This window comes from Schistocerca americana, chromosome X (assembly GCF_021461395.2).
Source record: "Schistocerca americana isolate TAMUIC-IGC-003095 chromosome X, iqSchAmer2.1, whole genome shotgun sequence".
Taxonomy (NCBI): domain Eukaryota; kingdom Metazoa; phylum Arthropoda; class Insecta; order Orthoptera; family Acrididae; genus Schistocerca; species Schistocerca americana.
The window spans coordinates 526,791,709-526,863,797 of record NC_060130.1 but is presented as its reverse complement, the minus strand read 5'-3'; positions in this window follow the sequence as shown (position 1 = coordinate 526,863,797).

Below are 72,089 nucleotides of genomic sequence, written 5' to 3'. Positions count from 1 at the left end.
ATCCTTTTTTTCATTTTGCAGCAAAAGCGCCCAGCCATTCTTTGATAAGACCACTCATCATGTATGCCTTTTTATTGCTTTATCATGTGGCTGGAATGTTACTGACATATACCTTTTTGTAACAACACGGTTTTGCCACCTTTTGAATCATCAGTGATTTTTACACGTTTGCACACAGCAGTAAAGTGAGTCTTTCCTTGGATATTTTTCCACTGGTGCACTTTTCATTTCAGCTTGCTAGACATTTTCAAGGCAGTGCATGATAAAATAGCCTCATTTCATCAGCACTGAACATGTCTTTTGGGTCATAATTCCCAATTAGGTTGTGCAGTATTGTCTTCCATTCTGTTGCTAGGCTTTCCTGCACATCATCTGCATCCTCACACATCATTCCAATGATTCTGTTTCTATCCTCTGGATACCTTGAACTCCATATTTATAGGCTCTTTAGTGACTTTTAGAGCCTCAGAGCCTCATTCTGCAACACAGATCCAGACAACGGTAAGTGTTTTGCCTGTGCACTTACCAACCATCCCTACACTATCTCTCTAATTTCTTAATTTCCCATCTTCTTTGCCTTTCTCTCCATTTGCCAATTCCCTTTCACCCATTCATCCCATATGTCATCCTTGTTTTGTAAAGTATCATAAATTTGTGTTTTACCACATTTGAAATGCAACATTATTTCAATCATAACAAGTGTGTCTTTCTCACTCACCTTCATTATCTTAATGTTTTTCATTCAGTGTTAGCAAAACATAATTTTTGTCAACATCACATTATCACTTAAAGTCCTACTACTCAACTTAAACTGGAAGAAAATAATGCAGGTGGTGTATTTCTTTGGAATCATTGACCTGTCAAGGTAAAACCACTGTTTAACAGAACAACACCCACCACTTCCAATGCAAAGATTGCAGCAGAGTGTTTGTAGGTAAGTAACAATGTTCCAGTGTGTGCCTTCAAATGCCAGTAATGATAAAAGATGGAAATTCCAACAAACAGAACACTTATGAATGAATTGTTGTCTCTGATACACTGACACTGCATGTAACCTGTTCATTTTTGCACAAAGTGGTATGGTTTAATGTCTGCACTCACAGCACCGTGCTGTGCTGGACCTCTTTTCTTGGTTTTGCACCAATTAACAGCACTGTCAGAGCTGTACACTCTTTGAGTGAAAAGTAGCATCTTTGTAGAATCATGAATCACTAATGTATACTGTAATACAGTAGTACTGTATAAGCTCTTTTCCATATTATACAATGAATTGTTAATTAAATCTTAAAAATTTGCATTCCATTCCTATGTTAAGCTCATTCCGCTTTACACAAAAAATTAGCATGTAAGAGAGTATTGACTGTCTTGTGACTGAAATATCTGTACAGTTTGGGCAGATTTCCAAATTACATACGTCCCACTTTGATCAAGTTTTATTGCATATATATTGTTTTTCTTGTACTTTATTATAATGATTAGGTAATTTGTGACTGTTCTGGGTGAGAGAGAGAGAGAGACAGGCAGACAGATAAAATGATTACTTTGTGTGAGAGAGATCACAGGCCTCTTTAAGGAATTCTGTATTTTTTATGTATGAAAGACAGGGATCAATGATTACTTTGAATGAGAGATATCCCACCTGTGTTTAATGTGTGTACTATAGTACATGGTTATTCAAAAAGTTGGATCCAATTTAATGAATTTGCATTTCATGACCTATAGATGGTACATGAAAAGTCGTCAAAGGAAAGAGGAAAGTCCAATGTTTTGTTTTATTAATCGCTAGTTGCAGAGATGACAGAAGATAGTGTTAGCTGCATAAAAGGCCACTAGGGTATTTGTGCTAATAGGCAACTGTGAGTAAGATGCCTATATTGCAGCAGAAGGTTTTCTGCATTCTTGAATTTGCAGGAAGTGACTGGTAGTTATAGTACAGTGGGCTTTTTGTCTCTGATTCAGCATTGAGCCACCAACAAGAAAAAGTATAAGATGGTTCAGTGAACTACATCTAGTTCACCAGATATGCTTCTTAATGTGCAGAATGAGTTTGGCTACTGCTTAAATGATTGCTGGATTGCTGTGCAGCAAACAGAGGACACACAGAATATTTGTAACGTATGTTACAAAAACCTTTGAAACTTCCTCCTTTCATTGATATGTAGACTGTTCATGTACAAATTATACTTTATGAAACACACATCAATTAGCCTGTGTGTATCCTTTTGACTTACCCTGTATTTGACATATGAAATGAAGAGATACAGGTATGTGTGTGTGTGTGTGTGTGTGTGTGTGTGTGTGTGTGCGTGCGTGCGTGCGTGCATGCGCATGCCTGTTTTAAGAGGGGGAGGGGGGATAGGGACTTGTGAGTGACAAGCACAAAACAAAGTCTGCTTTCTACAGCCCACATGATGAGTTGTGTTAAACCCTACCTTTCTAATTGGTTAATAGTGTGGTAGAGTGTCATATCCTCTGGTACAGTAACCAAGAGTTCGGAGTAAATATAATCTAAGAAAAAAAAAGAAATGTTGCACCATGAAGGAATTGTCTGGCTGGGATGGAAATCAACTGATGTAATGTACATGTAAAGACAAACAAATGATAACAATTTCAGAAAAATTGGATGATTTATTCAAGACAAACAGCATTACAAATTAAGGAAGTGAATTCCTCAGGAATATCTTAACAAATTCTGTCCAACCGATGCATTAGATCATCAAAATCCTGAGCTGATTGGAGGGCCCTGCCCATAATGCTCCAAACATTCTCAGCTGGGGAGAGATCTAGTGACCTTGCTGGAGAAGGCAGGGTTTGTCATGTGTGAGGAGATGCAATAGAAACTCCCACTGTGAGTGAGTGGGCATTATCTTGCTGAAATGTAAGCTCAGGATGGCTTACCGTGAAGGGCAACATAATGCGGCATTGAATGTTGTTGACTGCTGTGCTGTAAGGCTGCAGTAGGTGACAACCAAAGGGTGCCTGCTGTGAAACAAAATGGCATCCTAGACCATCACTCCTAGTATGTAAGGCTGCATGGGGGGGGGGGGGGGGGGGTGACGGTCGGTACAAACTGAACAGTAGGGGGATGCCAACTAGACTGTCACCTCCACACAGCCTGACAGCGAGGAGTGATGGTCTGGGCTGCCATTTCATTTCATAGCAGGACCCCTTCAGCTGTCATCTGTGGCACACAGCACAGCAGTATGTCAAAAGTATTCTGCACCCCGTTTTTTGCTATTCTTGACAAGCCATCCTAGGTTTACACTGCAGCCAGATAATGCCCACTCACACATGGCAAGAGTTTCTACTGCTTAGTATTGTGCTTATAAAACCCTACCTTGACAAGAAAGTTTGCCAGATGTCTCCCCAGCTGTGAATGTTTGGAGAACTGTGGGCTGGACCCTCCAAACAGCTTGGGGTTTTGACAATGAAAGATGCCAATTGGACAGAATCAGGCATGATAGCCCTCAAGAGGATATCCAAAAACTCCATTGATCAAGGCTAACCCAATTAGCTGCTGGCATAAGAGCCAGAGGTGGACCAACATGTTATTGACTTGCCCAAATTGGGAAGTTCTTTCTCCTACTAAGTCATCCAATTTTTCTGAAATTGTAATAATCTGTGTGTTTTTACACGTACATCACTTCCACCAATTTCTGTCTCATTTGGATAATTCTTTCATGGTGTATCATTTTCTTTTCTTAGAGTGTGCAAATAGTTAATTTAGTTAACAAGAGTAAGGAGTTAATACCAGTAATTAAGTATGGTGTATCATTTTCTTTTCTTAGAGTGTGCAAATAGTTAGTTTAGTAAATACCAGTAATTCAGTTTAAAAGATAAATTGACAGCACTTGATAAAACCCAAGGAGGTGCTTCTGTTCAAGTTGTTATGAGAAAGACTGACATTGCTATATTAATATTTTACAAATTATGAAATATTAGAGTAACACTTTAAATTTTGATCCAAAACAAGAGAAGTAATCAGAAAGTGAAAAAGGAGAACTGGACCAAAAGTGTTTGATGTTTCTGGGCACACTAGGTACAAGAAAATACACACCATTGGATTTCTTGTAAGAAGATTTCTTCTGCAGGTAGCAGTGGAAAGTTCTATAAAATACGATGAATAGGTTACCAGGCTAGTACTACAGGGCTGCACAGATTCAATTATCAGCATGATACCTCTGGTCGAAAAGTTTGCGGGAAAAGATTAATTACAGACATTGCATTTTGTGAAGAATTAATGAGTGTTTTAAAAGAGGAAAATTTCTACTTTGACACACTTCACTTTTAAATAAATGGATTATCTTATTTATCACATGTGTTTAATGTAACTTTTGAATATGTATTGTAGCTTGAATTTGTTTAATCATATCATTCAATAATGTAATATCAATATTTTTCTTTTTTCAAATTATACTGTATAGTATTTAAAATAATTTTACATGTCATCAATTTTTATTTAACTGTGAACATATACTGTATGTTATATTCCTAATTATAGCTTCAAATAACTATCTGAGAAAACATTCCTATAAATGGGGCTTTCACTAATCCAGACTAGGAATCCAAATCATGAGGTTTCACTGTATTTGTTAAATTTCTCTTGAGAAGCAGTCGCTCATATATGAGATCAGAATTGAGACACATGAGAATTCCATTTAAACATTAAGGCAGTGTATTATTCAATTTCCATTGCAAAAATTAATTTTCCAAGCAATTAAATAAACAGCAATGTAAGAACACATCAACTGTTAATGTTTAAATTTTTATTATTTATAGGTGACATTGTCAAGCAATGACAGCCATAACACTGACAGTATCTATATACCAGTCATCAATCATCCCATACTGAAAACGCATTCTTGAATTCATGATTGGGGGAAATACATATATGATAACATCAAAATTCTTAAATGTAATGTATTTTTGTGGATATATATGACAAAATAATATGAAATGGTACAAGCTTTTACTGCTGTAAAATGATTTGCTACTTACCCTTTTCTCATTTGAGCCAACATCTGACTGGACAATATGCATCGAATGGTTTGACACATTTTCATTTATTTCAGTAGGCAAGGGTCTGGCAGTTGAAAGCTGCTGACATGTGTCATTTGCTGATGGTACTGTTTCAATTATATGAGAAAGTCTTCTGGAATGAGACAGTATCAAAAGAAAATTAGTATTCCATAAGAAGAAATTTGCAGCTAGAAATTTTACCATATACAGAGAAGCAATTTTCCTAAACAAAGAATATGTCTCACGCACACATACAAAGAAACACACTGAAAGAATGGAAGACAGACAGGTTTTGTATTTTTAAAGTAATTAGTGAATTATATGTGGTGTCTCCCTAGCTTGAGGTTCTGAATACATTTTTCAACCTCAGAGGGAGAACTGACGACAGAGACAAACAACAAGGTTTTGTGCTTTCTGCTTACAGCGCAATACAGTGGACCACAAGGTTTAGCGTGGCTCCCCCTGTCAGAGATTCGAGTCCTCCCTTGGGCATGGGTGTGTGTGTTGTCCTTAGCATATTTTAGATTAAGTTAGAGTAAGTAGTGTGTAAGCCTAGGGACTGAGGGTTCCATAGGCACTTACTACCACCACAAGGTTTAATACAGCCTGCTCTATAAAGGAGAGAAAGCATTGTTTACTGTGTTAAGCAAGATGCAAGCAGTAAAGAATATTAGAACAGTAAGTTCAAAGTAAAAATTATTAGTGAAAAGTGCTACACTTGGCAGGAAGTCAGAGAAGCTGTGGCCATTGTCTACAGTGTTAAGCAAGATGCAAGCAGTAAACAATATTAGAAGAGTAAGTTCAAAGTAAAATTTATTAGTGAAAAGTGCTACACTTGGCAGGAAGTCAGAGAAGCTGTGGCCAACACTAAACAAATTTCCTTTTTTTGAAGCTCAAACTTCATAGAGTGATTTTATCATTTAAACAATACTTTAGTGGTGGCTTAAAATTCCTTATTAACATAAAACATTATTAAATAACATCAATTATGTTGGCAAAATAATTCAATTTGACAGATAAAAAATCTATTCACCAAGTGGCAGCAGAACACAGACATAAAAGAGTGCTGTGATTAGGCAAGCTTTTGGAGCCAATGAAGGGTTGTAGGGATAGCAGAAGGGGTGAAGGAAAAGGACTGAAAAGGTTTAGGAAAAGGAGTAGATTTTGGGAAAGTCACCCAGAATTGTGGATCAGGGGAGATTTACTGCATGGGATGAGAAGGAAATACTGTGTTGGGATAGATAAAAAAAAAATCAACCAACAATTCTTGATCATAAGAAAAATACATACTAGTTTGAGAACACTAATCAAAGAAAATTATGATGAAGGTCACAAAGTAATGTATGGTTGTTTTAATTTTCTATATTCCTTAAAACAAGTTTTGAATGTAATTCAAATATATAATACTAAACTTTTCCCCACACCTTCACTTGGGTATGCATTTTACACATACAGGGTGCCCATAGTTAAAGTTCCACTTTCAAAATCCCTGTATAAAGAGAACCACTGCTCAGAAGGATGTCAAATTTGAATAGCATATGATTGACACAGGGGAAACATCATGGGAGGAAAAACTTGAATGAAAATTTGACCAGTATATGGTGCTTTCTCCCTAAGGATTGTACACTGCTAGTAAAGCTCTTTTACAAGAATGATAACTTGGTGCCAGTAGCCCAGCAGAAATTCAAGACACTCAAGGGTAAGAAAAAAGACACTGGTCCAATGCCTGTTAAGGGTCTCGAGAAATTATCATGAAATTCAAAAAGACATATTCTGTTGAAGTTCAATGTGGCAGAGACAGGAAAGTAGTTACTCCTATGTCTGTCAAGGATGTGGCCACAGCATTACTGGAGGGGTCAAGTGGTGACAGGCAAACATCAGCGATAAAGAATTGCATGAATGCTGGACATGTCTGCGTTTACAGCGCTTAAAATCCTATGAGAGATTCTGCATTGTTATTAATACAGAATAACTAATGTTCAGGAAGTGCTTCCTGCGGACCTGCCAGCAAGCTAAATGTTTGCTCTGGAATTTCTTGGTCACATGAATCTGGACAATGAATGACCATGGAACATTCTGTGGAAAGACACAGATCATTTCAATATCCAAGAACATTTCAAGACACAGAATTGCAGACTATGGGCAATGGAAAATCTGCACACACATTAACCAGTACCACGTCATGGAATCTATATGATGTGGGTTAATAGCATAATTTATTGTAGGGCCATATTATTTCAAGGAAATTAGTCCTGTAGTTCCTGTTATGTGTATAATCGCTGGTAAATGCTATTACAGTCTTTTGTATACCAACAACATTTCAAATCTTCAACAGCACAGATGCGTCGGTAGGATCATTTTTATGCAAGATGGTCCTCCTCTGCACATTGCATAGTCTGTGGAGTGGCTGCATCCAGATCACCTGATCTTAATTTGTGTGACTTCTGGAGTGGGGTTGTCTGAAAGAAGTTATGTTTAGTCCTTTGATTATGAATGTAGCTGAACTCCCGGCACACACTGAACAATGCATTCTGAACATGACTCTGATCTGTTCTGGATCATGCTGTTTCTCAATTTCAACTTGTCACACACCAATCTCATGACATTTGGCCTTTTAAGCAGGTTTTTACCACAAGGAAAATAAAAAACCAATGTCATTTTGATTTTTATATCTTTTCTTTTGCCTTTAGGTCAATTAGAAACCTGTGTCGTTTTGCTTTTTATTCCAGTTTTTGTCTCAGGGTAATTAAAAACTAATTTTTCCAATCCAATGTGGTACAACCTTGCTATGGTGGGTGGGCTTACCTAACTAACAGTGCCAAAAATTATTACTGTTATATTTATAGTCATGCACATTGAACAATATTGATGGTGTGATGTGCAACACAATGTATAGCCATTGTATTGTGATTCATCTGTCATTTGTAGCTGATCTCACTTCTGTCAAGATGCTTCTATTGATTAATTTTATATATATATATATATATATATATATATATATATATATATATATATATATATATATATATATATATATACACTGCATGATATTTCCCATTGTGTCAATAATATGCTGTTCAAATCTGATGCCATTCTGAGCAGTGGTTCTCTTTCTACAGCATTTTGAAACTGGAAAATTATTTATGGACACCCTGTATTTTGAACAGACATCCTCTTTCCCCTCTCTGTATCCACTTCTTTCACCCTCTACCCGTACACTTCTCCCGTCTGTATCTATGTTCTCCTCCTCACCCTCTCTGTTTCTCCATCTCCGTCCTTCCACCCCTCTTTCTTAGTATATCTTCCACACCCATCCCTCTGAACATATCCTCCTCCCCTATCTCCTTACATCTCAGTCTCCCCCTCTTCCTTTTCCATCTGCCCACTATTCCTCTACACCTTCCACCTGCCTCAGTCATCTCCCTCTCCTTCTGTCTCCCTGTCCACTTCCTCCTCCTCTTCACTCTGTTCAACGCCTCTTTTATCCATCTCAGTCTGTCCCCAGCCATGTTCATTGGCATGTGCAGCCCCTGCAATATAGTTCAAAAAAGCAGGATGATTCTAGTCTCTCAATACATCTGTCTTGCAGGGCAGCCTGCATGTCAGAGCCCCTGACATGTAGGCTGCCGTGCAAAGCAAGTCCATTTGGTGTGCCAATACTATTCCTACGCAATAAGCCTGTTGTGCATGTTCTGGCGTAACAACAAGAGCCAGCATGACAATGAAGGACAGAAGAGCAGAGAGGGCTGTCAGACAACATCAGCCAATAGTATAACTAGGACTAGGACTAGGACATCACCAAGACAGGAACGGCATCTATACGAAGAGAATATATGCACCACACCACCTAGCTGTGGGTACAGGGGAAGAAGAGCCTTCACATAAATGCTGCAGCAGTGACTTATGAACTGTTTTGTTTTTATTGCATTGAAATTTTATATATTGAAGGACATTGATTAGTTGCATTGTCACCATTTGCTTGTCACACACCTTTGTGAATTTGTAAAGTCAATTACTGTCAGTTTCACTTACTTTAATAAATTCCATTGATACGATTTGTTGAATTGTTGTTTAGTGATCTGAGAAAACAGCTTCCTAGGCACCATGTATTGGACGAGTGGGCAGGATACTACAGTGCAAGACAGCCTACATAACAGGGACTAGAAAAACACATTTTTGCCCCATCTCCTCTCCTATTGGAGATAGAAGGTATAAACTCTACAGCACTGATACTCATAAGGCCTGTTGTTTCTGTGCCAAATTTGGTTGAAATCAATCCTAGGGTTTGGGGGGAAATTCTGTACATCCACACAAACACACTGCTTTATATATATCATATATTTAATGACAAAAGATGCACACAAAGGATTTAAGCAGTGGCCATTTGAATAATTTCAAATGCTGTAAATAATGATGAAATAAGTATGAAAAGAATAACCATTCCTGATGACTTTCAGGATGACAGAAAAATTTCTTTTGAAAATTAAGTGATGCTTTCAGTACTGATATATGGAATTGTTGTAATGTTTTTACATGTACGATTATTGCTCAAAACACTTATCATGCATCATTACAGAAAGCATCATATTTATATGAATATTTTCTGAAAAATTAAGACATTTGGAAGTGGCAGGAATTAACAGGCTGGTGTCCTACCTTTCATTGTTCACACTTGTACTTAATTCTCTTGCTACATAATCCTCTTGTTGTCTTTCTTCACAATGTTCTTTACTTAGCACTGTTTCTGATTGCTGTCTCTCCACCTATAATTTGCATCATTAAATAATTAGAAATACATCATTCAAACATAACAGTAGAATTATGTAGAAAGATTTGTTGTTTATATTGGCAAACAAACCAAGAGAAAGTATCATAGGGCAGGAATAGTTATGCTACAAACCAAGCCCATAAAGAGGAAAACGTTTGCTTTAAAATGTTTGGAGATGTATTATAAATGAAATGTAACTGAATACATAAAATACAATGAGTTTTAGGATTGTGGCAGTACCAAAAGAAATTAACTGTGCAAGGGAACTTTTCCTATTTACAAGAAAGGAATGAGTATCTTAGCATAAGTAATTAAAACTCATGAGGAAAACATGAGCTATCCACAGAAATAACGTAAGACATTGTCACTATGTGTTGACTTACTGGAATTTTTTTGTATCATTAGAACACATTAACTCTGACTACACTATACTGCTAGTTTTCCAAACATGTCATTGTCTAAAATCCCTTGCTAAATTGCAGAGTTCACTCATATTCTAGTTCAATTATTGATCTCATATGAAAAAAGATGGTGTAGGCTACCCACCACACCAGATGTACAGTACTGTACTGTACTATATTAGTGTCCTGATCTGTCAAATGCACAAATCATGTCTCCACTCTTACTAGCAGATGCTCATGTGTGTCATGTGGTTGCATAGGCTATGGCCTGGATATCTGACTATAAAGCCATGAGCTGTTTGCTCACCCCTGCTCATTGCTGCTTTGCAAGCACTCAAGCTGGAACAGTCTACACTATATAGATTAAAAGCTATCTGTTGCACCAGACATAAATCTTAACTCTTATAACTTTAACAAAAAAATTTTATTCTTAATAGGCAAAATAAGGTACAGAAATTACAAATATGATGATTGTTGTTCCTCAGAAGAACATACTCTAATATGTCACAATTAATGCCTGAGTGTTTTAGTTATATCCAGTACTTGAGATGTAGCATCCTATTATGAATCACTAGTGAGAGGCATTTGATAATGTGATTCTATATATTTTGAAGATTTCAAATTCTGAGCGTGAAATTGTGTACTATGACAACTATGGTGAGTTTGTGTCATAAGAAAGTACGAGCATTCTGATTTGTAGAAGAGGTTGCATTTGCATGTCGTCAGCAACTCTTACACACTCCACTCTCTGACCTCCTATACAAACTCAAAACTCTCTTATTACATAATTCAGCTTTCCATATAGCCTTTTGCTGAGTGTTCTATGTTCCTCACACTTTTTGCTGTTCTTTTTCTTTTCTATAGGTATTAACATACTTTCTGTAAAGTCCTTTGGCAATTTTTCTGTCATGTATATTTGATTACACAATTATCTCTTTAAGGTGGAGGACATCAAAAATAAAAAAATAAAAACAATTTTTCAAAAATATGTTCATTTTGTAGTGTACATCTTTCTGAAGCCTTTGATATATAAAACATACATGTTCCAGGAAATGTAAGACATGTTATTTGGTCTTAAGTGTGCCAAAGTGCAGTGCCATGCTTCTTCAAACAGCATTCTTCACTCACATGTCACTGTACTTTGCTCTGTGGAATTCAGATGTGTATATTTTGAGATGGAAGCCATCAAACCTATATTCAGGACAGTGGAAATTAAAATGTCCTGCTCTCATTTGGCTGGTTTGACATCCTACCTGCCATTAAAAAAACCCACAATTAATACTGGGTGGGATTACTTGTAACAGGCAGAATAAGAAACTTTCAGAAAATTTAAACTCTTTATTGTCTATTTACCAATAACTTTCTCTTTTGAGTGGCATAAAATTAAGTATACAAATCATAAAACCAGTAAAGACAAGAGACAAGCAAGACAGTACACATTTCTTCAACCCTTTTGTCCCAGCATCTTTTTCTCTATAATTTTGCTACAGCTTTACATGCCATGATTTCCTTTCTGTGGCAGAATCTATTATCTCATCAAATTTCGTCAGATGTTTTGGTGCATGAAAAATTAAAATGTTTAATGCTGAAAAAAGCTGTTAATACAAATTGTTCCCAAGACTGGTATGGTTTCTTGATTTGATTACATCTATTTTTCCACTGTCTGCTAGATAAAACAAAATAGGTCTTTCTAGTATTGTAGCAATTGCAACACATGCTATATAAGTGAAACTGTTGTGGCATAAATGGTCATTTTTATGTACCTCATTTATATAAAAGACATGACAGTATATAATTATTCATGAAGCACCACTATCAAATTTAAAAGTCTTATGTTAGGAAATACTTTCACCTTGCATTCACATGCTCCAGTCCCTCAAGCATGAGATCGAAAAGTAGTAGTACAAAATTTTTGTATAAAATTGGGATCATTATATTCTGACATATAATTTCTGTGAGTCCCCATTTCTTATGCTTCCTCAGTCTAACAAACAAACTAGTCATCACTAATTCTCTAACTGTTCATGTCATTGACAAAACTTATTCTACGGTTAACTTCACTAACTCTGTCAGATCTACCAGTTCAGTTATTCCATTTTTATTCTCTGGTTAGGATGTATTATGTGCTTGTACAACATGTTTTCCACGTTGTTCCAAGCACAGAACTTAATCAGCTGCTAATCACAGGCTGTACAGCTGGATCTAAATAGTGTAGTGTTCTGGCAAAAATTTTGTGTCAATATTTCATTTTCTTGGATACATAGAGAAGATAACATGTAAAGCAGCCACACTGGGACTGTGTCATTAACTTATTTCCCACATCTGATAAACTAATCCAGTAGTCTCATAGACCATTAATACATTTGCAAAGCATACTTACATGATTGGTCTACAAAATTACAGTAGACACATTTTATGAGCTTCTATAGTGAATATTAAAATCATCTGAGTGGAATTCAGAAACATTGGTTCTGGTTGCATTTATGCTTATTACTAAAACTCACAATTACCAACAAATATTCATAAAAATATTCCAGTTTGTGTTAAAAAGAATCTTGGCATTACCCATGTTTGTGTCGCATTCCAAAAATGATGAAGACTTCAGCTTCAACCATGAAGAAGGGGCAGTTGCAAACTTCATCATTGGTGGAACTGAAGTCTCAATAGTTACGCTAATCATTTTACTAATGTGAAAGCTAGATACTTGTTGGCAATAGAGGGAACACCAAGAAAATGCTCTACATGGACTAAGACTCCTCTGATAGGGTCCTTTGCCGACTATCATTGTTCTTTGCAGCAGAGTCAGGACAGCTTGCAGATCTCCTTGAAATCCCCCTACACATCTTCCACATAATTATACAGCTAATGCAACAGCTTTTAGTATTTTATGGGCCCAGTTTTTGATCTATTCTTGCTCCATTCAATAATCTAATGTCCTTTCACCTTTACCCAAAGAGTATGAAGTTCTTAACAGTTAGCTGCAAGTCGAATCTCTGCAGCATCCCACACCTGCCGGTGATTGTAAGAGAGCACTACTTGTTACAAAAGGGAACATATTTTCTTACATATTGGTGAGAATAACATGGCACTGGTGATTTAGTGCTGTGACAAATTATGTTCATTGTATGATCAACCCATTTGCAGTAGCCATTCTGATGTTCAAACATGGATAAGAGGCACTACAATACTCAGTTTGTCTAACTGAAAAACAGTGTGCATGGCTGTCTTTGAGGATTGCTCAGTCTGAGAGCATAAGTACACCAGGAAGTACTCAAAGGACTGGAGTAACCTACCACTTCTCACTGAGCCATGCCTGAAATTTGTGGAAATTAATTGGAAGTGAAAAATCCTGTAGCAGTTCTGAAGCATCCTGAAGTTAACAGGCTCTCAGTAGCTTTCTTTATGAGACACATAGTTGCAGATGTTGACAGGGCAGGCTAGAAAGTTCATTAGGGCATCTGAATTTTAATGAAACTTGCTTATATTTTTTCAGAATTAAGTTCAGTCATCAGTTACACACATATTTTTATTTCACATTACCTGCGTTATCTTCAGGAGCTTGGTATTTGTTTATCAGATGTCAATATCTTCTTCCCAAAAGCATAAATGCTACGACATGTCCAAAGATTATGTATCAGCCATAATGTAAATATGTGCTGAATGCTACATTCAGTTAATAAAAATATTTTCTCTACTTGTCACTCTCTTTCAGATGATGCTCTCCTTCCTGTGTGTGATACAAACCCTTAATAAAGGTACACCAAAAAATTTTATATGTTTCTTACAGAGACAATTATGTAGAACTTCACTATATTCCTCCACATGAAGCCTACATTTCTTTCTGTTCTCAAATACAAGGTGAGGCACATTCATGGTGAATTGTTTTGTTTTCCATTTGCTGTCTTTCCATTGATATTGGCCTCCAGTTTCTGAACAATTAGTCAAAGGCAAATTGGTTCTCTTAGGTAGACATCTACTTACATATCTTCAGTATGTCAATCAGCTGATTTGTCAGATAATAACAACAAGCCAAAATCTAATAACTTCACATCAATATTTGTGATATTTCCACTTCTAAATGTATGTACCACCTTCAACATTGAATAATGTAAGTTTTAATGAGGGTTTATGTGGCTTGGTTAATCTCTTGCTGCCTGTGGGGGTGACAGAGAACTTTGATATGCTGCTGTATACTATTTTCCCATATCACGTAGAGAAGATAACAGGCTGTTGAAAAATCCAACATTGCAGATGTAACTGCAGACACAGGTATCAGTATTGACTTCAGCTGACTGTGTATGATTGCAGATTTCTTCAGAACTCTTTTTGATGACAGAAATATATAATAGAAGTGGCATTGAAAGCTTCTGAACCTGGTAGTAATTTTTTATCTACAGCTATTTTTTATCTTTATTTCCCATATTTTATTTCTTGCAATGGATATTCAACAATCTTGACTTCAAGCATCACTTTTGCCAAAGCAGTTTTAAACACTTCTGTGGTGATAACCACAATTTCAGTGCTTCAACTGGCACTCTGTCTCAATTGTCACAAAATTTTTGGTAGCTAAATGCATGACAATTAATGTGGACACACAAGGCATTCACAAGGGAAGGCTTCAGATATAGCTATTCAATGAAGCTTACATTTGGCAGGTGGCTTGTTGTGCTACTCAAAATGGAAGAGTATAAGATATTTTCGTTCAAACTCGTTGCCTCCTGCATTTTGAAGAAACCACCCCTAAAGTTCGTGATGTGTAATTGACTCAAAATTGATGGGATGGATAAATAATTGAAAACTGAACTTTTATAATCTCCATAGGTCTGCAAATGAATATTTTCCTATAAATCAAGGAAAGAAACTGTTATGGGTGATGCTTATGGGCACATAAGGTAAATGCTGTTCAATGAAAGTGGTGCCGCCAGTGTAGCAACCAATGTTGGGGAGGAGAGAACTGGGTTAAATTCCCAAATACATTCTGTAACTTTTCTCATTGGATTTTTTTTTTTTTTTTTTTTTTTTTTTTTTTTTTTTTTTTTTTTTTTTTTTTTTTTTTACGTATGAAAACTGGTAGGAACTGAAGAGTTTGTAAGTTATGAATAAGAAATAATTACACTGTAGGCAACCTACTTTCTCAAACAACTTGGATTAATAAAGAAATAAAACTTTAATCCTGGTTGCTTTACAGTAGCTATTTCACTCAATCTGTTATATGTCCTCACTATCCTCTAAACAATTGTATGTGTGGTGCTTGTCATAGAAACATTGGAAGGAAATACAGTCACAGCATCTAATGAATGCAATCTCTGTGCAATTACATTGTTATTTCCAAAGATTTGGTGGAAAAATGACTTGGTTTGCATTTAAAGCTATGGGAAACATTGCCTGACAAATCTGTGCTGAAAGTTGATCATGAATTATGCTGCGAATCATTAATGCATCCATGCAGTTCTGTAATTCCCACTGGATTTTCAGGAGCACATTGCAATTTTTAAATCGCAAACTGAAGTTCTGTCCCACATCTCATGGTAAACAAGCATTGTGCAGTCAGCTTTCTCTTGTCCCTCGTGATGGATTTGCAGTTTTATTACTCAGAACTGTTTTACACATGAGACTTAAAATTTTAAATGTTTCCTTATTCAGGTCATTTTTGGAATTTATTTGTCTACTTTGTCATTATTGTTTCTTTATAACCTGATTAGTCCTAATACTTCTACCAACTTTTTTTTTTTTTTTTTTTTTGGTCATCAGTCTACTGACTGGTTTGATGCGGCCCGCCGTGAATTCCTTTCCTGTGCTAACCTCTTCATCTCAGAGTAGCACTTGCAACCTACGTCCTCAATTATTTGCTTGACGTATTCCAATCTCTGTCTTCTTCTACAGTTTTTGCCCTCTACAGCTCCCTCTAGTACCATGGAAATCATTCCCTCATGTCTTAGCAGATGACCTATCATCCTGTCCCTTCTCCTTATCAGTGTTTTCCACATATTCCTTTCCTCTCCAATTCTGCGTAGAACCTACTCATTCCTCACCTTATCAGTCCACCTAATTTTCAACATTCGTCTATAGTACCACATCTCAAATGCTTCGATTCTCTTCTGTTCTGGTTTTCCCACAGTCCATGTTTCACTACCATACAATGCTGTACTCCAGACGTACATCCTCAGAAATTTCTTCCTCAAATTAAGGCTGGTATTTGATATTAGTAGACTTCTCTTGGCTAGAAATGTCTTTTTTGCCATAGTGAGTCTGCTTTTGATGTCCTCCTTGCTCCGACTGTCATTGGTTATTTTACTGCCTAGGTAGCAGAATTCCTTAACTTCATTGACTTCGTGACCATCAATCCTGATGTTAAGTTTCTCGCTGTTCTCATTTCTACTACAGAATTCCTTAACTTCATTGACTTCGTGACCATCAATTCTGATGTTAAGTTTCTCGCTGGTCTCATTTCTACTACTTCTCATTACCTTCGTCTTTCTCCGATTTACTCTCACACCATACTGTGTACTCATTAGACTGTTCATTCCATTCAGCAGATCATTTAATTCTTCTTCACTTTCACTCAGGATAGCAATGTCATCAGCGAATCGTATCATTGCTATCCTTTCACCTTGTATTTTAATTCCACTCCTGAACCTTTCTTTTATTTCCATTATTGCTTCCTCGATGTACAGATTGAAGAGTAGGGGTGAAAGGCTACAGCCCTGTCTTACACCCTTCTTAATACGAGCACTTCGTTCTTGATCGTCCACTCTTATTATTCCCTCTCGGTTGTTGTACATATTGTATATGACCCGTCTCTCCCTATAGCTTACCCCTACTTTTTTCAGAATCTCGAACAGCTTGCACCATTTTATATTATCGAACGCTTTTTCCAGGTCGACAAATCCTATGAAAGTGTCTTGATTTTTCTTTAGCCTTGCTTCCATTATTAGCCGTAACGTCAGAATTGCCTCTCTCGTCCCTTTACTTTCCTAAAGCCAAACTGATCATCACCTAGCGCATTCTCAATTTTCTTTTCCATTCTTCTGTATATTATTCATGTAAGCAGCTTCAATGCATGAGCTGTTAAGCTGATTGTGCGATAATTATTGCACTTGTCAGCTCTCGCCATCTTCGGAATTGTGTGGCTGATGCTTTTCCGAAACTCAGATGGTATATCGCCAGACTCATATATTCTACTCACCAACGTGAATAGTCGTTTTGTTGCCACTTCCCCCAATGATTTTAGAAATTCTGATGGAATGTTATCTATCCCTTCTGCCTTATTTGACCATAAGTCCTCCAAAGCTCTTTTAAATTATGATTCTAATACTGGATCCCCTATCTCTCCTAAATCGACTCCTGTTTCTTCTTCTATCACATCAGACAAATCTTCACCCTCATAGAAGCTTTCAATGTATTCTTTCCACCTATCTGCTCTCTCCTCTGCATTTAACAGTGGAATTTCTGTTGCACTCTTAATGTTGCCACCGTTGCTTTTAATGTCACCAAAGGTTGTTTTGCCTTTCCTGTATGCTGAGTCTGTCCTTCCGACAATCATATCTTTTTCGATGTCTTCACATTTTTCCTGCAGCCATTTCATCTTAGCTTCCCTGCACTTCCTATCTATTTCATTCCTCAGCAACTTGTATTTCTGTATTCCTGATTTTCCCGGAACATGTTTGTACTTCCTCCTTTCATCAATCAACTGAAGTATTTCTTCTGTTACCCATGGTTTCTTCGCAGCTACCTTCTTTGTACCTATGTTTTCCTTCCCAACTTCTGTGATGGCCCTTTTTAGAGATGTCCATTCCTCTTCAACTGTACTGCCTACTGCGCTATTCCTTATTGCTGTATCTGTAGCATTAAAGAACTTCAAACGTATCTCGTCATTCCTTAGTACTTCCATATCCAACTTCTTTGTGTATTGATTCTTCCTGACTAATGTCTTGAACTTCAGCCTACTCTTCATCACTACTATATTGTGATCTGAGTCTATATCTGCTCCTGGGTACACCTTACAATCCAGTATCTGATTTCAAAATCTCTGTCTGACCATGATGTAATCTAATTGAAATCTTCCCGTATCTCCCGGCCTTTTCCAAGTATACCTCCTCCTCTTGTGATTCATGACCAGGGTATTCGCTATTACTAGCTGAAACTTGTTACAGAACTCAATTAGTCTTTCTCCTCTTTCATTCCTTGTCCCAAGCCCATATTCTCCTGTAAACTTTTCTTCTACTCCTTCCCCTACAACTGCATTCCAGTCACCCATGACTATTAGATTTTCATCCCCCTTTACATACTGCATTATCCTTTCAATATCCTCATACACTTTCTCCATCTGTTCATCTTCAGCTTGCGATGTCGGCATGTATACCTGAAATATCGTTGTCGGTGTTGGTCTGCTGTCGATTCTGATTAGAACAACCCGGTCACTGAACTGTTCACAGTAACACACCCTCTGCCCTACCTTCCTATTCATAACGAATCCTACACCCGTTATACCATTTTCTGCTGCTGTTGATATTACCCGATACTCATCTGACCAGAAATCCTGGTCTTCCTTCCACTTCACTTCACTGACCCCTACTATATCTAGATTGAGCCTTTGCATTTCCCTTTTCAGATTTTCTAGTTTCCCTACCACGTTCAAGCTTCTGACATTCCACGCCCCGACTCATAGAACATTATCCCTTCGTTGATTATTCAATCTTTTTCTCATGGTAACCTCCCCCTTGGCCGTCCCCTCCTGGAGATCCGAATGGGGGACTATTCCGGAATCTTTTGCCAATGGAGAGATCATCATGACACTTCTTCAAATACAGGCCACATGTCCTGTGGATACACGTTACACTTTTATACAGAAATATATTCAAATAAAAAAAAATGCAGAATGCATTTTAGAACTGAACACAGGGTCTCTGCTCCCCAGTCAGATGCCTCAGTCTGCTACTCCAGTGGCACTTTCATTGAACAACATGTCTCTCTTAAGTGTACATAAGTGACAGTTTTAACATTTTGTTTCCTCAATTTCTAGGAAGATATGTGTTTTCAAACCCATATATGATAATTAAAAATGATCCACTCTCACTTATTTATCAATCCTGTCAATTTTTAATTGAATGCATATCATTAAATTTACAGCGGTTTTCTCAAAACTCGAGGGGTGTTGAGCCAAACGTTTTAAAGAGTCTTTCATTTCAGTTTGTACACAAGCAACCTCTCAAATATGAGTCGAATCAGTTAGCCATCTCTGTGGCCTTCTCTTTGTCAGTTGGGTTGAAAATAAAAGAACTTGCTTTAAAACAAAGTGAATCCAATAAACAGTACAGAAAATCACCCTCTACAGCTCCTGGTATTGTGGAAATTAACACATGGCCTACCATCCTGCCCTTCTTCTTGTCAGTGTTTTCCACATGTTCATCTTTCTTTGCTGATTCTATGGACAAACTCATTACTCTTTGTCTTACCAGTTCACTTAATTTCTAACTTCCTTCAGTAGCACCACATCTCAAATGCTGCAATTCTCTTCTTTTCAGATTTCCATACAGTCCACTACTGTACAATGTTGTGCTCCAAATAAACTTTCTCACACCTTATTTCCTTAAATTAAAACATATACAAGGCGTGTTTTGTAAATAAGTACCATTTTGCCACACCGCGGCCACAGTGCTGTGGCCGGCGTACTGCACATGCACACTGGGTGCCTACATCTGTTGTATATGCACTGACACCATTACAGTCTGATTCTTCCTTGTTTACATTGTGTACTGAGTTTTTAAGATGCCTCCGATAATCATGAGTCCTGCCGACTATGAAGTACGGGCTGTTATAAGATTTCTTAGTGCTAAAGGCCTAAAAGCGATCGATACTCATCGTGAGATCTGTGCAGTTTACAGGGAAAACATTATGAGTGATGGAATGGTAAGAAAGTGGGTGAGAGCATTTAAAGATGGCCACACAAATGTGCATGATGAACAACGGAGTGGGCGTCCTTCGGTCGTTAATGAAAGTTTAGTGCAGGAAGTGGACAGTAAGATGAGAGGAAACAGACACTTTATGATTTCCTCCTTGCGGATGACTTTCCTAATGTTTCTCATAGTGTTTTGTATGGCATTGTGACTGAGCACTTGAATTACCAAAAATTGTGTGCATGTTGGGTATCAAAAATGTTGACAGATGTGCACAAAACCAAACATTTAGACAATGCATTGACTTTCCTTGAGCAGTTCCACAGTGACGATGATGATTTCTTAAGCCAAATTGTCACAGGCGATGAAACGTGGGTGGCCTACATCACACCAGAATCAAAGCAACAGTCCATGGAATGGCGGCATTCAGATTCACCCAGAAAAGTGAAGTTTAAGCAAATAATTTCTGCCCAGAAAATCATGTGCACAGTTTTTTGGGACAGAAAAGGAGTATTGCTTGTGGAATTTCTGCCTCATAATGAGACAATCAATGCAGCAGCTTACAGTAAGGCATTGGACAATCTGCACTGTTCAATTCAGAACAAAAGATGTGGCAAGTTGAGCAGGGGCATCATTTTGCTGCAAGACAATGCTCGTCCACATGTGGCAAGTCAGACCAAAGATCTCATCACATCTTTTCGATGGGAAACTCTATATCATTCTCCATACAGCCCTGATATTGTGCCCAGTGACTATCATCTGTTCCTGCACTTGGAGAAACACCTGGACAGTCAGCGTCTTCAGGACAATGACGAAGTCAAAACAGTGGCAATGCAGTGGTTAACAAGTCAGGCAGCGGACTTCTATGAGGAAGGTATTCAAAAACTGGTACAACATTATGACAAGTGGGTCAATATTGATGGAAATTATGTAAAAATGCAGATTAAGGTACAGGCTTTCATGTAAAAATAAAATTATTGAGATATCTTAGCACATCTTTTTTTTAATTTCAAAATGGTACTTACTTAAAAAACACACCTCGTACTACACACTAGCAGACTTATTTTGTCCTGCAATGCCCTCTTTTTCTGTGATAGTTTTCTTTTCATGTCCACTTTGATTTGTCCAGCACGTTTTATTTTGCTTCCAAGGCAGCAGAATTCTTTAACTTTATTTTCTTCATGTTCACCAATTTTTATGTTAAGCTTATTGCTAGTCTCATTACTGTTACTATTCATTACTAATGTCTTTCTTTGGTTTACTCTTAATCAATGGTGGTGTGCTCATTAAACTGTTCATTCCATTTAAGAGATGCTATAATTCTTCATCCTTTCCAGAAAATAGTAATGTCTTCAGAGAATCTCATCACTGATCTCTTTCTACCCAGAATTTTAAACCCATTCTTAAATCTTTATTTTATTTTTGTTACTGGTTCTTCAATGTATAGATTGAACAGTTGGGGCAAAAACTGCATCCCTGATTAACACTCCTTATAAATGAGCACTTCATCCTTGGTCTTCCATTCTTATTGTTCCTTCTTGCTTTCTGTATATCCTTCCTTCTCTAGAGATTATTCCTATTTTCCAAAGAATTTAAATGTCTTGCACCACTGTACATTGTCAAATGCTTTTTGTAGGTTACAAACCTATGAACATACCTTTATTTTTGTTAAGCTTTGCTTTCACAACAACATAACTGCCTCTCTAGTGTCTTTATCTTTCCAAAAGCCTAAGGACTCATCATCTATCTGATCCTCAATTTTTTTCCCATTCTTCTGCATACTAGTCTTATCAGAAACTTTGGTGCATGAGCTGTTAAGCTGATTGTGTGGTAGTTCTCACACTTATGAGCCCTTCCTATCTTTGGGATTGTGGGGTGACATTTTTCCAAAAGTTGATAGTATGTCTCCAGTCTCATAGACTCTACATACCAACTTTGAATGGATGATTCATTGCAGCTCCACACAATGATTTTAGACATGATGGAATGTTTTGTATCCGTTCTGTCATATTTTGTGACAAGCCATACAAATCTCTGTTAAACTGTGGCATCAACACTGGATCCCGTAAGTCATCCATCCATCTGTCCAGCTGTCCACTTTCTTCTTTGTACTTAGCCATGGAATTACCACTGCACTCTTAATGTTGATGCCCTGGCTTTTAATTTCACTTAAGGTTGTTTTGACTTTCCTACACAATGGATCAGTTTTTCTCACAAAAACTTCTTTTCCATTATCTTCGCATTTTTCCTGCTGCGTTTCATTCTGGCATCCCTGTACTTCAATTTATTTCAGTCCTACATGACTTACATTGTTGTATTCCTGACTTTCTCTCAATATTTTTGTAATTCCTTCTTTCACTGATCAATAGAAATTTTTCTTCTGTTTCCAGGTTTATTCACAGTTTCGTTCCTTGTACCAATTTTTGTGTATCCAGCTCCTATAATTGCCCTCTTTAGAAGTGTCCTTTCCTCTTCCACTTAACTACCTACAGTGGTAATCATCATCACAATATCAGTCTATCTGCTTCTGTGTACATCTTACAGTCCAATGTCTGATTTCAGAATGTCTGTCTGACCATTATGGAACAAAGCTGGAATGTTCTTGTGTTTCTAGGTCTTGTCAAAATTCTTCAATATATAGACTGAACAGTTTGGGTCAACACTGCATCCCTGATTAACACCCTTGTTAAATGAGCAGTTCGTATTTGATCTTCAGTTCTTAGTGTTCCTTCTTGCTTCCTGTACACCCATCTTTCTCTACAGATTACTCCTCATGTGATTTTTGAAAAGTGTATTTGCTATTAGCAGCAGAAATTTATTGCATAAATCCATTAACCTTTCCCCTCCCTCATGCCTATTACCAAACCCATTTTCTCCGAAAACTCTGTCTCCTATTCCTGTTCCTTCCCCTGCTATCACATTCCAACCCTGCATGATTATTCAATTACCCTCTACTTTTACATACTGCATTACTCATTCAGTATCTTCACATGTATCCTTTAACTACTGCTGTTGGCATTGGTTTGTTGTAGATTCTAATGTGAACAATCTTATCACTGAACTGTTCACAATAACTCACTGTCTACCATACCATTTTATTCATAACAAATTCTACTGCCATTAGTTCATTTTCTGCTGCTGTTGACATTGTCATGTAGTTGTCTGATCAGAAATCCTTACCTTATTTCTACTCCACATCACTGACCCCTACTATATCTAGACTGAGTCTATGCATTCACATTTGCATATTTCTTAGCTTCCGTTACCTATTCACACTTTTGACATTCCACACTGCATCTCACAGAAAGTAACCATTTTCCTGGTAACTCAATCAATGAAGAGGTATTAAACTGAACTGGAAAGAACCAGGCTTTATTGTAGGGGGAGACTTAAGCCTAGACATGAAGTTTCAAATGAGTATAGGGAACAGTAGTTATGTGGATATGAAAATACTTGCACAAAATAGTCTATGATGAATAGCTGCATCAAAGCAGACTTTGATTTGATGACTATAGCAATAACATAGAAAACTGCAAAGATCTGCATCAGCAAAGATTTTTTCTCTTGAGAAAATATCCCACTAGAGCTTAAAGTGGGAATTACTTCAGACACACTTGCAACACATTACAATTTTGTGCTAGGCCTGAAGTCAAATGGTACCTTTTTCTTCCTGGCATCATATTGCCTCTGAAATGCAGGGATCTTAGCTCAAGTCTTGGTGCAGTACACCTTATTCAACTTATTGCAAATATTTTCTTGCTAAATAGATTCATGCTGTAGGACTGCATGTAGCTTTTAGGGCAAAATAAGCAACTGCATATTACTACACAGAAGAATTCCACATATTTTCTGATAATGTGCAAGTTCTGAAACCTATTCAATATATTTAGGCAGCAGGGGAATATTACTACATATTCAAAGCCCTCGTTTTCAACCTGTAGAAGGGCTACACATGTAAATACAGGAAACAAGTTTGCATAGGAGCCTAAGAGACTTGCATAAGGGCCATTACAGCAAGTATGATTATATTTTCATCCTATGACTATGGTTTTAAGTCACAGGACCTAAAATCATTCTCAATTTGGTACTCGTTGTTGGTGCTTGTCAGGACAGAGGGTCATTGAAGAAGACTGTGACAAAAAATAAGAGGATAACAGCTGCAAAAATCACTGCAGAACTGAATGCTTCAGTCACAAATTCTGTCTGCCCCAAAACAACATGAAGGGAGCTCCATAAGCAGAGAACTGCAGTGGAAGCTGGAATTCCTGAATCACTCCATCAGTGATGCAAATGCCCGTAACACGAAAATATGACACTGAAGCCATAAGACCTCGACTATGGAGCAATGGAAACAAATGATTTGGTTGGTCACATCTTGTTTCACACTGTTTACAACTTCTGGCTGAGTTTACGCCATAAGAGTGAAATATAAGGGGGTTCGGTGCTGATTTGGGCAGCTATATGATAATATTCCATGGCCTCATAGTTATTCAGAAACATCACAATTTTTCCCACTCTAGGATATTTTGGCTCAACACCCACCTGCTTTTGAGAAAATCACCCCTAAAGGTTATGATGAGCAATCAACTCAAAATTGTTCAGTCCCGGTAGCTGAGTGGTCAGTGTAACAGCATGTCAAACCTAATGGCCCGGGTCAATTTCCGGCTGGGTTGGAGATTTTCTCCACTCAGGAACTGGGTGTTGTGTTGTCCTAATCATCATCATTTGATCTCCATCAATGTGCAAGTCACCAAAGTGGCATCAAATCGAAAGACTTGCACCCAGTGAATGGTCTAACCGATGGGAGGCCCTAGTCACATGACATCATCAACTCAAAATTGGTGAGATCGATAGATAATTGTAAATAGAGCATTTTTCATCATCAGGTATGGGGTCCACAAATGCATACTTTTCCAGAAATCAAGGAAATAAGCTCTTACAACTGCCACTTATGTATACACATGGTAAACACCTTTTGCTGAGAGCGCCGACAAGGTAACGGCCAAGGTAACTGGCTGGGAAGCAGATAACCCAGAATTGAATCTTGAGGAAACCTAGCGGATCTTATTCTTCTTGTTTGTATTTCTCCTTATCTCAAATGATAGGGATATGAGAGATAATAAGGTAAGTAAATCGATAAGAAACAATAAAAAGGTAGGGAAATAAATTTCTCAAACCTCTTGGAATAGTAAACAAGTAAAATCTTACTTCTGGTCACTTTACAATGGCTCTTCCAGTCACTGTTATGTTTTCTCACTTTTCTTCAATTAGCCAGATGGATGGATGCAGTTGGCTATCTGTGGTCCCTCATGAGGAATTCTCAGTGCTCTTACTCGAAGTTGCTTTCATGTGACAAGGCTTAAAAGTTTAATTCTTTACTAATTCATGCCTTTTGGGAAATTAGTTTGCCTACCTTATTATTATTATTATTATTATTCTGTGTTGAGTTGTGTACCTTATTAACCCTCCAATCCATGCAAATTCTGATACAAAAAACTACAATTCAAAAAATGAAAAATGAACAGTTTCCTTGAGATTTGATCCCAGGTTATCCACTTCCCAGCCAGTTACCTTGGCAATTGTGCTACTGGCACACTCGGTGAAAAGCATTTACCATGTGGGTACATAAGCAACAGTTGTAAGAGTTTCTTTCCTCTATTTCTGGAAAAGTATGCATTTGCAGACCCCATACCTGAGGACGAAAAATGGTCTTTTTACAATTATCTATCTATCCCACAAATTTTGAGTCCATTGCTCATCATAACCTTTAGGGTCGATTTTCACAAAAATGGGAGGGTGCTGAGCCAAAATATCTTAGAGTCCTTTGTTTTAGGTTGTTCACAAATGACCTACCAAATTTGAGCCGAATCAGTTGGCCGTGTCTGAGGCCTTCCCCTTGTAATCCATCTTGTATCTTCCTATAGTCATTGAATTGGACACTTTACCATAAAACACAGCATCATCATAAAAGAACTGCAGATTGCAGACCACATTGTCTGCCAAATCATTTATGTATATAGAGAACAACAGTGGTCCTATACACTTCCCTGGGGCACTCCTGACGTACCCATGTCTCTGACAAACATTCACCATTGAGGACCATATACCAGGTTTTATTACTTTAAAAGTCTTCAAGCCGATCACACATCTGTGAACTTATTTCATATGCTCATAACTTTTTTAACAGCCCAGAATGGGGTACCATGTCAAATGCTTTCTGAAAATCTAGAAATATGAAATCTCCTTATTGCCCTTCACCCATAGTTCACAGTACATCATGTGAGAAAAGGGCAAGCTGACTTTCACATGAGTGATGCTTTCTAAAAGCATGTTGATTAATGGACATAAGTCTTAAGAAAGTTTATTATATTCAAATTGAGAATATGTTCAAGGATTCTGCAGCAAACTGAAGTCACAGATATCATTCTGTGGTTTTATGGGTTTGTTCTTTTTCCCTCCTTATACAGGATGTTACGAAAAGGTACGGCCAAACTTTCAGGAAACATTCCTCGCACACAAATAAAGAAAAGATGTTATGTGGACATGTGTCTGGAAACGCTTAATTTCCATGTTAGAGCTCATTGTAGTTTCATCAGTATGGACTGTACTTCCTCGATTCACCGCCAGTTGGCCCAATTGAAGGAAGGTAATGTTGACTTCAATGCTTGTGTTGACATGCGACTCATTGCTCTACAGTAGTAGCATCAAGCAGGCATTGTTGGTGATGTCTTGGTTGGGCCCCATGTTCTTCCACCTACGCGCAATGGAGCACGTTATCATGATTTCATACGGGATACTCGACCTGTGCTGCTAGAACATATGCCTTTACAAGTACGACACAACATGTGGTTCATGCACGATGGAGCTCCTGCACATTTCAGTCAAAGTTTTCATATGCTTCTCAACAACAGATTCGGTGACTGATGGATTGGTAGAGGCAGACCAGTTCCATGGCCTCCACGCTCTCCTGACCTCAACCCTCTTGACTTTCATTTATGGCGGCATTTGAAAGCTCTTGCCTACGCAACCCTGGTACCAAATGCAGAGACTCTTTGTGCTCGTATTGTGGATGGCTCTGATACAATACACCATTATCCAGGGCTGCATCAGCACATCAGGGATTCCATGCGACGGAGGGTGGATGCATGTATCCTCGCTAATGGAGGACATTTCGAACATTTCCTGTAACAAAGTGTTTGAAGTCACGCTGGTACGTTCTGTTGCTGTGTGTTTCCATTCCATGATTAATTTGATTTGAAGAGAAGTAATAAAATGAGCTCTAACATGGAAAGTAAGCATTTCCGGACACATGTCAACATAACATATTTTCTTTCTTTGTGTGTGAGGAATGTTTCCTGAAGGTTTGGCCGTACCTCTTTGTAACACCCTGTATACTGGAATCACCTGCACTTTTTTCCATTGATTTAGGACTTTGTGCCAAGTGAGAGATTCGCAATAAATGTAAGCTAAGTAAGGGGCCAGTGCCATAGAATACTCTTTGGTAAACTGAACTGGGCTCCTTCTGGAACTGTGACTTATTCCCTTTCAAATCCTTTAGTTGTTACTCTACACCAGGAATGCTTATTACTATGTCATCCATACAGGAGTCTGTCTAATGGGCAAATAATGTTATGTTCATATGATTCTCCTCTGTGAATGATTTCTTAAATGAGAAATTTAAAGCTTCAGCAATTATTTTGCTATCTTCAACTGTAGTTGTTGTATGCTGCGCACATAGATCTCTTCACAGATGAGCAAATCACTAATAACCTTTACCTGTCATCAATTGTGCATTCTCTTTTGAACCAAGAGTGTAACAGCCTCTGCTTCCTCAGCATCTTTTTAATTTCATTATTAAACTTTGGTGAGTCTTTTCCATCCTTTATCCTCTTAGTAGGTACATAACTCACCAAACCACGCCTGCTTAAACTTTGCATCTAATTCCTCTACATTCAATTTGATGGAACTAAGTGATATCAGTTCACTGTCTAAGTGAGATGCCAGCAACTGCTTATATGCTCTACCTAGCAGAAACACTCTCCTAGCATTCTTAATTGATTTCTGAACTTCCATAATCACAGTTGCTATAATGTCATTATGATTGCTAATCACCATTTCTATACCATCATTGTCAGTAAGGTCTGGCATATTTTTAGCAGCAAGATCTAAGATATTTCCACTGCATTTGGGCTGCCAAGCTGTCTGCTCAATAAAGTTTTCAGAAAACACCTTCAGAAGTATTTTCGATGACTGTCTGTCTGTACCCCTTGCAATGAATCTAATTTCCAGTCTATACTCGGTAGTTTCAAGTTGCTTCCAACTAGTATTTCATGATCTGGATATTTCCACACTACTGACCATAGACTTTCTTTGAATAACTCTAGAACTGTGACAGCAGAGTTGGGTGGCTGATAAAAACATTCAACAATTAACTTAGTTTCACCTAGACCTGTTATATGTGACCAGATGACTTCATTGCAACACTCAACCTCCACCTCAATACAGGCAATATTTTTGTCACTTGCAAGAACATTTCCCCTCCTGAAGGAGTGACCAGGGTGAATGGGCAAGGCCAGATGGCCAGTCTCCATGCTGGCATCCACCTCGAGCGATGCAAACGTGTTACCACCTGTCACTCACCCTGCTGTGAGGTTGGATCCACCATGTCGGGTAAACTAGGAAGAGGGTAAAACAAGTGACACCTGTGGTGTCCCATGTGATGAGCCAGATTCTTTGCCACCACTACACCCTGAGTCTGCAGCCTGTATATGACTGACCATAACCAACAGCACATTCAGTTGTTTGTGAACTGTGGACAGTTCCTTCTGCATCTGTACGCAGAATGTACATATTCTAACCATCCTAGCAAGACTAACTGAAGAAGTAAACTATAAAAGCAGATAGACTCCTAGATATGCACTTTACTATCCCTCTGATGTGTCAGGACAACAGAATGCATGATCACATCCCACTCCATCATGCTTACCTGAACTTGGCACTATTTTGCAGGAAGAGTGGTATAAGACTCCCTAGAAAACCAACCAGGACCTGAATTTATCCATTCAGAGATGCCTGAAAAGCATTTTGGATACCAATGGTTTTTCTTTGCCAGATTAAGAATGGTTAATGTGTTGTGTTTTTGATGTTTCCCCATTTTTGTCCATCCTCAGCAACTTATTAAGTTTATATTACATTTCATTTTTTGATTTGACACAAATCAGATTTTAAAATATTTTTTTGTCTGAGTGAATCATCCTTTTTTCTAATGCTTGTTGTTGTTGTTGTGGTCTTCTGTCCTGACTGGTTTAATGCAGCTTTCCATACTACCCTATCCTGTGCAAGTTGCTTCATCTCCAAGTACCTACTGCAAGCTACACCTTCTGAATATAATTAGTGTATTCATCTCTTTGTCTCTCTCTATGATTTTTACCCTCCACACTGCCCTCCAATACTAAATTGGTGATCCCTTGACACCTCAGAAAATATGATATCAACCAATCCCTTCTTCTAGTCAACTTGTGCAACAAATTCCTCTTCTCCCCAACTCTATTCAGTACCTCCTCATTAGATACATGATTTATCCATCTAATCTTCAGCATTCTTCTGTAGCACCACATTTGGAAAGCCTCTGTTCTCAGTTGACTAAACTAACTATCATGCATGTTTCACTTCCATGCATGGCAACACTCCATACAAATACTTTCAGAAAAGACTTCCTGACACTTAAGTTTATAATCAATTTGACGAATTTCTCTTCTTCAGAAACGCTTTCCTTGCCATTGCCAGTCTGTGTTTTATGTCCTCTCTGCTTCGGTCATCATCAGTTGATGATGCTTATGCTTGTACAAATGGAGTGGAATACTCAGGTTATAAATTATTGTGAGCTATGAACTTTGTATTCCAGAAGTAAGGCACACACAATTTAATTGTTTCTAAAAAAAAATCTTTCATGGTGTTTGTTAAATAGGCAATAGTCCATGGACTAATGAATGTCTCTGTGCCTTAGAGCATAACCTAATGGCTATGTAACAAAAATTAAATAGGGTGCAGTTACCAGTCATTAAACTCTGCATTTTATGATCAAAGAAAATTTTTTCACACTTTGTGTGTCTAAATCTTCTGAAGCACGCCCACATTAAATCCAATATAAAATTTTCCAAGTTTCTACAGCCATTTGAGAAAATATTTTCATGTATTACTTTGTGATACAAAATATAAATTCACACACGATTTAATGTTCAAAAACTGCCTTTCCAGAAAGTAAAAACTGCACACCATAGGTCATCCTACAGAAGCACAGAAATGAGAGAACACTGTTTGAGAAAGGTAGACCTGAGTGAGAAAAGTTTAAATAAAGCTAAACACACACACACACACACACACACACACACACACACACACGCAACCAAACAACCAATCATGCATGAGCAGCACCTATTGGATGGAGGGGGTCCGACAGCCGATCAGTTCCAGTCATTCCACCAGGAAGGAGGTACATGGCTTGTGTTGTCTGTAGTTCAACCATGCCTAGACAGTCAATACTGTGGTTCCATTGTGTCCACATTGTTACTTTGTGCCAGGAAGGGCTCTCAACAAGGGAAGCTTCCAGGCATCTTGAAGTGAATCAAAGTGGTGTTGTTCAGACATTGAGGAAGTACAGAGCACCAGGAACTGTTGATGACATGCCTCGCTCAGGCTGCCCAAAGGCTACTACTACAGTGGACGACTGCTACCTATGGATTATGGCTTGGAGGAACCCTGACAGAAATGCCACCATGTTTAATAACACTTTTTGTGCAGCCACAGGACATCATGTTATGACTCAATCTGTGCACAATAGGCTGCATGATGCCAACTTCACTCCCGACATCCATGGTGAGGTCCATCCTTGCAACCACAACACCATACAGCGTGGTACAGATGGGCCCAACAACTTTCCAAATGGACCACTCAGGATTGGCATCACGTTATCATCACTGATGAGTGTCGCATATGCCTTCTACCAGACAATTGTCGGAGATGTGTTTGGAGGCAACCTGGTCGGACTTAATGCCTTAGACCCACTGATGTTATGGGGTGGCATTATGTAGGGCTGATGTATGCCACTGGTAGTCATGGAAGGCACCATAATGGATGTACGATACGTGAATACCATCCTCCGATTGATAGTGCAACAATATCGGCAGTGTACTGGCTAGGCATTCATCTTCATGGATGACATTTTGCACTCCCATCATGCACATCTTGTGAAATACTTCCTTCAGGATAACAACATCACTTGACCAGAGTGGCCAGCATGTTCTCCAGACATGAACCCTATTGAACATGCCTGGGATAGGTTGAAAAGGGCTGTTTATGGACAACATGATGCACCAACCATTCTGAGGGATCTACTCCGAATCGCCATTGAGGAGTTGGACAATCTGGACCAACAGTGCCTTGATGAACTTGGCAAATACAGGCATGCATCAATGCAAGAGGACATGCTACTGGGTATTAGAGGTAGCAGTGTGTACAGAAACCTAGATCACTGCTTCTGAAGGTCTCGCTATGTGGTGCTACAATTTGTAATGTATGGTTTTCATTAGCAATAAAAAGGGCGGAAATGATGTTTATGTTGATCTCTATTCCAATTTTCTGTACAGGTTCCAAAGCTCTTGGAACTGAGGTGATGCAAAACTTTTTATGATATGTGTGTGTGTGTGTGTGTGTGTGTGTGTGTGTGTGTGCATGTCTAAAACTGCAAGAAGACAACATGCATTGAAAGTCCAATTGACATGAAGTGTGCACATCAAAAGCTTGGATGCCCAAATGATTAGCACTTCAGCACAAGCATGGACAATGAGTTGAAGTAATGTCATCTACAATCTGAGTGTAAGGGAAGATTATACTAAACGTTTCTCATTGAGAAATGACATCTGACTGGTGTTTGCTTGTGAGAAGATTATGTTATGCCTAGTGTAAGAAGCAGAAATATCAATCGGCAAGTGACAAAAATCAACAGAAGCAAGATTGTGGCCTATGAAGCCTGCAGTTTTTGCTGGTTGTTTGCTCACTCATGTGAGATCATACAGCTGTAACAGATACTTGGAGTAAGCAAATGGGTTTCCAGAATGAAATTTCCACTCTGCACCACAGTGTGTGCTGACATGAAACTTCTTGGCAGATTAAAATTGTGTGCTGGTCTGAGACTCAAATTCAGGACCTTTGCCTTTTGCAGGTGAGAGCTCTACTGACTGAGCTACTCAAGCACAAGTGACAACCCCTTCTCACAGCTTTACTTCCACTAGTACCTAGTCTCCCACCTTCCACACTTCACAGAAGCTCTCCTGCAAAACTTGCAAGACTAGCGCTAGTGGAAGACAGGAAATGAGTTTGTTTAAAGCAAGAGAAGTATCCACACTGGGAACACCACATATGGTCAGTACAGTGATCATAGATGTGGCTTCCCTTGATGCAACAGCAGTGAGTGGAGTAACACCAGTGGTATTTGCAACAACAGCAATAGTTGTTGGAGTGGCACCACATTATATCTTCAAGTGAGTCCAGGTTCTCAGTACACCATCACGAAGGGCACATCCATGTGTTGAGTCTCCAAGGTGAAGAAAAATTGCTAAACTGCATTTCATTCATATCAACATATGGGCACAAAACTGGTGTGATGGTATGGGTTGCCATTGGGTACACAACATCACCACCTCTGAATTGTTCAGAGTGGTGGCTATGCCAGATATTCAAGTCCTACATCACATTATGTTTCAAGAAAGTTACATAACTATGGATATTGCTCATGCTGTCCTGAGCTACCACTATACACAGGGCATTTGACTGTTATCATGGTCAGCACACTCTCCACATCTCCAAAGACTGAAAACAGTTGATTTTGAGGTGCTGTACCACCCACCAGCCACAAAAATTAATGAATTTTGGTGTACAGTTGAATCAGTATGGAATGACATTACTAATCTGCATCCATCCTAAGTTTGTCTTAATGCTCAGTCAGGTTTCTGTCACTTTTGTTGTCAGTGATGGCAACTCTCTCTCTCTCTCTCTCTCTCTCTCTCTCTCTCTTTCTCTGTCTCTGTCTCTCTGTGTGTGTTTGTGTGTGTGTGTGTGTGTGTGTGTGTGTGTCTATAGCATCTAATATGTCTAATATGCACTAGAACTGAAAGTATATTTCTATTCATTAACCAGTTGATAGAATATTACTTAAACAGCTCACAAAGAAAGTAATAAAAAGTTAACTATTCACTTACAGTGTGATCATTTAACATAACTTGTTCCGTTTCAGCAATGTCATGATGCGGTTGTGTCTCATTGTTTATGACTTTTGATGCTGATCTCTCTGTTGGAGGCTGATCTATTGAACTGCTTGCCACCAAAGTCACTTCATTTCTTGAGAACGATGATCTAGCATCAAAAATACAATATTACAATCAATGTTGCACAAGAGTAAAAATACTATTGTGACTATGTTTTTGAGCAAAAACAATATTTACATTGTTTTACTTAAAAACATAATATACTGACAGAAATAAATCTTAACACAAAGAAAGAGCTTTGTGAGATAAAGAAAAATTGGTAGGTCTGCTTCTACATCTGAAAGATAACATATGTTGAAATTTTGCACAAGTGGGATTGTAATGGTTATGAGTATTAGCTGCCTTTAAGATTGGATGTGGTGAGTCAATGTTAGTGAAGAATCTCTTTATGATGTCACTGAATTTGAACAAGGTCAAGTAATAAGGCTATGAGAAGCTGGATGTTCCTTCTGCAATATTGCAGAAAGACTTGGCAGGAAAGCAGCCCTGTACATGATTGCTCACAGCAGTGGTCATGGGAATGTATGGTTGTAAGGAGACCAGGCTTCAGACAGCTACATGGCACTACCAAGAGAGAGGACTGTCACATTCCGCATATGGCTGTGGCACATTGTATGGTGTCTGCAGCAGCAATTTGAGCATCAGTTTGCACCAAAGTGACACAGCTAACTGTTACAAATCAGTTACTTCAAGGATAACTCTGAGCCAGGTGCCCTAGAGTGTACATCACCCTCACACCAAGTCACCACTGTTTGTGACTTCAGTGATGTCAATAAAGAGCTCATTTGAGGGTAAAGTGGACGTCTGTTGTGTTATCTGATGCAAGCAAGTTCTGCCTTAATGCCAGTGGTGGCTCGGTGTTGGCTGGAAGGAAGCCAGGTGAGCACCTGCCACCAGCCTGTGTGTCCTCTAGACACAGTGGACTTACACCTCAAGTTATGATCTTGAGTGTGTTCTCGCAAGAAAGTAGGAGCACTTTCATGGTTATCCCCTGCACCTTGTCTGCAAATCTGTATATCAATCTGGTGATTCAACCTGTTGTGCTGCCATTCACAAACAGTACTCTAAGGGATCTTTTCCAACAGGATGACACTTACACACACTCTGTTGTTGCACCCCAACACGTCCTACAGAGTGTCAACATGTTGCCCTAGCCTGCTCATTCATTAGATCTGTCTCCAATCAAACACATATGGGACTCCTGCATCATGCACAACCTCATCTGGTGTGAGACGTTCTCTGGTGGAGGGGGGGGGGGGGCACCAGGGGCTGAACCGCACAGTAACCCTGGGTTCTGTGTGGGGCGGCAGAGGGGTGAAGTGGACTGCAGTAGTTGTCATGGAGTTGTGGACCAGAGCCACTCCATTGTTTCTAGGTCCCCGTTTCTCATACAATACAACACAATACAATACAATACTAGTATTTCACATTTCTGATGGCTTTTCTTGCACTTACATTGACCTGTGATTTTCCACATTAATCAGTTAAATATGTTACCTATACAAATGTGTCCCAGAAATTTCATTATTCTACGGTAATCATTTCTTGGTGTTGGGATTTTTTTAAATCCATCAGTGTATTTATTGACCATGGAAGTGTGTTAAAATCAGATCTGTGAGTAACTATGTTTAGCTGGTTAATTTATTATTAGTGTAGATTGATGCATTGCATCCATTAAAGAAAAAAATCAATACAACACAGGGCTGTTATTGGTACTAAGTATATTTTGTTTTTATTATATTGTTAGGTGCAGAACAGTACCAAGAAATGTTAAATTTTTCTGCAAAATATTTTTATGCAAGAGAATAAACTATTAATTCTTTAGTAGCATAATACTCTCATTTTCAGATAACTTCTCATGAAGGGGATTCACATGAACAACATTTCAAGACATTAATTACATACAAAAATATAAAAACATAAAGAAACAGAAGTAGTAAAAGTAATAAAATACATTGTGCATGAGAAATTAATTAAGAGAAAGATTTGTGCAAGATGAGTGCTGTTTTTGTTGCATGATGACCAAAAGTAAAGGAAAAAAAATTCTTTGTGATATTTAGACTGTTTTCAAAACAATGCATTTGATTTTACTACAGATATAATATGGAGCCAAAACTTCTTTGCCACAAAGAAACCGCTAACCAAAGTAGTGGGCTGAAGCACACATCTATTTACAAACAAAGTTTAGTTTCAGATGCTAACAAAAGTGTTGCTTGTTTTTCCCCACAATACAGTTTCTTCTTACTGATCCGATTTCACAACGTAAAACAAAAGGTGAAGAATATCATGCTAGTCTCTTGGATCCAGATTAACTGTGTGGAAAACAGTGTAGAAAGTGCACTGGATTGTAAAAGTAAAAGGAAAAAAGCCACCTTTCATCAGGACAGTGCATTTACCTACAAAGGTTCTATGGAAAGTATAAAACTGGGAATTTCTTTGAATATCCGTTCTGCTGTTAATCTAATGAACACTCAAAGCTCCAACAGTTTCAACTCAAAATTAATTTATGGCTGGAGAATATGTCGAATCCAATGACTATACAATGGCAGCCATGCATAGGTATTTAGCAGATTATCCTAAACCATTGTTATGGGATGAAAGATACTCAAGGGATAAATGATGTGATGGGTAACATGTATAAAAATGAGTGCACTTTTGTTCTATAAGCACAGGATTTCATTCTCAGGTATTTTCTCTTTGTCACAGTACTTTGCCAGCAGATGCCTGGAGGGTATGGTGTCTGATTCTTTCTGTTTATAATTATTTTTCCTCTGGCTTTCTACTGGCTTACATCTGCTTTAAACCTGAGATGCTATCCTTCTATTGAATCATGAAGCCATTTATCCCGTTTTCTATTTGCTGTCATTTACACTTCAAGTTAACAGCTGGTAGAGGTTCACATTTCATTTTAAATTATTATAAAACTTTCATCACCCAATACTCATATAATGATTTCAGTGTGATGTTTCTCTTTTACACCCTAAATTAATTTCCAGGTTTCTTGTGTACAGTGACCAATTGTTTCTTTGCTTTCATTCTAGTTACATTTGACTGTGACAGCTACCATTGTAGCAACTGACATAAATTTATGTCTCTGTTTTATGTTAGTACCGTATTCCAAATGTTTTCTTTTCTTTCACTGCACTCCACATTTACATTGCACAGTGGTGATTCATTCTCTTCCTTGTTACTGATACTCTTCCATATTTCCTTTTCATTATACACAAATGTCACTCAAAATTCATAAAACTTTGCTTTAATCATACATCTACTTTCCATAACCATATTATTCTATAAATTCCTTAAGCCAACATTTTCTATATTTTCTTCAGCTTTTTTAAGGTATGCTCATACTCAAATTCCTATTAATTTATCTGGAGTACAGAACGCTTTCATCACACTGCTTGAAGCATGGCTAGCCAACTGTTTTATAAGCTGTGCTAATTTGGAATCTTCATGCTCACAGTGCATTCTCTATAACCACAGAACAATCTATAATTCAATCTTTATTTAAAAACAGTTGATGAGTTTTTAATATTTTCAGATGAAAGGTGATATTTTTATAAGAGGGAACATGTAATTAGTTTTGTAACAAATTAAACAAGTAGACTGTACATTACTTAATGGTGCAATAATGCAAGGCATGTATGGTGACCACTTTTTTTATCTCCTTTACCTGGGAACAGCATACACAGTCATAGTAAGGGATGACATAATAGGCATAAAGGTTATTCATGAAGTTGAAGAACAACTGGAAGGTATCCATGTGAAAGCTTTAAGCTGAATGCCAAGAATATTGTAGGACATTTGTGAAGGTAGACATGCAGTTTCCCAATAATGTAAAGTGCAATAAATGTTAGATAACATCTCTCAGACAAGAATATGGACTTCTCCATTGGAACTGACTCAAGAAAAATAGTTCAGTTCAAACTAATATTTTCCACAAAGAAAAATAGTAAGAATAAATTCCACAATAACTTCTTGTTGAAGTTTAACATCTAACATAGGGGTTAACAATGCCTAAATTTCAGTCAGTATGTATAATGAAGAAAGATGTCATAAGGGTTGGTCCTATGTTGCAAACAGATGTGGTAGTCACTTCTATGGAGGACTTTGGCTTGGTGTGGTATTTGTTTCTATTATGGTTTATGCTCCAATCTAACTGGTTCTTACTTCAGAATGAGATTTTCACTCTGCAGCGGAGTGTGCGCTGATATGAAACTTCCTGGCAGATTAAAACTGTGTGCCCGACCGAGACTCGAACTCGGCACCTTTGCCTTTCGCGGGCAAGTGCTCTACCAACTGAGCTACTGAAGCACGACTCACGTCCGGTACCCACAGCTTTACTTCTGCCAGTATCTCGTCTCCTACCTTCCAAACTTTACAGAAGCTCTTCTGCGAACCATGCAGAACTAGCACTCCTGAAAGAAAGGATATAGCGGAGACATGGCTTAGCCACAGCCTGGGGGATGTTTCCAGAATGAGATTTTCACTCTGCAGCGGAGTGTGCGCTGATATGAAACTTCCTGGCAGATTAAAACTGTGTGCCCGACCGAGACTCGAACTCGGGACCTTTGCCTTTCGCGGGCAAGTGCTCTACCAACTGAGCTACCGAAGCACGACTCACGTCCGGTACCCACAGCTTTACTTCTGCCAGTATCTCGTCTCCTACCTTCCAAACTTTACAGAAGCTCTTCTGCGAACCATGCAGAACTAGCACTCCTGAAAGAAAGGATATAGCGGAGACATGGCTTAGCCACAGCCTGGGGGATGTTTCCAGAATGAGATTTTCACTCTGCAGCGGAGTGTGCGCTGATATGAAACTTCCTGGCAGATTAAAACTGTGTGCCCGACCGAGACGAGATACTGGCAGAAGTAAAGCTGTGGGTACCGGACGTGAGTCGTGCTTCGGTAGCTCAGTTGGTAGAGCACTTGCCCGCGAAAGGCAAAGGTCCCGAGTTCGAGTCTCGGTCGGGCACACAGTTTTAATCTGCCAGGAAGTTTCATACTGGTTCTTACTTGTTTTATCATTTTAGTTTTTACACAATTATTAGCTTTTCTACAGTTATTTCTCACACCTCAGTTTCCAGTTCACTAGTGAGAGACTAACAATTTCAGGATTTATGTCTCTATAATAAGTAATACCTGTGTTATCAACTGGAAAAATAAGTAAAGCATTATTTCCAGTTAAGTGATGTATATTCTCATTCACATGCACAAGAAGCTACAGTCCCCTACATAATAAAGTTAAATATCTAGCTGTAACATGAATTGGAATGAGCATGTAAGGATTGTAGCAGGGAAGTTAGGTGGTCAACTTTGATTCGCTGGAAGAGTCTTAGGAAAATGTGGTTCACCTGTAAAGAAGACCACATATTGGGCACTAGTGTGACCCATTCTTGAGTACTTCTCAGGTGTTTGGGATTCACACCAGGTTGAATCAAAGGAAAAGGTGAAAGCTATTCAGTGGAGTACTGCTAGATTTGATACTGGTAGGCTCGACCAATATGAAAACATAATGGAGATGCTTCAGGAACTCAAATGGGAATCCCTGGAGGGAAGGCAAAAGAGGAACACTACTAAGAGAATTTGAAGCTGATTGCAGAATGATTCTACCACTACCAATGTACATTTTGAGTATGAACCACAAAAACAACATAAGAGAAATTAGAGCTTGTATGCACTCATAAAGACCATCATTTTTTCCTGCTCTATTTGTGAGTGTAATGCGTAGGTAAGTGACTATAAGTGGTACAGGATGCTCTCCACCACACATGGAACATGGATTATGTATGCAGATGTAGATAAATCATTTTAGAGTATTTTATGAGACCAGTAAAGTCTTGAATTTGTGTTATTTCATCATTTTAGAGTAGTGCATATTACACCTATTGTTCCAATCACGACATAGTTACTAATTCCTTGCTAATGATGGTACAGTGGGTTAATAACTGTTAAGCCCACATTACAGTGAGTGTACATACAAATTGATAGACTTGCAAATCATGAAAATCAATGCAGCACAGAATGTTCATCTTTCATCACATTCACAAAGTGCTTACAAAATATTATCAAGTTCACAGCATCTCACCTCTGTTTTCTTGAATCCTTGGTGCTGTTCGGTTTCCTTTGTGATGGTTTTTTAGTAATGTTCTGCTTCATTGTTGGTGCTTTACTTGCCTTCCTTTTCTTATTCTGCAATACATTATATACACACAACATTTATATTATTAAAAAATACTTAAGGGACCTACATGTTTCAAACAAAACTAACAAAATTAAACATTCAGTTTAAGCATTCACCTGCCTCATAGACAGTACAGGCCTACTGATATGCAAGAAGTTACAATAATTAATGTCCGGAGCTTGGTAATGAGGATGAAATGTGTACCTCACCACAAGTCACCACCAATTGACACACAAAACATTCACTACTTTCAAATTTAGCTATTAATTCATTCACACATTGTTTCTCATAGATGCCATTGTAGAAGAGAACCACCAGGGAGGTAGAACAAGTCAAACTACACATTACCACCGAAATACTTCCATGATGTACTACTCCTGTGGAAAAAATTAACAGCCACTGTCAGTCACTGTCAGCCATGAGACTGAACCGAAAATATTTCCAAATGATTACTTTTTAGAAACTGAAGGTGGGTCCGAGTGTATCTCATTGCTTTCAATGATTGCATTTCTAACTTGCTTTCCATAAGACAGGTCTTCCAGTGGTTTAAGGAGTGCATATATGAAGAAGTTCTTTTGGTGATTACATTGGCCAGAACACCCAGCCACTACTGGAAAAAATATTGTGTTTGGATAATGACTGTAGAGCAGACACAGTTCACTAATTGGTGAATGTGGCACAGTTTTGTACTTATATTTATAACTAGAGACCAGATTATATGCATTTGCATGTTGCTTATGCATTTGGATATTTGGCTCCCTTTCACTAGTTATTGCACATTTTAACTAAAAACTAGTGATAATGCATATTGTTGCTCTATGTTTACAATATTTTAAAAGTTTAGACAGGCAGTCTCTAGCCTGATCTAGTTTTGATGTCTCACAGAATGACTGTGACCTAGAACAGTGTGCAGTCACTAAACAACAGGCCACTGCCTAGTGAAACCATTACAGAAGAGGTACAGGAACAGGCAGACCGAGCCAATGCTCCTGTGCCTGTGCCACCGGTTAATCCACTCTGCTGTCATACTGTACATGTTGGCAACAATTAAATTAAACTACACAAGCACTTAGTTACATGTCCATTGTTTCAGTTTAACTTCCATTTACCTGTACACAGTTAAACGTGTTCACAACTTGTAGTGTGACCATCCTGGAACATTTATGTATGATGGAATTGTTTTATATCATTGAGTTTCTGATAAAAATGTTTCATGCAAAAAAATGTTTCAAATAGACCAGCATGTCAAGATAAGTCTTCACATCACAGCAATGCAGAAGAAAGGACCACTACAATAACTTCTGACCACAGAATGTTGCAGTAGTAGGGATTTGTCCAAAGGTAACCAAAAAAAGTTGGTTTAACATCGATCTATATGAAACATTCATTGCAAGCAATATTCCTCTACACAAACTTACAAACCATATCCGCAAAGGCTTCCCGCACAAATATTGCTTAACCCTTGAGCGGGCGCGCCATTCCTAATAACACGAGAGGGCGCACAGTGCACTTTGTTCACATGAAAAGAATAGATTTCCTTATCTTACCGAGGTAAGTCATGTATGATCAAAATCAGAGTTTAATCTTAGTTTATTTAAACAAGGAGAACATAAACTTACAAAATATGAGCTAAAATACTGTTTTATTAAAAAATAATGAAATATATTTTCACTGTAATTTTCTGTTGTCTGTGACAGGTGTTAATGAGACAGTAATGACACATTTGAAGCATTAAGCAGTGCAGTTGCATCAGATCTTGGTCAGCTGCTTATTCAATCACAAACTATCTTGTAGACAACTGCCTGAATGTGGGATTATGTTGGTAGTTCAATACTGCATAATTTTTTTGAACTGATTGTAAATTTTTTATTGCCTAGCTAGCTTTGTATTTTATATTACTGGTGCTCACTTGAACATATGACACTACAATTTATCGCTGTGTTACCTAAAGCAATGCTGAAGGAATAGGTATAGGTTTGTAGCTATGAAACAAAAATTGAGCCGCACAAAATCATTTTATTTTTGGTTGGCACACTTTATACACAGGCATGCCTGCTCAAGGGTTAAATCAAAATATACCAGATGAATCAACATTGTGTAAAATTTATGTACCAACAATTTATGTAAATGTTCTGGAAGAAATATGACATGAACTCCAGGAGAGCACTATCTGGGTTTCAGCTGAGAAAACCACAGATACCTGTGGCCACTATATTGCAAATTAAATTGTTGGCACTTTAAAAGAAGAGCCTTCTTCTTCCTATTTATAGGCCTGCAAAGAACTTGAGAAACTAAATCATTCTATGATTGCCAGATTTGTGAATGAGGGTATTAGAAAAAAAGTTCCAGAATCTTCTGCAGATGAAAGGGTGCTTGTGTTTATTTCAGATGCTGCTCCCTATATGATCAAAGGAGGAAAATCCCTCTGAGTATTTTGTCCCAATCTGATTCATGTGATGTGCTTTACTCGTGGAGTATAGCACCTTGCTGAAGAAGTTTGTATCAAGTTTGTGAATGTAAATAAACTGATTTCATCCTCAAAGAAAGTGTTCCTAAAGGCTCCTGTTCGCATCAAAACCTACAAAGAAAAACTACCAAATGTGCCATTACCTCCTAAACCAGTGGTAACTCATTGGGGTACGTGGGTCGAAGCTGTGTTGTTTTGCAATGAGCATTTTGATTTTGAAGCCATTAGAGGGACTTCGATAGTGCAGAGGCTTTGGCAGTTGGCCATTGCAAGGAGGCCTTTAATGATTTCAGTATTAAAAAAGACATTGCTGTGATTAGCCCTCATTTTTCTCATATACCTGTAAGTACTGAAAAGCTTGAAACTCAAATGTTGGTATTGAATGAATCCATTCAGTTAATGAATAAAATTATTCTAGTGAACTCCTGAGTGCTGGAAGTATTCCCAAGAAAACTTAAAGAAAAGTTTGAAAACATTTTAAACAATAACCCAGGCTTTGAAACCTTATGCCAAATTGGTAGTTTTATTAATGGGAGGGATGAACTTTTACCAGAAACAATGAGTACCAACATAGCACCCAGATTCAAATACTGCTCAGTTACCTCAGTTGATGTAGAATGGTCTCTTTCTGCTTACAAAAATGTTTTGAGTTATCAAACACACAAAATTACTACCAAACATTTGGAACAGCACTTGGATGTTTATGTTTACAATCACAGAAAAATGTAAAATAAATTGTAAGTGATGCTTTGGTCCAATAGTATTAATTAAAAGTTAAAGTTGTTCAAAAACTTTTATGATTGTATGTTGTTTTTTAAATAAAATACTACAGAGTTTTTGAGCATGCCCCCTGCATGTGATATATCTTGAAGTTGTTCCTGTACATATAGAATATTTTGCTGTGAACCACTCTCATCACATCTGCTTGTTAGTGACAATAATAGCAAAGAAGGAACAATTCTTGAAACACGGTATTGTTCCCACTTTGCAAATTTTTAGAAAATATTCTCAGAAAGGCCCCGTTCCTAACCTCTAGCAGAAAGTATTCAGAAAATGATATCAGTATTCTAAATGTACCAATTTTCTGTGGGGTGGTGCTCTTCCTCATAATTGATATGCACAGGTTCAACTTTGAGATATAATACACACAGTAATTACCATGTTCTTTTTATTATTTGATCTAGCATATTTCGACACTTTTCATGTATTTTTTGAGCATTTTTCATGCATATTTGCATGCATATTTTAAGGTTTTTATAATGCATATAAACCAGTCTCTATTTATAACAATCTCTATTATATTTTGTAAAAGCTGATATCTTAACAAGATATTAAATTCATAAACACCACTGCAAATATACTACAATGGAAGTTACTGCATTTTGAATCTTGTTGTTTGATGCTTGGTAGATTTAATACCATCAGTTTAAAGACAATATTAAGTATGAAAAAAAAAATTGAAAGAAATAAGTGAGACTTGAGACAAAGGACCTGTCATGAATATGGAACACCATTAGCCTGACTAATCCTATGAAGAGAAGAGAAGTAGTGAGCTGAGCTAGAGAAATATAAGTAATTTCTTCAATGGAAATGGACACATCACAACAGTCAGACTTGAAAATGAGAAATGCTTAAAGGCACATCTGTAGTGAATCAAATTCTATCACAAAAACATATTTATTATCAAGCTCATATTAGCACCAAATTAATATACTCCCTCACCCATTCTACAGCTCATTCACAAGACTATGTGATTTGTTTTTCATTATAATCAAAATAAAACATTAATGGGCATTACTTCAAATGTCTGAAAGCTGTTTTATATTCACAGCATTCCAGAAGAACGTACATAAGTAGGTTTGAGAAGATGCAATTACACTAACTACAAGCTTTAAATAAGAAGTGAAAGTGTTAAACTTATTGACATATAAAGGCGTTCAACATTGTTAATCAAATTTCAAAGTTTCATCCATGAAACACACACACACATAGGTTACACTGTACAGTGTGTGTGTGTGTGTGTGTGTGTGTGTTTGTTTGTGGATGCGTGAGAACGCACTTCACAACTTTTCATAGCAAATGTTCCAGTGTATCCATTTGTTTTCCATATTGGCTCTGTGTCAGAAATGTTTGGTAAGTACCTTCCAACATAAATGTAGCAGGCGGCAAACACAGTTATGGAAACAGAAATTCTAAATTGCTTTTGCACTCTTAGCCAGTACTTACATAATATAATTAATTATTGTCAACTAATATTCTAACCTAAGTTAATAACACATATGAACAGTTTTATTTACATGGTTGAATGGATCTAATATTATACTTGGCTGATTTACAGTGTTGTTTGTATAAGGTTTGTGTTGTGGTCTCCATAACTTGGTAACAATTTTCTCCATGACTGACGATGCTAGAAAAGGCTTTGCATATACAGGGTGTACATAAAGTCTAGGAACACTTTCAATTATTTAATGGACATGAACTAAAAGACTGTACAGATGTCATACATATTGCATTTTGAAGAGAAACTCTGGAAGTTTGTTTTACAAACATTCGATATGTGACCCATGAGTGACTCGGCAGATGTGAATATGGTAATTGAATTCTTTCCATACCCACCCCACCATGGCATCATCGACTGTGGCAGTAGCTTCTCATATTCCCTTGCGGAGCTCTTCTATATCATGTGGTAGAGGCGGTACATACACCAGATCTTTAATGTGTCCCCACAGAAAAAAGTCACACAGAGTGAGATCTGGTGATCAGGGAGGCCATTTCATGAAACAGCTGTCCCCTTCTGTAACAGTCCAATTTGAATGGTTTCATAGACAGCTTCTGTCACAGGACTTCCCACACTGTCACTGGAGCCACAGGATGCACGATGCACTGATTTCTTTGGACTCCTTATGAATGTCTCTTGTACATGCGCCACATTCATTTCATTCACACTGGGATGTCCGCTTCTCTTTTGCCGGTCACAAACAACCTGTCGTAGCAAATTTGTTGTGCCAGTGGTAAATGGCCTTCCTTGTTGATGCCTTCCTCCCATACTTGGTTCTAAAAATCTGTTGAACAGCTGTAGGGCAAATGTTTTTGTCAAACTCCAATGCACAGGAAGCTCACTCCACATCTGAACTCACCATGTTTACAACTACCGCTGACTATCAGCAAATTACCAAACTACAGTGTGATGGTATACATGAAAAAAAAACTTTCAGCATTTCTCTTCAAAATAAAATATGTATGATTCTGTAGATTGTTTGGTTCTTGTGCAATAAATAATTGAAAGTGTTCCCAGACTTAATGTACACCCTGTTTATGTTCATGGCGCCAGGCACTGAAAGCTTTCTGGAAAATAAATATGTTCCAACACAGCTTAAAATACATTGGCAAACATTGTTATGATACAAACAACAAATTCAGCAAAATCAGGAAGCCCCAATTAAGAGTAACATTGTACTCAGCCCTGCAGCTGTGACACCGACAGCCTGTTATGAAGATAATCCAATATTATGGTTCACTTAATCAGTGAGTCAATTGACCATCATCTACACCACAAAAGATGAAACAAAATGTAGCCAAATAATTGCTGTTCTTAAGGAATGTATGGTCTCAGGGGCACAGTACACCCTAGCATCAAAGCCACTTACAGGCACATACTATAGTTAGTAAAAGAAAGGAAGTGCCCTGTCTCCCTGACCGTTAACACAGCTGCACATTAACACAGGTGGCATAGGACATGTGGTGTGCCTATGAACTATGAGCAGCACTAACATTTGAGACTCAACCTTTATTAGATAGTGTATTTTGTCTGCTTACTTTGCAAGTTTGCTTACAGTATTGTATGCAAACATTAAAGATGTTAGAGCTTCCAGTTACCTGTATTTAAATGAGAAGAAGAAGAAGAAAAACCTACATGTTAGTTGCAGCATACAGATCTGTTTACAGATGATGTAAAGGCAAACATTTCTTTAGACCTCCAAAAAATGAAGTATAATTTTTAAAATCAGTGAGAGTAGTTTGTCCAAAATGCAGAGATGTAACTCAAAAACTGTTCTGCGCATTTCTCTGTGACTCATGTTTCATGCACAAACTAATTACTAAAATGGACTTGTTTATCAACAGTGTCTAACAGCACAATCAATGAAGGTAATGTAGGGAAAAAACCTGTGTAGCCATAAATTTTTGTACAGTGATAGGAGAGAGTGCCATGAACAACATACTAAAAACCTGACTAGTGGGGAGTGAGGTTGGGGTCTATGTTGGGGGGGGGGGGGGGGGGATCTTTAAAGGTCACTTATTTAGGTTTTTCTTGAATAACTTGAAAAATGTGGCTTTTAGAAAAAATGTTTTCCTGTAGAAAATTGAACTACATTAAATTGCCTATAAAGAGGTCCCATTAGTTTTTCTCTACAACTATTAGTTTCTGCATTGCATGAGATGGAAAAATCACAGACTATTAAAAATAGCATTTTTATGGTATAACAATGTTTATTGTTTAATAAAGTGGGTTAAGAACAAATATTAAGTGTTGTGTACCATGTCTGAACACAGTAGAGCCATATTATGGAATAAATAGTTTTATGGGGGTGTAATCAGGTAAAGGGGGGATGGAGGGTAGAAGCATGAGTGAAGGTAGGTCACCAGGTTGTGCTCATGCCCTTCCCACCTTCATAGGCCTGCAAACTGAAGTGCAAGCAGTTGGATCCCCACTCCATCTATCCCACTGTGCCAGAAGAAGCAATCACAGGGTGTTTCACAAAGTTATACCAACCCTCCACAAAACACCTTATGAATCACTGGTGACACAGTGTGCACACAATCTTGGGAGTGTTTATTTTCCAGAAAATGCATTAATACCACATGGAATACAGATATAAATTATTAACATTACTAATGCAAGAAATACATATGAACAGATTCTAGTTAAGTTTCTGCAAACTGTTGTATACTGCTAGAGGGAAACTGATTCTTAGTCATTCTATACGGCAGCTGTATCATTCTCCTGGGAAAGGAAACCTCCCCACCATCTGCACACTTCATTTTTCAGTTTATGGACAGACTCCTCAGTATTTCATGACCAGCTCTCTAACATTAGCAGACAACATACCTTCAATGAACACATGTTCATACAGTGGAATTGTTTTCAGTAAGTACCTATTGGCAGATTTTAAGTGAGCATTTATGTAAAACCTGCAAAAAATGGCTGAACAGTGTTTCATTTGTAAGAATGAAGTTGTCAGTGATCTATGTTGTGTTGGTGGGAAATGTTCTGGACTGGTAAATGTGGCACCTGTCTGTTATTGGCAGCAAATTGTAAGGCTCTGCAATTGAGTTGTATTCACGAGTTGGTGAATTAATGAATGACCAGGAAGTAACTGCACTTCTTTCACCATGAATTATGTTACTGGCAGACTGCATAAAATAATCTTCTATTCAGGAATTTATGGTGCTTGTAGTGTGGACCACACTGAATGGAGCCATACATCCACAGTATAGCTTGTAAGGTGAGTACAAATACGTCTGATAGAATGGGACTGATAATGTTCAAGTCTAGAATATCAGTCTGCTGTAGTGCATTGTTCAACTTATACTGAAACATTTAAAATTTTGTAACACCTAGGTGTCCTACTTCTGTTGTACAGGGAACCAATCTATGTCTCTGGGCCTCTTTAGATATCACAACAGTTGAGGTTGAACTGCTGCAATTGGTACCACTCATGCCATGACCTCATTTTTGAACACATGCTGATAACAAGTTGCATTTGGCACTGGCATTTCAGTATGGTGCACAATTGACATCTCCAGCTGTTGAGCTTTTTACATAATAACTCAGTCAGGGTGTATACACGGACAAGGAAAAAAATTTCCCAGATTTTTCCCGGATTTCCCAGTTAAAAATACTTTGTCCCGGGTGAAAACACATGTTTTCTGTGTTAAGTGACAGTATATTTTCCATTATCAATCCATTGAGTGGTTATGGTTTTATACATGGGGTAGAATTTCCTGGCACTTTAGAAAACAAAACTCAGGGAAAAAGACACATTTTGTAAATATCTTTGATGTGCAGCATTTCGTATTATGAAAGTATACATTAGAATTCCACCAAACACTGCATGTTACTTTCCGAATCATTGAAATCAATATTGCAATGTGCGTTTGTAAGCCAGTCATAGCTCATGTCACGTGATCTTACCTGCTGATGGCAGCAGATATTCAAAGCATAGGACACGTGATGTAGTCAGCCAACAGCAACGTCACTGTTGACTAGCACGAACAACACATGGAAAGTTAATAGTTTAAATTAATATACATAGTGTTGATACAATAAAAGCAAAGCTTTCACATATAATATTGGTCTCTAAGGTTAATAAGCTGCAAGAGAAGCTAGGCTTTTGCAAATGATGTTGATCTTTTTTCCACGTGTTGCACTTAAGATATATCACACAAATGTGCCAGAAAATTTTTTAATAATGACATAAATGTCTGATCTTCAGGGTTCAAATTCTTCTAAATGGCTTGTCATGAAAGAGTTGATTTTTAAATGAGAGTCAAACACTCTGTGGTTTAATAAATTCATGGTCATTCTCGCACATAGTTCAACTTACATAAAAGGATATTTACTTTGAAAGTAATGCTTTTCAAACCACCATTCGCAATATTTTCCCACGACCTGTTAGAAATAGGTTTGTTTCAGCAGTTGCCAGCTATCATGATGTAGGAAGCCCATATGTACGTACATATAAAATATTAAAGGATCATACTTTATGTCATAAAAGAAACAAGACATCAGAGGATACTCCCCAAGAGCATCCAAATTTTGTGAACCATACTAAAATGTGCACATTTAAAGTGCATACTTAAAGTGCACATTCGTATATCCCGATTCCCAATGAGGTAGACCTCGACCTGATATTAAGCTTTTCAGTGTGGTTTTTGAGATGTAAATTTCTTGAAGCAACAGTACTGTATTATATCATGTTTGGTTCTTTATTATGGCAAAATGCCATATGTGCTAGAAGATGAAAACCTGCACTTGAAATGTAGCAAACAGTTGAAACTAGCCAGTACTGTGTAATTAAACATTTCATTTCAAATACATTGAGTGCCTCTGCAGAAAAAGTTTATAAAAGACAAATTTCTTTAGCTAACAGATAAAAATAACTTCATTGTTCCGCAAGGCAATTAATGCTTGACTGTCAGAAAAGTGGAAATAAAATCAAATCTGAAACTAATGACATATTTTAGCCTTCCATAATTATGTGAATGCATTTTAATTCACATGATAGCTCCTGGCCACAGATATACATTTTGTTTTCATTTGACATGAGAGGAAACAAGGGGGAAACAGCAAAATCACTAAATGTAAACATGAGTCATGTGGAGACTACCCACTATAGCTCATACCGGTCTGCGCATCAGCCCCGTATCTACGATATTTGCGAAGCAGGTCAATACTAAGAAATTAAATTTTCAAAAATATGTACATCTTGTAGCTCATATCTTTCTGAAAAGTCTGAAACATAAAACGTATGTGTTCAAGGAAATGTTAAGACATATTATTTGGTCTTAAGTGTGCCAAAGTGCAGTGCCACACCTCTTCATAAAGCATTCTTCTACCGCCTGTCACTGTATTTCACTCTGTGGAATTGAAACGTGTATATTTTGTATTGGATGCCATCAAACTATATTCAGGACAGTGGAAATTGAAATTTCCTGTGGTGCCTCTCCTGCTGCCAGTTGGTCAGTTTGACAGCCTGCCCCTCTTTAAAAAAAATCTTCCAATTAATAGCGAATGGGATTATTTGTAATTGGGAGAACAAGAACTCTTCAGAAAATTTGCACTCCTTATTGACTATTAGCTAATAACTTGCTGTTTTGTGTGATATAAAACTAAATATAGGATACACCAAACCAATAAAGACAAGAGATAAGCAAGAAATTACACAGTTCTTCAATCCTTAACTCCTAGTATTTTTTCCCCTCTAATCTTGCTACAGCTTTACATGGCATGCTTTCCTTTCTGCGAAAGAATCTATTATCTCATCAAAGTTCGTCAAACGTTTTGCTACATGAAAAGTTGAAATGTCATTATCTAATACTGAAAAAGCTGTTAACACAAATAATACCCAAGACTGGTGTGGTTTCTCAATCTCATTATGTCTATTTTGTCACTGTCTGCTAGCTAAAACAAAATAGGCCTTTCTAATATTGCAGCAATTTTGTAACACACACCAAATAAACGAGACTGTTTTGGCACAAAGGCCATTTTTATAACAAGAAAAAAATATAATTCATGAAGTACTCATATGAAATGCCTATTAGGCCTACTACAAGCTAAAAGCTTTATGTTAGGAAATAGTTTCATGTTTCATTCATGCGCACCAGTTTCTCAAACATGAGATCGAACAGTAGTTCAAAATGGCTCTGAGCACTATGGGACTCAACTGCTGAGGTCATTAGTCCCCTAGAACTTAGAACTAGTTAAACCTAACTAACCTAAGGACATCACAAACATCCATGCCCGAGGCAGGATTCGAACCTGCGACCGTAGCGGTCTTGCCGTTCCAGACTGCAGCGCCTTTAACCGCACGGCCACTTCGGCCGGCTCGAACAGTAGTATTACGAAATTTTTATATAAATTTGGAACCATCTTATTCTTCCATAATTTGTGTGATGGCCCCGTTTCTTCTCCTTCCTCGTTCTAACAAACAATCTTGTCATCACCAACTCTGTAGCTATTCCTGCCATTGTCAAAATTTGTTAACCGATTAACTTCACAAACACTGCCAGAATCACAGGTTTAGTTATCCCGCGGTTATTTTCTGGTAGGCGCTATTACGTGTTCATACAAAGTGTGTTCCCCATTAGTTCCAGAACAGAGCTTAAGCGGTTGCTAGCCAAGAACTGTACAACTGGTCCTTACTAGTATATCGATCTGGCCAAAAATTTTCTGTCAAAATTTCATTTTCTTGGATACACCAAGCAGATAATATGTAATATTTCTCACCTGTTATTCCTCTCAATCATTTATTTCCATTCTTGTAGTCTGAATCTATTGATTTCGCTAGTAATTATAACAATGCTGATCATTCACAACCTCAATCAATCACATAATCAGACAGCGACTGGGATTCATCCGTTTGGCTTTACTCCACTCAGCTCGTATACCTCCGTCCCCTTTTATCTGCAGAAAGTTGATTTCTAAATGGGAAGAGGATTCTCCTGACAGAGACATCATGCATTAAAGAATCAGCTTATGATTCATTCAGAAATCAGCTTGAAATGTGTTCACAAATGTTCAAAAACTAACAAGGAAGCGTTTCAAAATCATATGAATAATCAATAGACAAACATTCGCTGGATGCTAGGCGCTTTGTGAAACAAGTTGTTTTCCTCAAGAATATGAATTTGGCCCACCCTTTTCCCGGTAGCATCTAGCTGCTTGCTGCGACTGCTTGCACAGCCAACAGCCACATTCCTGTAGCCAGAAGCAGAGGAATCTGCAACTCAAACATGACTCAACTGCGCATGAGCACGAGCCCGCTCGTGACTCTAAAACGAATCTAATGTAAACAGTTGTGACTTCAAGCTCATCGGAGGCAATTTGTTGTTATGAAGCATTGCATAGTCTTCCTACAGTCTTTGACACATTTTGCTGTTGGCAGACGCTTGCATGAGCACTGTGTGTCGTTGTTGTATATGGCGCATTTCCTTTGCAATTTAAGTTACTTTCATTTATTTCTCTCATTTATGTTTTATTGTTGAAGTATTATTCTGCAGTAGCAGGATACAGTAATATCCTTTGTTAGAGTATTGGTTCTTACCAGTCAAAATTAAAAAAATTTAACAGAAAACTAAAACAATGAAAAATTCCCGGAATTCTAAAAAATTCCCGGGTTTTACCCGGTTTTCTCCCAGGTGAAAAATTTGCCAGGTTTTTCCCGATTCTCACGGTTGTCCCGGGTCATATACACCCTGTCACTTAAAAACTGCAAATAAGTACTCAATTTATTAAAATGACTCCCATATATAAAAATGAACTTAATCATGTCGTTTTCTGTACTCACATAAGAGAACTAGACAGCAATGCTGGGAAGATATGGTCTGTCTGCTAACTGAAATGTGGGGATCACTTATGGGGGGGGGGGGGGCGAATTTGCTTTAGCTGTAAGAACACCACAGCTGCCATACAGGACAGCAGGCCGGGGTGGCCGAGCAGTTCTAGGCGCTACACTCTGGAACCATGAGACTGTTACGGTCGCAGGTTCGAATCCTGCTTCGGGCATGGATGTGTGTGATGTCCTTAGGTTAGTTAGGTTTAAGTAGTTCTAAGTTCCAGGGGACTGATGACCTCAGAAGTTAAGTCCCTTAGTGCTCAGAGCCATTTGAACCGTACAGGATATCTTTGAATCAATTTCCACTCTAGTACTGCAGAAGAGTGTGCAGAGATATATGCAGATTCTGTGCATATTTATTGGTGTTCACATAAATGCCACCCACTCAATAATGTGCATTGTATTGCCAGTGATTTGTAAGGGACACTGTGGAGGGTAGAGATAACTTTGTGAAAACCCTGTAGTTGCTTCTTGGGATGTAATGGGGTAGATAGAGTTGAGAATCCCCTGAGTTACTCCTCATTTGGCAATGAGGATGGGAACTGAATGACCACAGTTTGGTGACCTATGTTCTCTCACGCTTCCTACCATCATCTACCCTCCACTCTCTTACATCCATAGAACATAATTTATTCCTTAATAAGACTCCAATGCACTTAGAATTGGTACACAGATTTAATATTTGTTCTTAACCTACTTAATTTAACAATACTAGTTAATTTCATATTCCATTAGAACACTATTTTTAATAATTTGTAAATTTTTGCATCCCTTGCAAGTGGAAACTGTTAGTCCTGCAGAAAAAAATTAGACCTTCTTTGTAGGAAATTTAATGTAGTTTAATTTTGTACAGGAATACTTTTCACTAGAAGCTGCAATTTTCAAAGTTTTAAATAAAAACATTAAGTCAGTTACCCTTATATCCCCCACCCCCCCCCTCCCACACACACACACACACACACACACACACACACACACACACACACGCACCAAATGCTAACATCCTTCCAACCACCGTACAAAAAGTTGTGGCTGCACAAACATTTCCCACTATTTGAGATTTTTGTGTCTTTGTTAACTGGCCTACAAAAGCCAGAGGTGTTCCTTGATTATTTCATTGTTTACCTTAATATCTACCCAAAATATTGTACAAAATAAGACTGGTAGTAAAACACTTGCGAAAGAAAAGTTGTAGCAGAGAAGGTGGTGAATGATAAGTGCTTTGTTGTATGCTAGTTTCTTCTGTCAAGGATAATGTACAGAACAATTCAGTGCCAGACACAGCAGTAGTTTCATTAAAAAGATCACTGAAATGTACGAAATTGGAAAGAGAGTGATTACATAATAAATTGAAATGAGTGAATGCCAAAATCAATCAAATGCAAGAGCAGCTCACAGATGAGAAGTATAATGCAACACAGTCAGACCTTCTACATCATTCTAAACTCAATGAGAAACACAGATGACATAAATTTGATAGACAATAGGGGAATGCTGTATGATATCATGCTACGGACTCTTAAAAACTAAATTTCCCTGAGAATACAGGTATTGCTTGCACTCTATATTGCAAACACTTCCTACAGCAGAAAATCTCTTAAATTTCTGAAAGGGTCTCAAACAAATGCTGAAGAATCAATTAAAAACTATTACACAGATGCAAGAGCTTGCTGATTTTTCATGATTTTAAAATGCACGAAGATCTTCAGTTCTGTTACACTTGGCTGAAACTTGATGGTTATGTTCATTCAGGTGAAAATACTTTAGAAAACTCTCAGAATAAATCTGTAAATCATGCTCTTCTGCTGCATAACTGGATTCAGCTGGTTACAGTGTATGAAAGTCACAATTTAACTTCTAGTGATGTCATCTTGAAGACACCAATTTGAGGGATTATCCAGCTTCAGCAAGAGTGAACAAAAATTACTGCATTCACTTCTGATGACAGAGTACCACAAAAAAGGTTTGATGATGTCTAGGAACTGGTAGCTTAAAAAGTAACTTGTTCTGTATGTACCAAATCTAGTTGATCAAAACATAAGAATATAGATATTTTCAGACATTGTTCATGTAATAAAGTGTGTATGAAATAATTCTTGTGGAAAAATAAGTGTACTTTTTAATGATGGGATTGTGAACTATAATTTTTATCAATGACTTTATCAACTGTATAATTCCTCTAAATTCACCACACCAAAAGCTATCCACTAGTTAGATTGAACTCACTTGGATCAGATGTCATTTCAATTAAGGTACGTGAAATTAGCTCTACAATTTTTCAGTGACTAATAGCCCAGTAGAAAATGGCACAATTTTCTTGATAAGCAAAAAAGCCACAGGAGTAGAAGGTATTCTGTCAGTTACATTAAGTCCTCAAAAATATCAAAGTCTGTGCAGAAACTGTTTTAACTAGCAGACAACTGATGCTCACTCAGGTATGTTAAATAAATCCACACATTTTTCATTTCACTGCATATATTTCTGTTTGCAAATCATGTTCATGTGTTGCAATTGCCATAGTTAGGTGAACTTCCTTTGGTCAGCAGTAGAGCAATTGACATCTCACATTGGATGAGGTCCACTAAAGGAGTCAACACACTTACTCCGCTACTTGCTAACCATATGCAATGCTATTAAGCATGTGTTATTCAACTGATAATTGCAATAAGAGACCAAAAGGCTCAAGCAATCCCTAATAAAAGATGAGCTTGAATTTTAAATGCTATCCAAATTGCTTCATCAACTGCAAACACTAGCAAGAAATGGAGCAAATAATGACATATTGTGCAACATATGGCTCTCTGACAGACGTCCAGAAAATTTTAACTGTGTGTGCTGAGGACATAGATGCAGTATCACAAGCCATAGATCACATAGTGAAACAGTTTAACTCCACAAGCTTTACAGCAGTGTCCAAGAAAACAGAGGTTTCCATGAGTGCAACTGAATTTTCTAAACAAATTATGTCACCAAAGGCACAATGATCCAGGCAAGAAATGCAGTAATAACATTTCACAAACCAAGACAGACATTTGCAAAGTAAATTATAGTCTTGTTGGTACTACAGAAAGTTCAGAGAGGAAGCCCAACAATACAGCTCACATTGCAACATAGAAAATGTGAAACATGTCCCAGGAGCAACAGCAACAGCATCGGAGGATTTTAGACATGGGAATCATGAATTAGTTATTATTGGATGCACAAAATTATTGCAATGCATCTGTATACTCTGTGAACCATCTTACATAAATCAATACTGTCTCATGAATCAATCATCTTACATGACATACTACACATGATAATTACCTTTATAATGTAAATGGGTCAGCTATAAAGATGTATGGTCGCATTACACTATACTGAAATTTGGTCTGCACCAAGATTTCATTTGGCGTTTTCATCTTGCTCACATCATGTACACAATTATACGGTACAGGTTCCCCCTTTTTGCAAACACACTTCTTTTTCTTTTTCATCATCAAAAATACATTCTCAAAAGGCCAGATAAAGTGAATGACACAAAAAAATCCAAAGGCACCAACTCTAATATCCCTACCAAAGGTGCACAAAGAACATACCCCTTTAAGACTGGTCATCAACTTCAGAAATACTCCATCATACCACCTTCCCCAACATAAACACACACCACTAAAGAAAATATACACTTTTGAAAACAGCAGGAACCTAGAAAACACATAGGAACTAGCAGACAGAAACAAGAGTGTAGACATTCCAGCCACAGCAAGCCTCATATTATTCAATGCCACATCAATGTACACTTGTATTCCAATTAATAAAACAATAAGTATCCTTGCACAAAGTCTAACACAACAAGGAAACACACCAGTCTCACACATTAATGAAATAGCAACCACACTCAAGATTGCAACAGTGCAAAATCACTTTATGTTCAACAAAGAATTTTATTCCAAACATGAAGGGCTGCCAATGGGATCAGCAATTAGTGGCCTCCTATCCAACATATTCATGAACAAGCTAGACAACAGAATCTTCACACACATAATAAGACCAAAAAAATACAAAGTAATATACTGGTACCACTATGTCAGTGACATACTATGCTTGATTGATGAACCACACACACACACACACACACACACACACAGAGAGAGAGAAAGAGAGAGAGAGAGAGAGAGAGAGAGAGAGAGAACAGCTATACAGTGAAATAAACAACTTACACCAAAAAATTCACTTCACTTTAGAGACAGAAACAGACAACATACTAAATTTTCTGGACATCAGCATACAAAAACGAACAACACCCATGACTTCACAGTATTCAGGCAACTGACAACGGTGAGGATCAGCATCCATAATCTGTTGATCCACCTGGTGGCACACAAGCAAGCAAGCTCCAGATTCATGCCACACAGACTGAACAGAACACCCATAAGCAGACAGAATTATACACAGGAGATAAACACAATAAAACAGATAGCAGAGGAAAATGGTTAAAAGTCCCATATGGTAGAGAAATTAAACCAACAAATTTGTAAACAGAAAAGGAATGAATCCGCAACATGTGCACAAAACTTTACACAACACAGATCAACACAATGTACAATGACCACATGCAAGATACAACAGTACAACACATACATGAAACAAAATGTCACATACTTAACTACATAACAAAATTGTCCACAGAATAGGCAACATATTGAACAAACAGGGACTTGAAATAGGATATGGGACAGACAATGTGACACAGAAAACACACAAACACAAAAGACATCCACAGATAAATTCAGCAGATTAGGAATATATGAAGTCACATGCAATACTTGTCAATCAGTATACATAGGACAAATAAGCAGGAACTTGAAAACAAGATAATCAGAACACCTTAGACCCCTAAAATGTAACAGCATACATAGCACATTTGCTGACCATCTAATAGCCCATAACAACCACAGGAGCAACATATTTAAAGATACTGAAATCCAGCCACAGCCTATATCACAAACTGACAACAGAAGAGAACTTCCACATACAGAAGGCAATAGCTGAGGGCAAACAAGTTTTAAATGAAAACACTATACTCTGTAAAGGCACATTATTTAACACATTAAAGGAATTTTACAGAAAAGACAACTCAGGCAGCTGAAGAAGCTTACTGACACACACACACACACACACACACACACACACACACACACACATAAAGAGACAGAAAAAGTAAAGAAAATTCAAATTTGATACCAAACTCTCTTGGGAACAAATGAATGCCAATGGGGCTAGGAAACACAACAACATAGTGGTCACCGCATTTCGCAAAGTGAAAAGGCATTTATAAAACACAAAATAATAGAAAGTACATTAATATGTGCGTGCAGAGCCCTCAGAATACAAAAGAAAATGGATCAGTCACAACAAAATGTGACTAACAACAAGTATATATGCAAACCATTTTGACATGCCAAAATAATTTTTTTTAAAAAACAATGGATGTTTTGACTCACCAATGAAATTTAAATTTACGTCATTTGGTTTACAGATGACAAGCTATCAGTGCAGGACACAATACAGCTGGTTCTGCAAAATCATATAATGTAAAATCATGGTAAGAAACAAAATAAACAAAAACTTTCTTTAGGCCTCACTTTGTTAGATCAGTTACAACCTAAAATACATTCACTTTTAACAGTTTTCAATAAACAAAACCCACTGTTGATGACACAGACGTGCTGTAACATGTTTGGGTGAAAAGAAAAAACAGTGTGTTTGTGAAACGGCAGAACCTATATTGTATAATTTAACTCCAAACAGAGAAAGAAAGATAAGAGCTGCACATCCAAAAGATGAATATGTACACAATTGTTTGAGCAGATTTTACATTTTTTTCAGATTGCTGCTGGTTCTCTGTCATGATCAACTTTTTTTAGTTCAGGACCTAGTGGGCCACTGTTAGGCAATTATGGCAGATTGAGTGTTCTTTGTTCTGTAGTTGCTTCTTATTCTGACCACATCCTTTTCTTAATTTTTCTTAGAGAAATACAACATCAGTGTTATACTACAGGATGAGTTGCATGAGATGGTGTGTAGCTGCTGAAGAATGCTGCAGATTTAGTTGCATGTATTTATTGCGATGTCATGGATCATGCCAAGTACTTGATGAAATTATATGAGAGTTGTCAAAGGATGGCCAGTTAATGATTTGTGTTTTATGACAGAAGCTATGTTGATATATTTTTCATCCAGTTTCCATTTCTAATGTTACTGACAATCTTCGTAATTTGTTGCATATGTTTATATACAGTGTCTTAGCAAGGTTTTTGTCAATTATTTGTCTTGATGCTTCATAATTACTTGTGTATTTTCTGGTGATGGATCACACCTTTTTTGCATTTTTTGGCCGCTTTTATCAATCATCTGACTTGTTCTGCTGGTAAAGGGTTTTTGTCAAGTTGTACATCACTACACAGCATGTCCCACATGCATACATCCAAAATTACAGAAGAATGTTCAGAATATCTATCATAACAGTCATCTTGAGAATCTATATTGTAGGCTGGGGAGTACTATGGTTGACTCCATGGAAATGATGACAGGGACTGCTTTGCATAAGCTTGTTTTAAATTGAAAATGATTGTCAGATCCTGACAGGGAAAATGAGACAGATAGTGAATCACTGATATTTGCAGTCTGACAAACATATGTTGAGTTCATTTTAATGTCAGCTATTTTATGCAGGAACTCACTGATCAGTATTTGATGCCTGATAGTTACTAGGAGCTTCTGAACTCTTAACTGTATCTTCTGGTGTTTTGTTATCAGAAAAAGATCAACTTTCCTTTGTTTGTTCAGGAGACAATTTTAAAACTGTGTGTGGAGAAATATTTATGTCTTGTTTCATCCTGCATAGTGTTTGCATCAAAGTAGATGCTACTCATACTGGTTCACTTACAGATGCTGTGGTTTTAAGTGAAAGGAAGTTGCAGATAATACTTATACCACTGGCAAGATTTTGGCAATTTTTGTTAACGCAACCACTAGCTTTACCATTATAGCAAATTACATCATCCATTGATTCACAGATTGTAAAAATATTGCTTTAAAAAGAAATCTTGAATGACAAATTGTGCAGTATATCAAAAAGACTTTTAACCTTGAAGGTTTTCCATGTGTAAGTGTAAAGGCAGCGCCACATTTAGAAATTTGTTTAATAATGAACGCCAACATATGAAAGGAAACACACTGGAAAAAGCACTCATATGCCTCAACTTTTGAAAAGCCTGAGTGCCACAAATGTCTCCTTAATTGCTATGCCATCTTCTTGCAGTGTAAGTTGAACAATATACTACAGCAGATTGCTGTTCTAGACTTGAACATCATCAGTCCTGTTCTATCAGACATATTTTAACTCACCTTGCTGTTGTCTCTAAACTATCTGCATTGGATAAATCTGACATAGCATTACATTACTTTTTGAAAGTAAAATTGATTCTGGTAATATAATATTCTGCAGCTCAATTATTAGTTACTTAAAATTAAATACATGGCAACTCAACCAAGAATAAAAGAGTTAAATGTAAGTAAATCATGAAATGAATCAAGTAAGTGACACAACACTTTTGTTACAAAACTAAGTGAGAGACGTAAATTACCACCGAATTAACACTAAATGTGGTCAAATATTGCTGAAACCATTGGAGTTCCATGTTAAATAACCAACATGAAACTTCGGTGAGAACTTTTAACTACATATATCCTCAGAAAGGAGACAGAAAAGAAACCACAACTACAATTATTTGTCACAAAAGATCAACAGTGAGAGAAAAGGTGATGTCTACAGGCATCCTGAATATGAAACATTTACATGTTTCACCACGTATTGCAAAAATTGGTTCCCAAATTGTGAATCTAAATTGACTATAGCTATACTATTTATTGATGACACGCGAAAATTTGTGCCATATCAGGACTCAAACCTGGAGTTCCTGAATTTGGTAAGTGCTCACTTTAACTGCTTCAGCTATTCAAGCATGCCTCCAGGATACCCTCAAACTCCTGTATGTCACAATTGTCCACTTCTCATAAGACTTTTAACCCATAAATGCATGTAACACTTACTGCATAATTGTACACTAAGTAACCTCAAAAAGAGTACCTGTCTATTTTTCTCCACAGCTGTTACTTGAATCCCTCTTCATGTTATGACTGTTCACAAGTTTTCAATGCAATAGTTAAGTTTTTGGATGCATGCATGCATGCCTGAAGGAACACTGTTGCATGTGAATTGCCAACAAAGACATTGTACAGTCACACAGTAAGTATGTTTCATAACTCTGAAGAACATTCACATCAATTGTTTCCTGACCTCTGAATACAAGGAAAGATGAAGAACGCAGCTGTACGTATTTAGTATGAAATCCCAGCAGCAAGGAATATTTTCATCTCAATTCAGTGATCTCCATCTCATGACATAATCACGGAGGTAGTTCCAAACAATAACAACTGGTAAGAGTCACTTCATTATTTCAAAAATTAAATTTTCTCACTATTTTGGGATACTATACAAAACAGAGGTAAGATGAGGTTACAGATGTTGTAGGAAAGTTCTGGCAGAATATAACACCTTTGTGTTAAAGGAGACCACTCATTGTTGATAGGAACACACAAAAGAAAGCAAATTTATAGCTTTTGGAGTAATATTTTTGTGTGCTAGACTAATACAATACATCCAAACCCACCCACCCACCCACCCAACCACCCACCCATACCCACAGCCACACACACACACACACACACACACACACACACACACACACACATGTCTAAGCCCTTACATGGTGCGGGCTGGGCTAATAGTGCCCATGCTACATTTTGACAGACAGATTGGCTGTAGTGGGGGTAATGTCAGGTGGGGTGAATAGAGAGAGAGAGGGGGGGGGGTAAGGGATAGGGAGAGTGAGGTGGGAGGCAGGGAGAGGGATTTGGGCTGGGTGGCTAGTGGCTCAGAAGGAGGCAGCACATTTACCAGCTAGGAATGCGGAATGGTAGGATGGCAGGTATGCAGGCTACACGTCTGATGCAAAATTGTAAGAGCTGGTGGGGAATGGCCCATGCTGAAGGTGACTTGGGGATGAGGATTGGGAGAGTGTGACCAGACTCAGTAAGTGAAACAGCTAGGTGGAGGGTATGGGGTAGAGGATTACCTGAGACTGAGACCAAGGCAGTTATGGGAACAGAGGATGTGTTGTAAGGGTAACTCCCATCAGCATAGTACAGAAAATCTGGTGATAGAGGGAAGGATAGAGATGGTCCACACTGTGAAGCAGCCAGAGAAATTCAGCGTGTAGCAATCACCTGCATGTTGTGCCACTGGGTGGTCAACTTTCTTTTTGGCAACAGTTTGGTGGCAGCCTTTCATTCTGGTGGACAGCTGGATGGTAGTCATACTGACATAAAAAGCTGTGCAGCATTCACAGCAGATTTGGTATATCACATGGCATTCATAGATGGCCTGATCTCAAATGGGGTAGGATAAGTCTGTGGACTAGAAGCTGCTGGATTGGTGTATTGGGCAGTGGGAGTGGCATATGGATGGGCAAAGACATTGTGTAGGTTGGATGGGCAATCATGCACCAGTTTAGAATTGATGGGTAGGATCTTGAGTGGTATGTCCCTCATCTCAGGGTACGGTGAGGGAAAATCAAAGCCCTGGTGAAGGATGTGGTTTAGCTGTTCCAGTTCAGGTTGATCTTTGGTGATGATGAGGGCACTCCTTTGTAGCTGATTCTCAGGAGTTGGAGGATTGTGGTTGTGTGAGGACATGGCACAAGAAATCTATTTATGGGCTAGGTTTGGGCCTTCAGCATATTGGACTAAGGAGTTGACATTGCTGCAAATACATCATCCACAGGTTGCTGAGCTGTATGGGAGGGATGTTTTGGTGTGGGAAGTATCACAGCTGTTGAAATGTAGGTACTGTTGGTGGTTAGTGGGTTTAATGTGGGCAGAGTTGTGAATTGAGCCACTGGGGAGATGGTGGTCAATGTCCACGAAGATGGAGTGTTGGGTAGAGGAGGACCATGTAAAGCGGATGGGAGAGAAGGTGCTGAGGTTGTGAAGAAATAGGATGGCTTGGCCCTGAGTCCAGATCATGAAGATATTATATATGAACCTGAACCAGACTAGGGTTTGTGAATTTTGGGATTCTAGGAAGATTTCCTCTAAATGGCCCATTAACAGGTTGGCATAGGAGGCTACCATGTTGGTCCCCAGGGCTGTGCCATGGATTTGTTTGTACAGCTTTCCTTCAAAAGGAAAGGTAGTTGCAAACCAGGATATAGTTGGTAAATTATACAGGGAATGAGATGGTGGGTTTGGAGTCTAGAGGAGATTGGGAGAGTTCCTGTCTGATAGTGTAAGGCCATGGACATGAGGGATGTTGGTGTAGAGGGAGGTGGCATCAACAGTGACAAGTAGTAATCCAGGATGTGAAGAGTGGGCTTAGTGGAGAGTTAGTGAAGAAAGTGGTCAGTATTGTTGGTATGGGAGGCTAGGTTCTAGCCAATTGATTGGAGGTGTTGGTCAAGAATAGTTGAAATTCTTTCAGTGGGGGCACAATAGCCAGTTATAACACGGCATGGCCGGCCACGGTGGCCGTGCGGTCCTAGGCGCTCCAGTCTGGAGCCATGCTGTTGCTATGGTCGCAGGTTCGAATCCTGCCTCGGGCATGGGTGTATGTGATGTCCTTAGGTTAGTTAGGTTTAAGTAGTTCTAAGTTCTATGGGACTGACGACCACAGCAGTTGAGTACTATAGTGCTCAGAGCCATTTGAACCATTTGAACAGGGCATGCAGGATAGTTGGGGTTGTGGAATTTGGGCAGTATGTAGTAGGTGTGTGTGCGGGGTGTGTGTTATTGGGAGAGAGGAAGGTGATGGACTGAGAGAGAGGTTCTAGGAAAGGCCTATTGGTTTCAGTAGAGACGAGAAGCTTTGTAGGACTTCCGGGATGGGATCTGTCTAGCAAAGCTTGTAGGTGGATGTGTCAGACATTTTGCAGATGCCTTTTGTCAAGTAGTCACAGTGACCAATCACAACGGTGGTGGAGCCTTTGTTTCTAGGGAGTAGATATCATCCATTTTCAGGCTGTAGCTGTTTTTTCTTTCACTTCCATAGGAGGGCCTTGGGGAAGGATGGTGAAGCCAAGTTGGAGGTAAGAAATTCCTGGAGGGTGACAAGGGGTGGTTAGGTTGATGGGAGGGAGGATCATGGTGGGCTGGTCATATGAACTGCAAGATGTGATGTTCAGTGTTGGAATTCAGTTGGTTTTGGTTTGAAGGATTGGTGGCAAAGAAGTGTTTCCACTGTAGGGACTGACAGAAGAAGAGTATGTCTTCCAAATGTCTTACATGGCTAAATTTGGATGTGGGGCTGATGATAATGCCTTTGGATAGGACTGAAACTGTTGATGGCCTCAGGTTTCTAGTGGAAAGTTTAATAACACTGTTTAGTGTTTGCTTGGATTCTGGGTTTTATGGGGTGTAGTGAGAGAGTTGACCAGACAGTGAGGTCATCAGTCTCATCGGATTAGGGAAGGATGGGGAAGGAAGTTTGCCATGCCCTTTCAAAGGAACCATCCTGGCATTTGCCTGGAGTGATTTAGGGAAATCATAGGAAACCTAAATCAGGATGGCCAGATGTAGGATTGAACCGTCATCCCCCCGAATGTGAGTACAGTGTGCTAGCCATTGCGCCACCTCACACGGTTAAGAAGGGTAGGCAAGGGGTTCACTGTAAGTAGGACAGGTGTTGGTGGTTAGTGGTGCCTCAGGGTGAGAGAAGGATGTCGACAGTTTGGGCAGTTGATGGAGTTGATGTTTGGAGTGCTCCTTCCAGTGATGTTTTGCTAGGGTTCCAATTTTGGAGAAATTGTGTATGTAGTAAGAACTACACAGCTACAGTATCTTGTGGAGGGAATAGAGGTGGTTCTGGGATGTAAGTGCCACACAGAGGTGTTCCCGCAGTGGCAGCTTTGTGAGGGATAGGGACTGGTGGAAACTGAAAAAGTGAAGGTTATGATGGAAGATTGAAAGAAGAGCACTTTTATGATTAGGCTGTTGGGTTATACCTTGCTTTATAGAGCATTTAAGCAACATAAAATGGGACTGGGATTTAGCCAGGAAATGAGATACTTCTCTGAATGGGTGCAGAAAGATGGAGCATGCATCCACTGGAGTAGGTATTGTGTTAGGAGACAGGAAGTGATGCAGGAGATAGGCAAATGAAAACATTAGGTGGTTCCTAAGGTAACTGAATAAAACAGTCAGAGTTGAAATGGATGGAAGAAATTGTGCTAAGAGGAGAGGATAGTTTTCTGGTGTGAGGACATTTGACCATGTATGCATTATTGTCTTGTGTGAGAAGGAAGAAGAAAGACAAAAAGTGCTGATGGGAGTAATGTGTGAGGAGGGATAAGTGGATTTGGTGGTTAAATGTAGTAGTTAGTTGCTGGAAAGTGTTATAACTGTGATCCAGTGGACAGATGGTATGTAGAACAGTTGGGACGACAAAAGTAGTGGCCTGTTTTATAGGATGTCACAAAAGTCATGTGCATCCACATTGGTCAGACCTGCAAAGCATCTGCATAACAAAGGTAACTGGGGAAAATGTATGAAAAGATTTGGATAAACAATACAGGGAGACAAAATAGATAGAGGTGACAAGATAGTAACAAAGGAGGGATGACACAAGGTTTAGAAAGGAAGAGAGCAATGTTGTAGAAAAGTTCTGGTAGAATATAAATACTTTTGGATTAAAGGAGACCGCTGACTAAAGGAAGATAACCAATAGGTGGGATGAATGTTCTAGGAAAGTTCTGGTAGATCGTAAATACTTTTGGATTGAAGGAGACTACTGATTGAAAAGCAGAAGAATTTAGTTTTTGATACATACACACAGAAAGAAAGAGAACTTGCTAGCTTTCAGGGTACTCCTTTCACTAGCTAGAGTAAAATACACACAGAAAACATACACATAAACATGCAAGCATGCACACACCTAAGCTTCTAATGGAGCCAGCTAGACTATTAACGCCAGTGCTGCATTTCAGCAAGTGGACCCACTAACCATGAAAAGTATCTGCATTTCAACAGCTGCCAGCCCTTGCACAGCAAAATGTCCCTCTGATGTAGCCTAGCCACCCATGGACAGAATATCTGTTGTGACAAGGATTCACTTGCCTAACATGCTGAAGGCCTTGTGAAGGCCTTCACAGACAGGCAATACCCCTCATACTTGGTCCACAAACAGATTTCCAGTGCCATATCCTCACAACACCCCCAATCCTTCCACCACCCATAAGAATCACCCACAAAGGAGTCCTACTCAAGACTCTTCCCACACCTCAAAGAGTGGCGTTGCATCACCCACACAACATACAAAACAGGGATCATATTCTTGTGGCAGACAAAGGTGCCAGACACGCCCAAGACGCCCATCCACCCTCATCACATAAAAGGATTACTCCAGAAGCAATGATGTTTTCATTCTGTTTGTGTGTGCCTATTAACAACTCAACACTTCTGCTCTTTGACAAGTGGTCTCCTTTAATCCAAAAGTATATAAAGAGAAAGTTATAGAAGATCATTCTTTCAATAATCTCTTATGAAAGTAGTGCTACAGTGCCAACTGTGGCTAAAAGAATTACTCTTCAGATTCTTCCTTCAGAGGATATATTCCAGCAAAGTACACAGGAGGACCTTCATGAAGTTTGGAACCTAAGACCGTGTTTCTGCAAAGCCAAAGGTTAAAATAATTCCTTGAGATACGCAAGGAGAGAATTCTGTTGGTTAGAGTATTACTCACAGAGCACTAAGGCCAAACTGCTTCCAAGTGTGTATCACAAACTTGTTACTAACTTTCATGGTATTCAAATAATCATCAACAGCATCAATAGTAAAGCAACACATTAAAATTTTCTGTAATTAACCAGTTTAAAATACTTTATGTCCACATTATATCAGTATGGAAGTTTACTTACTTTTCCATCAAGGAAATCTTAATGAAATTTGAACCTGTACTAAAGTACTCTATTAAACACTTGTCTTTGGTATGATAATTACTTCATCCAGTTATTAGAATGAGGCTGATTTATGGATGTGAAACAATACCTTAACTTGAACAGTCATTTGCTGCACAACAGAACAGCTTGGTATTGGGTGAACTGGTTGTTGTGAACTGCCATCAGTCACATAATTAGAATCAGCCATCATGCCAGAATCATTTCTGGAAATTTAAAATCTCAATTAAACTTGTATATACATGTAAATTATGCCACTGAGCATTTTTAAAATGTTAAATGGTGTTACTTACCCCAAGGCTGTGGTTTTCTTAGGCCTCTTAACAGCAGACCCTGATATGTTTTCGGAAATATTACATGACTGATTACAAGCATATGGCAGCATTCCTTCATGGGCAATTGTTATCTCACAATTTCTTTCAATAGATTTTGTTGCAACAATATACAAGTGTATCATTCCTTGTTTGAAGCAATGTTTAATCTGCAACAGGGATTTCACGAGATTTCAGAGACTGACTGTCTCATTACATACACAAAACTAATTTGTTAATTGCTGTTTATGTGTATACTTAGTTAATATGAACAATGTTTTCTTTTTAGTGCAAACCTGGGCATTTGGTTTACAAGACCTCCGTACAAATCTTGCATCATTACCATATCCTCTAGCGTCAACACACACAAAAAGCCCTCGCTCCTGTATCTCATATGAAAAAATAAAAGGTCCTCTAGGAGTTTCATAATTTACATTGTGTGAACAGGTTGGCTTATCTGACATAAGTTCATAAGGAAGCATATATTTTCCTTTCAGCTCTATTACAGGTTGGTTTGTTAGCAAGTTTTTAATTGCTACAATCATCTGAAAAGAAAGAAGCAGCTTTCTAATATTTGATAGTATAAATAATGGTCTCTTGAGATTCTAAAAATATTCTACAATAACATTATATAAAAAATTACAATGTGCAACCACTATCTTGTAGTGAATGGTGAGTGGCACATAGGTACTCTTGAAAATTAAATAATTACTCTAGATTTTGAAGTGCAATTCATCTTACAGTTTTAGTGTAAGAAAGCTTCATCTCACATCCTTCCAACCTCTCCCTCCCCCAAGCCCACCATACACAAAATATGTACACAAAAATTTTATTAGTCACCCACCATTCATCTGCAGATGAGTGGCTATCTTTTCTCATTTGTTGTATGTTATTTCCATGCAGAAATTCCCATAAACATATAAATGTTATGATTCAATTGATAAGACTCATTATCTTGAGGAAGAGTCTTAGGTTCCTGAAAACCAATTTAATTAGAAATATTTATTATGATAGTGGAAGCTCATGCGTGCACTACAAATAATGGCACTGTAGAAGGATGATATCATTGCTCTTCACAATGAAATGCTGAGTCATGGATAGACACATAAAAGTTGCTTAGGATTTGAAAATATTTTGGGTTCTTTAGAGCAGGAAGTTTGAACACATGGACACACAAACTTTTAACACACTACCAAGCCAAGGCAAACTGTCAACTATTAAATGCCTGTCCAACAACCAGGTTATAACTGAGGGGCCATATTGACATAGATGCCAAATTCTTTCAGAGGTGAACATTTGCTGAGCATTTTCATCCCAAAACTGTGAGTTTTGGAAATGACAATCTGTGTATTTTCATTTATAAGTGAGAGTCACAGGGTAAGACCTCAAGGTTGGTAGATGGAAATTGGTAGATAGAAAATGAAATGAAATAGAGTTATACTGTATACTGTGATCATTAAATGGGAGTTAAGTGTTGAGGAAAGGAAAGAAATGACCTGTGATAAGAACAGGCATATCAATCAAAGAAATCAGAGAAAGTAATACAATGGGAAGTTATGAATGAAACTGAGTCGGAAGTTTAGTGGCTAGAGCTTTTAAGCTTAAAAATGATGCAGACATGGAAAATGAATCTTGAAGATCACTGAATTATGATTCAGTAAATCTTTTCAAAAAATAATCCAGACTGATGATAATTCGAATGAAACTAGTGTTGTACAGACAATGCCAAGTGTGACTGTGAACTGAAGTATTATTAGGTTGAATTTGCTGTATAATAAATAGTAACTTTAATGCAAGCATTTATTATTAATCTATAACTACAGAAAAAGATATTTTATTATCTGTTAAATGTAAATGAAAATATGTTGCAAACTTTCCCAAAAGCTCTAAACACGTGCATGAAAATAGCAGCAAGTAGACAATCACAGCTCTTAACCTTCCCTTGTTCACCTGTACATTAATTTTTCAGTCTCAAATAAATAAAATCTGATGACCTTTATTTAAACTTCCAATCAATAAATGAGGATATTAAATGTAGTAAGAGGAGGTAGAGTGTTTTAAGCCACAAACTGGAATATTTCTTTCTCTAAGCATAAAGATTACACTTACCTTAGCATTAGGACCGATGTGTTTCACACGACATCTAATAATTTCTCCATTCACATATTTTGAGTGAATGCCTGTATGTACCTTATTTGACTTTGTTTTAATTATTTCATGGCACAATTGAGGGGAATAGAAATTAACATTTGCCTCTTCATATCCAGTTAGCCAATTATGAAGGTGATGTAGTGACAAAAGCTGTGAAAAATTTAGAACAAAACTCAATAAGAAGGTTATAAAATAAGATAATGGGTAAGAGAAATTTGAAAAGTTTTCTTTTTTCTGAAACAGAATTCTCTTGACATTAACAAAAAATTTAGCCTAAAGACAAATTTACTTGAAGTAGTTCACTTTGTCTATTACTAATGGATTTTAGGAGCTCTTTGAGGTGCACACATGGAAAAAACAAAGTACTGGAAACCCCTCAATACTGAGACAAAATTTTAGGTCTATTAAGCACTCATTCAAATGTATCAATTTCATAGAAAAATTCACTGATGAGTTGTTGTTGAGCTTTGAAATACCAGACAATCAGTTCTTAAGAATCTGGTCTATGACATGTAAAAAGGAAAAGAATGTGTTACATGAGATCACATAACTATTTCATACCCCCACAAACTGTGGACCTTGCTGAGATGAAGTGATGTCTGTGACTTTGCGACACAGATGGTGTTACAGTGTGTGCAACCATTTCAGAGGGTATTTGTGGAGAGGGCGAACTTACTGGTGGTTCTTGAAACGAAACAGCTGCTTTTTCTGTAGTTGCTGGGGAATCATTCTGAAAGACTGACTGACCACCTGTAGTATCTTTAGCCAAGATAGCCTTGCAGCATTGGTTTTGCAAAACACTGAAAGCAAAGAGAAACTGCAGCTGTTATATTTCTGAGGATATGCAGCTCTACTGTACAGCTTAATGATGATAGCATCCTCTTGGATAAAATTTCCCAGAGGTGAAATAACTTCCATTTGGATACAGGAAGTGACCACACAGGAGGATATTTGTCATCAGGACAAACAAAACTGAATATTAAATCCCCTGATTGGGTACATAGGTTAGAGTGTTTAAAAAAGGAAATTGATAGGATGAAGTTAAGTACAGAGGGAATAAGTGAAGTGCAGTAGAAGGAAGAACAGAAATTCTGGTCAGGTCAGTTCAGGGTTTTCAGGGTTCTCAATAAGTATGGGGTAATGCTGGACTATATTTAATGATGAATAAGAAAACAAGAATGTGGGTAAATTACTATGAACAGTATAGTGAATGCATTATAGTATACACTCACCATAGTAGTTCAAGAATATGGCCTAGTCTGAGATAAAAAAAATTATTCAAATAGTTAAGGGATATAAAATTTAATTGTGATGGGCGACTGGAATTCAAAAGCAAAAAAGGATGAATTGGAGAATATGACATGGGGGAGATGAATGACAGAGGGAGCTACATGGCAGAATATTGCACAGAGCACAATTTAACAATCACTAATATTGTCTACAAAAAGCATGAAAGAAAGTTGTACAGGTCTACGTGGGAGACACCTGGAGACATTGAATGGTTTAAAATAGCTTACACAATAGTAACAAAGACATTTTGAAACCAGAACAGTTTTAGGGACAGATGCCAACTCTGGCCATAATTTGATGGTTATTAATTGCAGATTAGAACTACAAAGAGACAGGAATTTACAGAGATTAGAGCTAGATGAGCCGAAAGAACCAAAGGTTTTGAGGGTTTCAGGGGGAACATTAGGTACTATTTGACTGAAATAGGGGTACATAACATAATAAAATATGAATGGGTAGCCTTCAGAAATGAAACAGTGAAGGCAGTAGATGATCAAATAGGCAAAAAGGTAAGGTTTAGCAGATATCCTTGGAGAACACAACCAATGTTGAATCTAACAAAAGAAGAAAATATAAAAATGCACCACTTTGTTGCACCACAAATAACTGATTGGGTGCTGCTGTGTTAAATTAAGACACCAGCCATGGCTAATGCAACAGGCCAGATAAACAGGTCAGACCACAGCTAGCCAAATGTTATTGAAATAGATTATGTGACCAAAAGCAACCAGACACCTGGCTGGAAATGACTTACTAGTTTGTGGCATCCTCCATCAGTAAAGCTGGAATTCAATATGGTGTTGACCCACCCTTAGCCTTGATGACAGCTTCCACTCTCGCTGGCATATGTGAAATCAGGTGCTGGAAGGTTTCTTAGGGTATGGCAGCCCATTCTTCACAGAGTGCTGCATTGAGGAGAAGTATCAATGTTGGTTGTTGAGGCCTGGCACAAGATCAGCGTTCCAAAACATCCAAAAGATGTTCTATATGATTCAGGTCATGACTCTGGACAGGCCAATCCATTACAGGGATAATCTTGTCATGTAACCACTCTGCCACATGCCCTGCATTATGAACAGGTGCTCGATTATGTTGAAAGATGCAATCGCTGTCCACTAATTGCTCTTTAATAGTGGGAAGCCATAAGGTGCTTAAAACATCAGTGTAGGCCTTTTCTGTGATAGTGCCATGCAAAACAACAAAGGGTGCAAGTCCCCCTCCATGAAAAACACAACCACACCATAACAACTCCACCTCTGAATTTTACTGTTGGCACTACACAAACAGGCAGATGACATTCACCAGGCATTCTCCTTACCCACATCCTGCCATTGAATTGCCACATTGCATACCATGATTCATCACTCCACACAACATTTTTCCATTGTTCAATTGCCCAATATTTATGCTCCTTAGATGACGTGAGGAGTTGTTTGGCATTTACTGGCGTGTGGCTTATGATCAGCCGCTTAACCATGAAATCCATGTTTTCTCACCTCCCACCTAACTGTCATAGACTAGCAGTGAATCCTGATGTAGTTTGGAATACCTATGTGATGGTCTCGATAGATGTCTGCCTACTACACATTACAAACCTCTTCAATCATCGGCAGACTCTGTCAGTCAACAGACGAGTTCAGCCTGTACACTTTTGTACTGTATGTGTCCTTTCACATTTCAACTTCACTATCACATTGGAATCAGTTGACCTAGGGATGTTTCGGAGTGTGGAAATCTCACGTACAGATGTATGACACAAGTGACACCCAATCACCTGACCACATTTGAAGTCCATGAGTTCTGTGGAGTCCCCTATTCTGCTCTCTCACAATGTCTAATGAATACTGAGATCGCTGATATCGAGTACCTGGCAGTAGGTGGCAGCACAATCCACCTAATATGAAAACTATATGTTTTTGAGGGTGTCTGGATACTTTTGATCACATAGTATATCACCAGTCCAGCAGGAAGGCAGAGCCACTACAGCATAGGTGAGCCAGTTACTTCACATACAGGCCACAGACTTGCTGTGGCTTACATGAACAGAATCATTGTTGTAGCAAAACAAAGATGGGCCAAGACCATGTAAATACTTGTCATTTTTAGACTGA